At 46.8% G+C, this 70,664-nt stretch overlaps 3 protein-coding genes across 5 annotated transcripts in view; 2 read left to right on the top strand and 1 right to left on the bottom strand.

Moving 5' to 3' along the window:
• Positions 1-5,346, top strand: part of LOC310667585 (histone-arginine methyltransferase CARM1-like) — a gene marked incomplete at its 3' end in the record, with an annotated part of 52,005 nt that extends 46,659 nt beyond the window's left edge. For 2 of the 3 annotated variants that reach the window (XM_083420262.1, XM_083420261.1), the window contains exon 12: positions 2,470-2,563. In XM_083420262.1, coding sequence (XP_083276388.1) covers positions 2,470-2,563 — 94 coding nt within the window. Of the gene's footprint in view, positions 1-2,469; positions 2,564-3,757 lie in introns of those variants that run through there. The other variant, XM_083420260.1, reaches the window with a different exon arrangement.
• Positions 5,347-15,720: 10,374 nt separating this feature from the next.
• Positions 15,721-53,753, top strand: PUM3 (pumilio RNA binding family member 3). The gene is made up of 17 exons (XM_083419981.1): positions 15,721-15,920; positions 17,227-17,409; positions 19,310-19,445; positions 20,968-21,043; positions 30,376-30,469; positions 30,550-30,616; positions 33,058-33,232; positions 36,170-36,273; positions 36,869-36,947; positions 37,498-37,596; positions 39,639-39,692; positions 40,288-40,368; positions 42,629-42,771; positions 44,549-44,771; positions 46,244-46,331; positions 47,967-48,057; positions 52,558-53,753. The coding sequence occupies exons 1-17, from the start codon at positions 15,833-15,835 to the stop codon at positions 52,691-52,693; spliced, it is 1,917 nt and encodes a 638-aa protein (XP_083276107.1). The 5' UTR covers positions 15,721-15,832; the 3' UTR covers positions 52,694-53,753.
• A 9,560-nt stretch (positions 53,754-63,313) lies between these two features.
• KCNV2 (potassium voltage-gated channel modifier subfamily V member 2) overlaps positions 63,314-70,664 on the bottom strand; it is a 12,568-nt gene continuing 5,217 nt past the window's right edge. Inside the window, exon 2 of the mRNA XM_083420140.1 lies at positions 63,314-66,869. Within this exon, the coding sequence (XP_083276266.1) occupies positions 66,588-66,869 (282 nt within the window). The 3' untranslated portion in view covers positions 63,314-66,587. The remainder of the gene's footprint in view (positions 66,870-70,664) is intronic.

The raw sequence follows: 70,664 nt of genomic DNA, 5'->3' as shown, positions 1-70,664 counted from the left end.
TGCCTTTTTATTTTCACAAGCTTCTCCAGAAGTGCCCAAATCAGAGGCGCCAATGATGCCATCAAAATACTTCATTTGTATCGACAGCAAGTGCCCCACACGTGACTCTTCCGTTTTCTGGTTAATAGCTTTCCCGTAAAGAAGCCCTCTCGCTCGTATTACAATACCTGCTCTTCAAAGGTGAAGTGTATCAATTACTTGCAGAGTTGAGAGAAGCGACAGCAGCGTTTTCCATCGCACCATGCCACAATTGCTATTGTAATCCCACTTGTTTACAACACCGTCTCTATAGCAATGAAATGCAGTTGCCAAAGCCTTCATTAAAGGCCAGGCATCTTGGCTGCCTCGCTGCTGCCTGCAAACCTGATCCAGAGGAAACGAGCACACGGACTCCGCAGATTAAGAGAAAAACTAGCAGGCCTTTTGGCCTGTGTTTCGTCCAAAACAAAATACAAGAAAACAAAATTTCACGGATCCTTGATAGGGTTGTCGTTTCTGCAACATCTCAGTCTGAGGCTCAGAGGCAGGGCCTGGTTTCCGACTCTTGAAAGACCAAAACATAATAATGGGGGAGAGAGAGAGACAGTAAAAACGCAGAGCCCAACAGTGTGATGGTCCAGAAAAATGGAGGGTGGGGTGGGCACAGGACTAAAAAATCCATGTTCCACTTTTTATTTTCCACTGTAAAGGGACAGCCAATTACCACAAAACTCCTAGAATCAATTCAAAGGTAGTAAAATGAATGATGATAGCATTGTGAATACAGTGGTACCTCGGGTTACATATGCTTCAGGTTACAGACTCCGCTAACCCAGAAATAGTGCTTCAGGTTAAGAACTTTGCTTCAGGATAAGAACAGAAATCGGGCTCCGGCGTCGTGGCAGAAGCAGGAGGCCCCATTAGCTAAAGTGGTGCTTCAGGTTAAGAACAGTTTCAGGTTAAGAACGGACCTCCGGAACGAATTAAATAATTAACCAGAGGTACCACTGTATGCTTGTCATGCTACAGTTTGAACACCAAGGATGATGAGGTGCCGCACTTCACACACACACCCTGTTGTTGTTGTTATTATTATTGCTGTAGGGCAACAAAAAAACCACACACACTTTTATTGCAAGCCCCCATTGCTAAACTGTGTGGTTCCCCCCCCCAAAAAAAACCCCAAATGGTTTGTTGAGCACTCATCCTAATTTGTTTATGGGAAGGTTAGACAATTTGACATCACACAGTTGTTTTTTTCTTGTCCCTTTCCTTGGAGGATGGATGGCGGCTAACAGATTGAGGTTGAATCCTGACAAGACAGAAGTACTGTTCTTGGGGGACAGGAGGTGGGCTGCTGTGGAGGACTCCCTGGTCCAGAATGGGGTAACTGTGCCCCTGAAGGACCAGGTGCGCAGCCTGGGAGTCATTCTGGACTCACAGTTGTCCATGGAGGCACAGGTCAATTCTGTTTCCAGGGCAGCTGTTTACCAGCTCCATCTGGTATGCAGGATGAGACCATCCCTGCCCGCAGACTGTCTTGCCAGAGTGGTGCATGTTCTAGTTATCTCCCGCTTGGACTACTGCAATGCGTTCTACGTGGGGCTACCTTTGAAGGTGACCCGGAAACTACAACTAATCCAGAATGCGGCAGCTAGACTGGTGACTGGGAGTGGCTGCTAAGACCATATAACACCATTCCTGAAAGACCTACATTGGCTCCCAGTACCTTTCCAGGCACAATTCAAAGTGTTGGTGCTGACCTTGAAAGCCCTAAATGGCCTTGGTCCAGTATACCTGAAGGAGCGTCTCCACCCCCATCGTTCAGCCCTGACACTGAGATCCAGCTCCGAGGGCCTTCTGGCGGTTCCCTTGCTGCAAGAAGTGAGGTTACAGGGAACCAGGCAGAGGGCCTGGTAGTGGCACCCACCCTGTGGAATGCCCTCCCATCAGATGTCAAAGAGAACAACTACCACCAGACACCTGAAGGCAGCCCTGTTTAGGGAAGCTTTTAATGTTTGATGCATTACTTTATTTTAAAATTGTGTTGGAAGCCGCCCAGAGTGGCTGGGGAAACCCAGCCAGATGGGCGGAGTATAAATAATATATTATTATTATTATTATTATTATTATTATTATTATTATTATTACTACTATTTTATTATTTATCTGAGGAAGTCCTATTTGTGGGGAAGAGGGTACATTGTGCAAGTGTATCAAATCAGCTTTAATTGGGCTGGATTTGCTGGTTTGTGACTGAAACCTACTAGTTGGAGTCTAGCAGTGCTCAGTGTCATCTCTTTTAAATACTTTTTCATGGGGTAAAGCTTTGATTCACCTATGTTCAGCTGATCAACTTACAAGTTAGTGCTTTCAATTATGCATGAAAAAACACAAGCAAAAGAGAGTATTAGTATTATTTCAGAAACGTCGAAACTTGTTATGGACATGATTTTAGATTTTTAACAGAATTTCTTTTTTATGCAACAGGCAGAGTTACGACATCCAGATTGTTGCTGTAGTGGATGAAACGGGCTTTAAGTCAGGCAATGTCCTTGATTTAAAGAATCCATTTTTTAGGTAAGAAATGCTCTTGGATTAGATTACCAAACTGCAAAATTGGATAATCCATTACTTGTGAATGTTTAGTCTTTAGCGCAAACCTTTGCCATCTGTTGTAAAAAGGTAAAGGTACCCCTGCCCGTACGGGCCAGTCTTGACAGACTCTAGGGTTGTGCGCCCATCTCACTCAAAGAGGCCAAGGGCCAGCGCTGTCCGAAGACACTTCCGGGTCACGTGGCCAGCGTGACATCGCTGCTCTGGCGAGCCAGAGCCGCACACGGAAACACCGTTTACCTTCCCACTAGTAAGCGGTCCCTATTTATCTACTTGCACCCAGGGGTGCTTTCGAACTGCTAGGTTGGCAGGCGCTGGGACCGAGCAACGGGAGCGCACCCCGCCGCGGGGATTCGAACCGCCGACCTTTCAATCGGCAAGCCCTAGGCACTGAGGCTTTAACCCATAGCGCCACCCGCGTCCCCACCCGCGTCATCTGTTGTAGTGAATGCTAAATTCTAGCCTATGTGTTCTGCATCTCCCACAGCCCCCTCTCCCAATTTGTTATTTTGCTTCTGAGACTCGCATTGCTAAAACTGGAGTTTTGCTGGTCTTGGTCTGAGGCAAGAAGTGTGTTTGAAATAAGGCCAAAATTGTATGCAAAGATCTTTGCATAGAAATGTTGGAAGCTGCCCAGAGTGGCTGGGGCAGCCCAGTCAGATGGGTGGAGTACCAACAACAAGAACAACCTGGTCAGAATAAAAAACATGATTGAACTACAGTTCTTTTAAGTGGCTATTGATGACATGGACATGCCTATCTGTTCTCTTTTGTATATAAATATAAAATATTTTTCCTTTTTTTAAAATAATTTTTATTGAATGATTTTATGTTACAAAAAACAATACAGCCATAATACCACGAAATATAATTAAGAAATAAACATTACATTCATTGATATTTAGTTCGTTATTTTATATAAATATAAAATATTTAATGTGCTGCATTTACGAACATGGTTAAATAAGTGATGAATAATTCTCCACCATTCCATTGTGCCTCACAGTGTTCTGCAACTTAAAAAACAGCCACTTTCCCATCAACAGAAATTAATGCAATAAAAATGCATAGAAAGAGCTACAGTATTCAATACTCTTACAACTTTTAAAAAAAATACTGCACGTATCATACAGCTCATATTCTTGAAATATTTTGTTTGTAGATATGCTTAGATTGCAATATGCACCTGCTGGAAGAAAAACCAGGATTACCAAACCAAGTAGCCCACGAGAAGTTGAAAGCGAGAATCCCAAGCAGGTTCCTTCTTCTGTGAAACCTAACTGTACATATCAAAAGGAAATATTTTATGCAAATTGTATAAAAATATGTTTGTGCTATTTCACACACACCCTCCCCCCCCCCGCCAAGCTGGGCACCCCAATCTTTAAACATGCCTGCCTGGAAGTATTTTTCACTGCGTCCAACAGTATTTTCTTGGTGAGCGCATTTATTTGGAAATCCTCCCCACTTAAATCAATGGAAACTGGGCTGCAATTCGCACTCGCCTCTCCTGCCTGGCGAAGGGTCAGGGCTGCTGGGAGTTGCAGCCGGCAGCATCTGAAGCGCCCCCTCTGGTCTCCTCCTGGCCTTCAGGAAGGGAATGTTGGTCACATCTTTGAATGACGCTGTCGTTTGTTCCAGAGGTACCAAAATACCGTATTTTTCGTTCTATAGGACGCACCGGACCATAGGACACATCCGACCATAGAAGGGAGAACAGGAAAAAAAACATTCTCCCCCTCTCTGCTCAGTGCCCTTTCAGCGAAGCGGTAGGAGAAACGGAGCCCCTTCCATTTCACCTTCCGCTTTGCTGAAAGGGTGCTGCGCAGAGAGGGAAAACTGTGCAGTGCCTCTCCAGCGAAGCGAAGCCTGGAGAGCAAGAGGAATCTGTGTAGCCTGAAGCCCGAGAAGTGCAGCGCCAACTCCCGCTGCGCTCCCCGGGCTTCAGGCTGCAATCCGCAAGCCTTCGCAGCGGGGGAAACTCCCGCTGCGCTCCTAAGGCTTGCGGATAGCTGCCTGAAGCCTGGAGAGTGAGAGGGGTTGGTGCGCACGACTCCTCTCGCGCTCCAGGCTTCAGCGAAAGCAACGCGAAGCCTCCGGAGCGCAGAGGGAGCACTCCCTCTGTGCTTCGGAGGCTTCACGTTGCTATCACTGAAGCCAAAGAGCCTACATTCACTCCATAGGATACACAGACATTTCCCCTTCATTTTTGGAGGGGAAAAAGCACTCCTATAGAGCGAAAAATACGGTAGTACTGGTATCTGAGGTTTCCTTTTTTCAGTTTGTCTAAGGCTGATGCTCCTTGTTTTTCTCCCCCCCCCCCCAATCCTTCCCTCCCTTAAGGAATATTCTTAACCAAGCCTACCTCATGTTTGTACACATACATAGGATGTATGGGAATACTGCGGACAATACACCAAGCTCATACTCAATGTTTCAGTATTTGCAAGAGGTATTTAAAGATCTGGAGCTTATTTTCAGCTGGCCAATAATGAACCTTTTCCGCCTCAGAGCAATATGGCGCTAGGCTCACCACCCAACCAACGTCTCCTCTAACCTGCATTGTTTTCAAGCAATCCTGAACGGTCTTGAGTCTTCCGGCCAGTTACCCTCTTTCGGCAAACCCTTTGAAGAAGGGCAACAGCAGACGACTCTGCCACCGATCCTTCTGTATGGTTCCTACTTTCTGTAGATAGCACAGCAGCAATTGTACATTTAACCTTTCCAATAAAATTTAAATACGAAATACAATGAGGTTGTGCTGTTGCTTTCTGTGCGGGGTCATTGTAGGAAGTGTAAGGCAAGACACAGGCCAGCCCCAGCCTTCTCACCTCAGTGATTTAGTTGCGCTTCTGATTTTTTTGTTTTAATTCCACACATGAAACAGGATGGCAAGTATCTCTCCTGGGCTCAGGTGTTTAACTGTGACCCTTATGAGCTCTGTGCTGCAATTCCCTGGGACGCTGCCAGCGGTTATTTACAGCAGCACTCAGCGCACAAAAAAGAAAAAAAGGAAATCTACACAAAGGAGGAACAATGAATTGGCTTTGAGCACCGAGGCTCAGCAGTCTTCCTGCTCTTTTAAATTATGTGCCACTTGATCCAGCCGGCTCCTGTAGTGGAAACGCAGCGCTGAACGTGCCGAGAAGCGAATACATTTGCACCCCTTGTGTTACCACATTTGGAGCGCATGAAAATCACCACTGGCTCTTCAGTGGCAGATGGGGAGAAGGTTGCTCATTGCTGCCAGAGCTAGCCATAATTCATCATCTGTCAGCCACAGCCTGTCTTCTCTCTCCCTAATCTCTGCCTAGGATCTGCCTAGGACTGTTCTGGGAGTCTGTACAGATCGTTCTTCGTCTGTTGGCCTGCCTTAACTCTGGGGAGCTTGAATTCTTGGCCATGGCTGCAGCCACTGAAAGACATGTAACAGGGGGCTGCTTGCAGCTAGTCTGCTGATCAGCTGTTAGTTCTAAAATGGCTGATCATTTGTGCAGGAAAGAGAGGTTTTGGTTTATTTTGGGTGGGTGATGGGCAGCATCCTGGCTGGCTGACAAGGCTGATGACCTGGTGGGCATTGCGTGTGTTGTGATTGGAACTGGATCACAGCACCAGGAGGGGGGAACTCCAGGGAGAAAGAGAGTCAAATTCCTGATCCTCATGCAGAAACCTTTCTACACATTAGATTCTCCTTGCTGGATCAAGATGCACATTTTCCAATATGGATTGGAATCCTAGCCAATTATTCAAGGCCTTGGAGTCAGCAGATCCACTGCACTGTTCCTGGATAATAATGCAAACCATGAAGTTTTGCAGGGACACACTGGGCCTGCATTATAGGCAGTTGTGCTGGTGTAAATTATTTTAGGATTGTTGAAGCGTTCATGGAATCATAGAATTGTGGAGTTGGAAGGGACCCTGAAGATCTTCCAGTCCAACCCCTCAATGCAGGAAGATGCAGCTCTCCCATAATGGGATTCGAACCTGCAACCGGGGCCTTATCAGCCCCATGCTCTAACCAACTGAGCTACGTAGCAAAAATTTCTGTAGGAACCAACCATGTGCTACCTCTTTGTACACATGAGAAGGAAAAACAAGAGCAGCCCTTCTGGAGCTAGCTATGGGTCCATGCAGTCCACGCTCCTGTTTCTAAAGAGTAGCCAGCCAGATGCCTCTGGGAAGCTCAGAGTTAGGCCCTCTAATGCTCAGAGCCGGTCCCCAGCCACTAGTGTCCAGGAGTATACAGCGACTGGACCTGGAAATTTATTCAGTTATCACAGTTAATATCAACTCTTAGTGGTGCCCATAAATTTGTCTTAAGTTCTGCTGATGTTGCTTCCCCTTTCGCTACGAGCTCCACTGTTCTCTCCTCATTTACAATCTGATCCACAATCTAGTGAAATCTATATATGCTTAGGACACAGCTCCATAGCTGCTTTTTTCAGTCGGATGCAGAACTTGCCATCTCAGCTGCGGGCTCCGTTGCTTTGAAAATGGAGCCCGGCGAGCAAGACTGCAGCTGAAACTAGCCAGGCTGTAGCTTTCGTTTCATATTCCTTGCTGAGCTACTTTTGCTCCTCCAACTTAAGTTCTGTCTTGACATTTTTTTTTTAATTATTAAGGATTTTCTTGTTTTACAGAAGTAAGTGTAATGCCTCTTTTTTTGTTTTTGTTTTTTTCTCTCTCCATGTAACATTTTTACAAATCCATTTCATTTGTTGAGGCATTAGGGGGAGAAGAAAAAAAAGAAAAGGAAGAAAAAAGAAAGGGGGGTGGAGAGGGGGAAGATGGATGGGGGTGGGGTCGGGTGGCGGTGTTTCTATTATGTTTAATGTATGTAGAGTTTGGTGTCAGCGTTGTTTGTGTTGTTCACTTGTGTTCCTTTGGTGGTGAGAGAGGTTGGGGTTGGCCTAGGGTGTGATTGTTTGTTTGTGATTGGCTGTGGTGATCTTTGTTTTCGTGTGTGAGTGAGGTGGGTGGGTGTTTTGGATCAGGTTAGCCATATTGATTTGTATGCTGTTGGTGGATTATTGTCATTGTCCTGTTGGGCTGTGTATGTGATAAAGGGGAGCCATACCGGGGTGAAGGCGTCTTCTTCTGTTTGTCCCCGTGTCAGTTTCAGTTTATTAGTTAATTTTTCTAGTAGGGCTGTTTCCCATACTATTTGGTACCATTGGCTTACTCCTGACAGGTCTCTCCAGTGTCTGGCTATGATGCTTCTGGCTGCTGAGAGTAGGTGGGTTATGAGTTCTTTGTGGTGTAAATGGGCATTGTTGTCTTGGAAGATGTTTAGTAGGGCCAATTCTGGGGTGATGTCTATTACTTGCTTAGTTATTTTACATATTTCTTGTATGGCTGTTGTCCAGAATAGTTGGATTTTGGGGCACTCCCACCACATGTGGAGGTATGTGCCTGTGGAGGTGCACCCTCTCCAGCATTTTGGTGAGGTTCCTGGGTGTATTACCGCTAGTTTCCTTGGTGTTAGGTACCACCTGTAGGTGAGTTTCAGTGTGAGTTCTTTTCTTTTCATTGATATGGATTTAAAGGGGGGGGTTTAGACCACATTCTGGTCCATTGAGTGGGGTTAATCTGATAGCCTATGTCATTCTCCCATTGTCTTGACATTTATAGCCAGAATAATAACACGGGAACCTTTTGAAAGATGAATTTCTTTGGGGGAAGTTTGACGTGCCCTTCTGAGATTCCCTCCCGTTCAGATTGTGAGCTGTGAACCTCAGAACTTGGCTTTGAAGGGGAAACTGGTCCTGTATCTCTGTAGTTGGTTACCACAGGGTCATCACTCATCTATATGAAAGTATTGGCTCAATAATGACTTCACACACCCCAATACATATTTTAACCCATGAATCAACTTGGTCACCAGGAGGTGGATACAAATATTTTTTGTAGAACAATTGCCCCCTTGAGAACTTCTGTGGCCCTGTGAGTCTGTTACTTAGTAGTTGCGGTGTGAGATCAATGGACTAGGGGGCTAGGCTAGGCCCCTGAATGTTCTCCTGGCGCCTCCATCCCAAATTCTGGGAAGCTTCTGCCTGGCTTAGGGAGGGAGATGCAATGCTCACGTGCAGGTCGTTGCGATGTATCACCTGCAATGTTCCCCTCTCCATGTAACTCTTGCAAGCTGGCGCCTCTGGCCATAGCTGTCAACTTACAGATTTGAAAATAAGGGATCAGCAGCCTCGAAAATAAGGGATCAGCAGCCAAAATAAGGGATTTTCTGGGCATAGGTATGCTCGACTTCTGAGCCCCTCTGAGCCATAGGCAGAAAGCCCAGCCAGCAGCCAAACAAAGCCTCAAGTGGTGGTTCCCACAGCGCAGCAACCCAGCAAAGGGGATGCAGCAAGGAAAACCACCGTCACCTCTCCGCTGGGAAGCGCTGAGCAAAGGCTAGGTCCCAGGCAACGCGGCCGATTTGATCGGCACAAGGCATGCAAGCTCCACCCCCCAGTTGTTCTGAGACTCCTTACTGGGTGAGCAACGCAGCCAAGCAACACAGTTGGAGCCTCCCTCCTCCCTGGCCAGCAGGGAGGGAGGGAGAGGAGCTACTTCCTTTGAAACCCGGGAAATTTAAGGGACATCATCAATAAGGGACAGTAGCGGGACACGGCGCTGGGATAAGGGAGTTTCCCGCCAAATAAGGGATGGTTGACAGCTGTGCCTCTGGCCCTAACACTTCCCCATGAAAAATTTCACCGCACGTCACTGCTTGGTTGCTTGGATTTATTATAGATAAAGTAACCCTGACAGTTAAGTCCAGTCACAGACGACTCTGGGTTTGCGGCACTCATCTTGCTTTACAGGCCAAGGGAACTGGCGTTTGTCCACAGACAGTTTTTCCGGGTCACGTGGCCAGCGGGACTAAGCCGCTTCTGGTGCAACGGAACACCAAAACCAGAGCAGCACATGGAAACGCCATTTACCTTCCTGCCGGAGCGGTACCTATTTATCTACTTGCACTTTTTAGTTGTGCTTTCAAACTGCTAGGTTGGCAGGAGCTGGGACCAAGCAATGGGAGCGCACCCTGTCGCAGGGTTCAAATTGCTGACCTTCTGATCGGCAAGCCCAAGAGGCTCAGTGGTTTAGACCACAGTCCCCCCGTGTCCCTTTAGATGCATAATATCTCACCTGTTTTGAGCAAGCACACTACCTGCCACTCCATGTTCCAGCACCATCCAAGCAGATGGCCTCCCCCTTTAAAGCCACAAATAGCTCAGGGCAGGGGAAGGTGTTACTGGACTGCTATTCCCATTATCCCTGACCACTCTCCATCTGGAGGACCACAAGCTCCCTACTCCTGCCTTCAGAGTCGCATTCTTTAATGGCTGTGTGTGAACTGGGCTTGCTCCAAGTTCTCTCATCTTCTGAGGTGGGGGAGCTGAAGACCGGAGAAAAGCCTCTTATTCAAAATCAGAACATTGCTAAGGAGGTTTGGCTGTGTAGTGACATCTGATGCCGAATCAGCATCATCAAATGACAGCAGTGTGTTGTTGTTTAGTCGTGTCCAACTCTTCGTGACCCCATGGACCAGAGAACACCAGGCACTCCTGTCTTCCACTGTCTCCCGCAGTTTGGTCAAACTCATGTTTGTAGTTTCGAGAACACTGTCCAATCATCTCGTCCTCTGTCGTCCCCTTCTCCTTGTGCCCTCCATCTTTCCCAACATCAGGGTCTTTTCCAGGGAGTCTTCTCTTCTCATGAGGTGGCCAAAGTATTGGAGCCTCAGCTTCATGATCTGTCCTTCCAGTGAGCACTCAGGGCTGGTTTCCTTCAGAATGGATAGGTTTGATCTTTGCATTTATCATTTGGCTAATTGTACGAAGGGAGCCGCAAGTCTATGTGGCCAGTGCTGTGCTTCAAAGTCTTCTGAGAAAGGAGGTTTCCTTTTCTAATGTGTACAGTGGTACCTCGGGTTACATATGCTTCAGGTTACATACGCTTCAGGTTACAGACTCCGCTAACCCTGAAATAGTACCTCTGGTTAAGAACTTTGCTTCAGGATGAGAACAGAAATCGTGCTCCGGCGGCACAATGGCAGCGGGAGGCCCTATTAGCTAAAGTGGTGCTTCAGGTTAAGAACAGTTTCAGGTTAAGAACGGACCTCCAGAACGAATTAAGTACCTAACCCAAGATACCACTGTACTGTAATCTGTTACGCTGCTCTCAGTTGCTTCTGGACAGCACTTTAAAATGTTAGTCTTCCAACATTAGATGCCAATTAACTTCTTAAAGTACAGTGGTACCTCGGGTTACATACGCTTCAGGTTACATACGCTTCAGGTTACAGACTCCGCTAACCCAGAAGTAGTACCTCAGGTTAAGAACTTTGCTTCAGGATGAGAACGGACCTCCGGAACGAATTAAGTACTTAACCCTAGGTACCACTGTATTAAAAAGGGAGCCACCTTCTCCTCTGGAAAAGAGACACCAGGGTCACATCCATACCATAAATGCCAAGCATTCTGGTGCAATCCTGGCAGCTGCAGTTAAGGCAGCTGGGAACTGGGTCCCTGGGGAGTCAGCCCTCTTTTCAAACTCAAGTCCCCATGGTTTTTTGTGGCAAGCCGTGGTTGTTAAAGTGGCGTAAGAGCACTTTAAATGTATGGGGTGAAGGAGGCTCTTGGCAGCCAAACATGTTATTCTTTCCATAGCACTTTGATTTCAGTGCAACCTGCAAAAGCTTTTAGGTAAGATTGAAACAGTATATTTAGCTCTTCAGATGGAACCGCTGCAAGAGAAAGCACAACCAGCCGTCGCATCTGGGTGTGTTATGAAGGTGCCCTTTCAAGAACTCTGTCTGGGCGTTCTCTCACACCATCAAGTATAAAAGCATTGCTCTCAAAACAGAATCAAAATGACTATCAAAATGGCAAATAATGACTACTGAAAGAGCTTTCGGCACCTAAAAGCCTGCACCGTGACGTTTCTAGGCACCTATCAGGAACATTTCATTTGCTGAAGCAGCCTTTGCGACAACAGAAATTGTACATGTGAGGAGCGTGTAATGGCCTTTTCACATCAAAACCAGTCTTTGGAGCTTGTTAAATGTTACTTACTGAGAGACCAAATTAAGCCTTCCTAGAGCAAAAGATACATCGGGAGGCTTAATTTGGTCAGCATCGAGTTGACACTTCCAGAGTTAATGCTAAATGCATGACTTCTGGAAAATGAGCCCCATACCCAGTAGCGGGCTGTGAAAATTTGTGTCCCGGGCTTTTTAGGCTCGTCGACCCATGTACTGAAAAGGGGCAGCTTGGTTGCCAGATGTTAAATATATCGACATTATTTTCCACTCTCCTACTATAAAGGGACATGGGTGGTGCTGTGGTCTAAATCACAGAGCCTAAGGCTTGCCGATCAGGTCGGCAGTTCGAATCCCCACGACAGGGTGAGCTCCCATTTCTCTGTCCCAGCTCCTGCCAACTTAGCAGTTCAAAAGCACGTCAAAGTGCAAGTAGATAAATAGGTACCGCTCCAGCGGGAAGGTAAACAGCATTTCCGTGCGCTGCTCTGGTTTCACCAGAAGTGGCTTAGTCATGCCACATGACCCGAAAGCTGTACGCTGGTTCCCATGGCCAATAAAGCGAGATGAGTGCCACCACCCCAGAGTCGTCCGTGACTGGACCTAACGGTCAGGGGTCTCTTTACCTTTTATCTTTTACCCCACTATGAAGAGACAAGTACACCAGTACAAGCCCCTTGTATTTAGCTTGGTAGCGTATAGCCAGCCAGTGCCATTCTTTCCGCAGTGGTATAAAGAGGGTTTGGATTTCCAGACAACTGGAATCGACTCACTTTGCTAGGTCATGGAAACATTATTCCAGCCATTCAAAAGCCACACACACACACAGCTAGGGTAACAAAAGACCTCCCTTTGATGAGCATAAAGGTAAAGGGACCCCTGACCGTTAGGTCCAGTCGTGGCCGACTCTGGGGTTGCGGCGCTCATCTTGCTTTATTGGCTGAGGGAGCCGGCATACAGCTTCCGGGTCATGCGGCCAGCATAACTAAGCCGCTTTTGGCGAACCAGAGCAGCGCATGGAAACACTGTTTACCTTCCCGCTGGAGCAGAACCTATTTATCTACTTGCACTTTGACGTGCTTTTGAACTGCTAGGTAGGCAGATGTGTAGGGTACTTTCAACAGTGACTTGCTGATTCAAATAGATACTGCTACGAACTGTTCATAAACAGCTGGGGGAAAGCCCTTTTTCTCCTTAGTTTTGTCGAGTGTGGATCTGCAGTGAATTGTAAATTAAGCAAGAAGTTAAGCAGAAGAGGAAGAAATCTCAGCCTGATTGTCCTGCTAAGGGACAAAAGTGCGCAAACGATTTACATTTCTAGCTACAACAGGCAATATTTTGCACCGCCACCAAAAGGGAGTATGTGGAATCATTAGTCTTCAGTGCAATCTTGCCCAAGGGCTCACATTTGCTGAACTGGTTAATGATAATTTTTTTAAAAACAAACCATAAAAACTAGGTCTGCTGTACATGGGTCTTCCTTCTCTGATGCAGCTACAGCCTTGGCTGGTTCTGCGTGCTATTAACACAAAGGGGTGTGTTTGTGTGTGTCTTTAAGCCATGTACTAGAGGGCTGCACATAATCACAGCAAAGTGAGTAATCCACTAATCCTCTTTTCTCTTCCCACTGTAGAGAAGGCTGCAGAAGAATTTTAGAAGCTTATAAATTGAATCCTGGGGTTGCTTTAGTCTTATAAATAAATAAATGAATAAAGTGTTTACTAAGAAATGAAGGGTTCTAAAGGCTGACTACCAATGATGCCATCTGCAGAACCGAAGAGCAATGAGCAAGAAGTTTATTTTGGATATTTCCCACCACACTTTTCATTTAAGAGCATCTTCCTGTACCTGAAGGTGGCTTTAATTGTCCAGATATTAGCCTACATTAACATAAGCCATATTTCTTTACACGTATAAATAACTGGCAAGTTTCTCCTTCTCTTAATGCCCCAGCTTGGGTAATTCTAGTCATGGTTTATTTCACACCTCTGTTTGGATGGCTCCTGCTGGGATCTAAATATAATGAAAAGAAAGGCTGAATACATTGATCTTCCTCCCTGGCAACTGTAGTTCACCCCTCCCAGAGCTACAATTCCCAGCACCCTCAACCCAACGACAAATCCTAGGAGAGGACGAAGGGACGCAGTTTCAATGCAGCCAGAGGAGATTCCAGATGCAATCAAGACCCGCTTTGCAGAAAGGGAAGGCGGCGTTCTCGGCTCTGGCAGGAGAAGCGACCGAGAGTCCGGCAGCATCTGAAAGATGAGCCAGTGGATCCCGGGATCTGGATCCGATGCGAAGGCAGGACCTGATGCCTGCCGGCTGGGAGCTCCTGCTTGGGCTCCGTGGCCACGATCCGAGGCTGGGCACCCCTTGGGGGCCCATCTGCTACTCCCAGCTGGGTTTGTCTTTTTTTTGGACTACAACTCCCATCCTCCCTCACCGCTGGGGCTGCCAGGAGGGGATGATGGGAGTTGTAGTCCAAAAAAGACCCCTTCTTCGGCCCCTTTGGGATGAAGGGGAGGAGGCTCTTGGCTGACAGGAGAGCATAGCTGTCAACCGTCCCTTATTTGGCGGGAAACTCCCTTATCCCAGTGCCGTGTCCCGCTGCTGTCCCTTAAATTTCCCGGGTTTTAAAGGAAGCAGCTCCTCTACCTCCCTCCCTGCCGACCAAAGAGGAGGGAGGCTCCAACTTTGCTTCTTGGCTGCCCGGCCCGCCCCCCTCCGGCCTCCTCTCACCAGCCTCAGCCCTTGGGAGCCCCTCCCCGCCAGGACTGGCGGGAGCCTCGGGCCCTTCCGCCGCCATCCTCCTCGCGGCCGCCAAACTGAGCATGTCTGCCTGAGGCCTCCCCTCTGCCTGTCGCCGCCACTCCCGCTAGGCTATACTGCAGCTGCGCTGCCGAAGGACCCGGATGAGATGGGCAGCCATTGCTGACGAGCCTTGAGAGGAGAGCAAGGGCAGCAATAGAGAAAGCAGTTCAGAGAGAGGAGGAGGAGGCAGAGGTGGAGGCGCAGGCAGGTGTTCCAAGGACTAACCATAGAGGGGGAAAGCGGAGGAAGGACAGCAAGCGCTTCTCCCATAGATTTGTAGTGGTAGACTAGGATAGATGGTCTGATCTGCGGGTTTACTTTGGGCGCTATTTCCCCCTTCCTCCCTGATGGAACTGAGAGCTGCAGATGGAGCACGAGAGAAAAGATGCAAAACTGCAGCCGCATCTTTGTAGCTTGGACTTGGTTTTGCGCGAAAAGGGGTTGCTGCTTGTAGTTATTAAATTGCAGTGTTTCATCAGCTGGTGTCTTGAGCAGCAACCTCTGGAAACGAAGGGCTAAAAACCGGCGCTGCTCTCCTAAATTACAGTGGTACCTCGGGTTAAGTACTTAATTCGTTCCAGAGGTCCGTTCTTAACCTGAAACTGTTCTTAACCTGAAGCACCACTTTAGCTAATGGGGCCTCCTGCTGCTGCCGCGCCACCGGAGCACGATTTCTGTTCTCATCCTGAAGCAAAGTTCTTAACCTGAAGCACTATTTCTGGGTTAGCAGAGTCTGTAACCTGAAGCGTATGTAACCTGAGGTACCACTGTATCTGGTCCCTTTTAACTTCGTATTTCAGCTGGTTGTCTAAAATCCCTTATTTTGGCTGCTGGTCCCTTATTTTCGAGGCTGCTGGCCCCTTATTTTCAAATCTGTAAGGTGACAGCTATGCAGGAGAGGTGCTTCCTCTCACTCCCCTGAAGGCTCCCTACTCCCGAGGGATGAAGGCGCAGCCATTGCTCCGAGCGCGGCCGCCTGAGGGTGCCGCCGCCGCCGCCACGCAGCCCCGAGCGGGGACTCCCCTCGGAGGGAGCGCGCAAAGGGACGCGACCGCGCAAGGGGGAAGCCGGAAGACGGGCGCGCGCGTGTCACTCTGTATCCTTTCTACGTCTATGGGCCTCGCAGAAGCCGCAGCCACTTCCGCTTCCCCTTTGGACAGCGGGAGAATGGCGGAAGGCGCCCCCTGCCGACCACCCCGCCGGCGTTCCAACGGGAAACGGAAGTGCTGGCAGATGTGTCCCGCTGCGCGGCTTCTCGCGAGGCCCCTTGTCCAATGGGAGCGAGCTTCCGCCGGAAGAAGCTGGGGAAGAGAGCGGAAGTGCGGCTGGAGACTTCTCCGGGAGGTCCGCACGTGGGGCTGAGCGAGGAAGCGAGTTTTCCGTCCCATGGAAGCCAAGCGCCGACGGAAGGGACCCGCAGGCGGAGGAGGAAGAGGCCCCGGGAAGAAGAATCTGGCCAGGAAGGCGGAGGAGGGTGAGGCGGGGGCGGGAAACGGGCCTCCCCTCCGAGGGCGAAGGCAAAGGGGTTGACCCCGACCCTCCTCTACAGCTGGGGGGGCGTGGGTGTGTTTTATGGGGACCCCCCCCTCGCATCGCCCGGGTCTGGGGAAGAGAAGAATTGGAGGTCGCTGGCCGAGATCTTGCGGAGGCTTTATTATTATTATTATTATTGCTTTGTGTACCATCTGGTGGAAAAGTGCAATACAAATTTAACACATACAGAAATAATTCTGTGAACCGCCTTGAGATCTCCACGTATAGGGTGGTAAAGGGACCTCTGACCATTAGGTCCAGTCCTGGCCGACTCTGGGATTGGTAGATAAATTCAAATAATAATAAGGTAAAGGGACCCCAGAGCATTAGGTCCAGTCGTGGCCAACTCAGGGGTTGGTAGATAAATTCAGTTAATAATAATAAGGTAAAGGGACCCCTGACCATTAGGTCCAGTTGTGACCGACTCTGCAGTTGGGGCGCTCATCTCGCTTTATCAGCCGAGGGAGCCGGCGTACACCTTCCAAGTCATGTGGCCAGCAAATTCTATTCCCGTTAAATAATGTATCCTGTTATGTATTCTACGTTTCTAATGATGAATAGACATTGCTGTTTAGTGTGGAACTTGAATTCGTTCTCACGGAGGGTGGGCCATTTTCTAGTCACCATAATTATATGAAGAAACCTGACTTGGAAAGTGGAAGACTGTGTTTTGTTTTTTAAAAAATCATGTAGGCACTTTTTATTTATTAAATTAAGGTATGAATGTATAGAATCAATACAGTTCCCTACCCCCCGGAAGTGACAAGCCACATGTTTCATATAACTGTTTTAACATCACTGTTACAAACAAAGTGGAAGACTGTTTGATGTGAAGTTGCCCACAACACTTCCCTGTACTTTAGCATATAATTCTGCTTTAAGCACACCAGTGGCAGGAATAAAGGGTAACTCAAAACATATCCGCTGGGAAAATGTTCTGTCATATTAGCTGTATGCTATGTACTGTATGTAAGTCCACCGAATGGTAGGGATTGTTAGATAAAAACTAATCTAATAATCAAGCGGTTTCTACCAAAAAAGTAATTTTATTTTATTTTTTACAAAATATACAAGTACATTATGCATTTTCCATCTTAAGGTTTTTGTCCCATGTTGCCTTTTGCTCTTCCATTTATCCTCCCTGAATTGAAATTTAAAGGTGGACTGAGAAGAATATAATACATATTGAATACAAACTGATCTGTTGTTGATTTTGTGAAATTATCTCTTTTGAAAACTTGAAATAGATGCTGGTCCTCCAACCAAATTAAATAGAAAAAGTGGTGAAGATGGCAAGCCGAAATTTAAACGTAAGAAATTTGAGAGAGGAAACAAAAAGCCTGGTAAAACTGGAGTGAAACAATTCAAGAGTAAACAACCATCAGAAAAATTTACCAGGAAGCGCAAACTTCAAGATGATAAAGAAGGAGGTGAGAATAATACTTGAGTTTTTTTAAAGATATATTGATCAAAGAAAGATAAATGTCTCAGTGAATCTGCTACTTTTAAGATATTTGAAGGCGTCTACTGTCCACAATCTATTGATGATGTGACAGGGCCTTCTCTGCCCTTGGCCCTGTTTGTGGAATGCCATCCCCATAGAAGTTGCCATTTTTTTTTGGTGCCAGTTCAAGACCTGTCTTATTTGCTCAGGCTTTTGAGTATTTTATCTAGTTGGTTTAGCTTACTGAGTAGCTTTAGTTGTTCCTATTTGAGGTGTTTTTATGGTTTCATCACTTTGTATTGCGTGATTTTTTTAAATTTAAGTGTTCCAATCCACTCGGGTACCTATACAGATGATGAGCTATAAGTAGTTTACATCTTAATGATGAATGTATTCTTTTAAAGAATGTGTGAATTGTGACCAGCCTGCATGCTGTAGATTCATCTCTGCACAAAACTTGCATTTAGAGCTGAGACAGTGGTTTGAAGCAGGGCCCCACAGTGCTATGCTGTCCTTGGTAGTGAAGTAAAACATTGTGGTTCGTAGGTCCCGCCCAGCGTTCAAATTAGCCAGGCGCATTTTGCACCTGGCTATTGTCCACTTGCAACCAAGTGAAGATGCCTGGGTGCCAGGATGGTGCCTGACGTCTCCACCATGTGGGGATCATTAGGTCTCATCTGTTTTCACACACTAACAACACATCCTGTAGAATGCTACCAGTTATATGTTACCTGCAGAAGGAATTTCAGAAATCGAACTGCTATTTCTGTGCCGCCTGAACAGGAGCAGTCACCATTACGAAAAAGATGTAGGAATAGGTCGATATATATATGTGGACTGTCCCTGGATCACATGACTTTTGTTCTTTAGGTTCTCCAAGCTCTTAACGCTGCTCATGGTTGTCATTTGTACTAGCCAGCTGTTTAACTGAGAATCAATCACAGTCAGTCCATCCTTTGAAAAATAAGACTTTAGAGCCGTCTTGCGCCCAAATGGCAACTAGACATTCCATCTGGGTGGCTGTAACCTTGATTTAGGGAGCCATTTAGCACCTATCTGAGTTTCTAACACTTGACTGGTAGGTCCCACCCCTTCCTAGCTTGACCACGGGGATGGGGGCGAGGATGGGCCCTGCCTGCCTTTCTTGCAGGAAACTAGACAGTTTGGCTGCTGCTTGGCTTATATCTTCTTTGTGCCTCAGCGTCACAGCAGCCAAACCATCCCAAGCTTTCCCCCTAACATGGGAGTGAGGAAAAGTGCAGCAGTAGCCACACAACTCCTGGAATAATACCCAACCAGTCACGATTTTGTCTCCAAGGTTGACGGCAGCACACTTGCCATTGTAAATGTAGCAAGGACGGATGGTCAGGAGCATGAGTTATGAGCCTGAGGTTCAGATTTTAGTTAGGTCATGAGTTTTCAGAGCTTGCCTTGGGCAAAACCCACACCTGTAATATCAGGATAAAAATGAGTCAGAGCTCCATGATAAAGAGCAGGCGTTTTGTATGGAAATGGTTGCTAGTTCAACCTTTGGCATTTGGAGATTAAGGAAAGGTGGAGAGTCACTGGAGAGCCTTTGTCTGAGTCTACTCTACTGGGCTGTATGTATCCATGGTTCAACTTGGTATTGTGTAAATGAACGAGCTGCTGTTTCAGAATAAGCTGTAACAGTTTTTAAAAGCTGGTTCTTTCCTCCAGACTGACATTCTTGGAATTTTAAACAGAGGCACAGCTGACAAAAATTGATCAGGGAAGTGTTGCTGTCGGAGAGGATCCCATGAGCAGAGCAGTCTGCATCCAACAGTTGGCACTATTTCTTAATTAACTTGTGTGATGTTTGATGCATCTTAACGTGTGCTACAAAATGAATGCATTTTTGTCATCAGGGTCGGCGCCTAAGAAGCCTAAATGGGACGACATCAAGAAGAAGAAGAAGGAGCTGAAGCAGAGCCGACAGCTGAATGACAAAGCCAACTATGATGTGGTGCTTAAGGGAAAGCAGATTTGGGAATCTCTGAGGCAGTAAGAACGATTTGCGCTGCATTTTCCTGAACTTAACACTGTACTTGTTTTTCCTCCTCACGAAGGAAAAAAGTTTGTCCTGCCTTAGACTTCAGTATAAAGCGCACACAGACATGGTTTGTTGCTGCAGTTGTCTGTGTGGATTATAAAACTGAGGCTGTACGTCAGTGTTTTAGGTTCATTAAAAAAATAAAATCGTAACTAGATGAATATGTGTCCTTCATTAAAGCATGGATAAAGGATTACATATTACAAAAGAAACTTTAGACAAAGAGGCTACCTGCACGTTGAGCACCCTGCAGTGTTTGTCACCAGCTGTGAAGTGTTTGGCTTGAGTGTACAAGCCCAGGCCGCCTCCACACCTTGCTTTTGCAGTCCTATGATGTTGCTTTAAACAGCCATGGCTCCCCACCATCTAATCTGGGGGCTGTAGTTCTTAAATTGGTTTGACAACCCGTCCCTCCTCCCAGAGAACCCTGGGAATTGTAACTCTGGGAGAGGAGAATAAGGGTCTCGTGGCAACGCTCAGCACCCTTAACAAGCTACATCTCCCAGAATTCATTGGCAGAAGCCATGCCTGTTTCAAGTGGTTTTGCTTTAAAAGTGTGGAGTCAAATCTCTGCTCAGTCTTAACTCACTGAATGGCCTTGGGCAAGTGGCAATCTCTTCACCTAATCTGCTTTACTCGGTGGTTGTGAGAGCTCTCCTCTCCCCCCTCAGCCATCCGTTGCACTGATCATGCTGCTGATCCACTCTGCTACCAAAGTGGCAAGGATCTAGTCACGCATTATAGGGGGTTGGACTAGATGACCCTAGGGGTCCCTTCCAACTCTACAAATCTTTGAATCTATGCTGTGTTTCACTAAAAGGGTGGGTGCTCTTGTCATTAGACTTCCCAGTGGAAGGTATACAGCACTGTGTCCTTAATAAAGTTGGGCACCAAACCTCTTACCAGCCATATTTGTGTGGAGGCATTCCCTGCCTCCCCAAAGAAAAGGTTTTTGATTGTAGTAAGGGGATGAGCTTTGGAATGGACAAGAAGCAAATACTGTAATCTGTTAGGCTGCTCTCAGTTGCTTCTGGACAGCACTTTAACATGTTAGTCTTCCAACATTAGAATCATAGAATCATAGAGTTGGAAGAGACCACAAGGGCCATCGAGTCCAACCCCCTGCCAAGCAGGAAACACCATCAGAGCACTCCTGACATATGGTTGTCAAGCCTCTGCTTAAAGACCTCCAAAGAAGGAGACTCCACCACACTCCTTGGCAGCAAATTCCACTGTCGAACAGCTCTTACTGTCAGGAAGTTCTTCCTAATGTTTAGGTGGAATCTTCTTTCTTGTAGTTTGGATCCATTGCTCCGTGTCCGCTTCTCTGGAGCAGCAGAAAACAACCTTTCTCCCTCCTCTATGTGACATCCTTTTATATATTTGAACATGGCTATCATATCACGCCTTAACCAATTAACTTCTTAAAAATAATAATTGTTGCATTGTCTAAAGATTTTCTTGTTTTTATAGGAAAAAATGTGAGAAGGAGAAGCGGGAAAAGATGTTGACTGAACTCCAAGAGCTGCTTCGTGGGAAAATAAAAAATGTAAGCAGGATAGCAGAATACAGTGAAACATGACTCTCAAATGGCTGGATTTGTTGGGGTTTTCTAATGAAGGGGAAAGGGCATGTCTGGTTCTGCTGCCCCTCCATATGGTGGGGGCTGGTGGGGGGGGCAAGTGGAATGTCTGTTCCCAGGCCCAAGGGTCATCCTAACAGTTTATCTACCTGTTGCATCACCTGCCAAGTATCTCAAAGGTCTCCAAGCCCAGGACACAGCTTTTCAGCAGGTGCAAGCAGCAGGAAGAGGAAGCAGGAATACAGTGGTACCTTGGGTTAAGTACTTAATTCGTTCCGGAGGTCCGTTCTTAACCTGAAGCACCACTTTAGCTAATGGGGCCTCCTGCTGCCGCCGCGCCACCGGAGCATGATTTCTGTTCTCATCCTGAAGCAAAGTTCTTAACCTGAGGTACTATTTCTGGGTTAGCGGAGTCTGTAACCTGAAGTGTCTGTAACCCGAGGTACCACTGTTTCCCATTCTTTGGATCCAATTCATTGTATTGTCTTGTACTGGAATGCTTCACCTGTTTTACCATCATCATCATCAATGTATTATTATTTTAAGTTTTATTTTCAATGCAGAATCATAACAAAAATTACAAACATTGAATCCAGAATAATACTATACAAACAAAAAAAACTGCAACATACCCAAAAAAAAGGAAAAGGAAAAAAAGCAGAGGAAACAAAACAAATACAAAAAGGCACACATCTACAGAATGAAACCATATCATCACTATAATCTAGTCATTACATACATATACACATATAGACTTCCTTCCTTTGTTCTAAGACCTCAAAAAAAAAAAAAAATACTCTTACTATATTGTTGTGTCTAATTAGATTACTTCCATCTTTGTACTTTTTTTTTTATTACACCATTTTTCTTTTTCTTTAACCCTGTAAAGCATCATTCATTACATACCGATATACTTACTCCAGAACAATGTTTTTTCATATACTCTTTTGCACAACCCCATTCTTTTAATAATTTCTGGTCCGATTGTCCCCTGATGTATGCTGTGAGTCTTGCCAGATTTATGTATTCACAAAATTTAATTTGCCATTCTTTCACTGATGTAATTTTTCTCCCTTTCCAGTTTTTTGCTATAAGCATCCTGGCAGCTGTTGTTGCATAAAGGAATACTTTGACTTTAACTTTGATTGTCGGGAATATCATTTGTAATTAAACCTAAAAGGAATGCCTCCGGTTTTTTACTGAAAGATATTTTAAACATCTTTTTGAGTTCTTCATAAATTTCGTTCCAGAATTGTTTAATAGGTCAGCATTCCCACCACATGTGAAACATTGTTCCTATTTCTTTTTTGCATCTCCAACAGGTATTCGATTTTAATTTATAAATTTTAGCCAATTTTACCGGAGTTAAGTACCATTGGTACACCTTTTTCATAAAATTTTCTCTGATTGTATAACATGCCGTGAATTTAATATCATATTTCCATAATTTCTCCCATTGGTCCAGCCGAATTACATATCTGTCAGAGCTGGCTCCGGGTCCCAGCTCACCAAGGACCAACGCTAGCCGGTAGTACAGTATCAAAGTCTTTATTGAAGAATAGTCTCCATTTACAAATCTCAGCGTCCCAGCTCTACGTCTGAGCTTTAGACCGGCGAAGCTCTATCTGGATCTCCGCCCCCTGTGCACCAGCTTAAAACTCTAATCTTACTCCACCTCCTCCTTCTCTCTCTCTTCCTCTGGGTCTTACTACCCCCCGGGGTCTCTTCCCTCCTGGACTCTTCTGACGCAGAGCTGGACCCCTCTGACTCCTCCCCCTCTCTTCGGCGTGCTTTAGGACCTGGCTCCCTACCCGGGCTGCCCACCTTGCCGCCCTCCTGTACATTTGAACTTGGCGCGCGCGCGCGTTTAACTTTCCTGATGACCGTTTCCTCGCTCCCTGACGAGGGTGTGGCCACTCCTGCTTCACGCTCTCCCTCTGCCTGCGCGCTCCCTGATCCCGATGCCTTGGACTCCTCCCCCCTACTGCACTCTGGGGGGGAAGCTGGTCCGGATTTCCAGCTGTTACTCTCTGAGTCCCCTCTGGCCCCCTCTTCCCGAGGTGTCCCCCTTGCCCTGACCATGGGGGCCCCTTTCTGTGAATCCTCCGAGTCACTGGAGAGACTCAGAGACCTCGGACTACTGTCGCCGCTGACATTTCCTTCCGACTCCTCCCCCTCGCTCTCCGTTTCTTCCCTCTCCTGTGACTCTGCTCCTGAACCCCTGACATCCATCCCCCCCTCGAAGCCCCCCCTTCCCCCCTCCCCTTCCTCCGGCGGGGGTGCTGGGTGCTCCGTCGTTGTGGGGGTGAATGGTGGATACAGTTCGTCCCCCGTGGCGTGCATCCAGTTAGAGAAATCCGGCTCGTCCTCCATGTCTTCGCCGACCTCGTTCTCCTCTGCTTCCATCTCCGTGCCGCCATGCTCGAACCCAACGTCCTCCCCCATCACGTCCATGTCCCTCTCACCCTCGTTCCCCTCTGGGTCCGTTCCCTGCCAAGGGCCCCTCAGCCACCTCTCCTCTCCTCGATTGTCCCACCAAAACGAGCGGTCTGAGGCAAACCCCGAGGGCGAGCCCTCCGGTGAACGTGTTTCTAATGCTGGTTCTTCGTCCGATGTGAATCCCTGGAACGTGCTGGTAGAAAGCGTGGGTGTGAAAAGCCAGTCGTCGAAATACTCGGCTGGCATGGGCCTGTGTGGGAACAAGGCATGAAACTCCTCTTTGAGGAGAGGCTCGTCCAGGGCATAGTCCGGCACCCAACTGTTGGCGCTGGCCGGGGTACCTTCCCTTGCGAGAAAATATTCTACTCCCTCCTCCCCCCATCTCGAGTCCAAAATCTCTGTGACCTGGTTGATGGGTTCTCTTCTTGGCGACTCCCTCCTTGGGGGGGCCTCCCTATACGGGTCTGGTGCCGTGCCCTGCGCCTGAAATCGGTGAGGTGCTTTGTAGGGCGTGAGCACCGACCTATGGAACACTGGGTGCATTCTGGATCCCTCCGGAAGTGTCAACCGGAAGGCCACCGGATTGATCTGTGCCTCAACTAGGTAAGGTCCTAGCTGCTTATGTCCGAGTTTCTTCTTAGCTAAAGATCTGGTCGGCACTGCGTGGGCCGCTAACCACACCCAGTCTCCCACCTGTATGTCTTCACCAACCCTCCTGTGCTTGTCAGCCTGCAGTTTGTATGCGTGCTTTGCAAGCTCTAATTGCCTCCTAAGCTGATCGTGGACTTCCTGCCATTCCGCCGCCAAGACTTCCGCTGCCTGTGGCTCCCCCTCCCCCAGTTTCTCTAATCCCGGGAAGGTTCTGGGATGCCTCCCGTTGTTGGCGAAGAACGGCGTCACCCCTGTGGACACGTGCTTCGTGTTGTTGTAAGCGAACTCAGCGAGTGGCAGGTAGTCCACCCATGTCGTCGGCTGTTGATTTGCATAGCATCTCAGGTACTGCTGCATGATGGCGTTGACGCGCTCCGCTTGTCCGTTGGTCTGCGGGTGTCTCGCCGACGCTAGGTTGATCTTGACGTTCAGGAAACCCATCAGCTTCTGCCAGAAGCTCGAAATGAACTGGCGCCCCCTGTCGGACAAGATAGACCGTGGCAGTCCGTGCACCCTGAAGACGTGGTCTATGAACAGTTTGGCGGTCTGTTCTGCCGTGGCCACCTTCGCGCACGGAATGAAGTGGGCCATTTTAGTGAACATGTCCACCACCACTAGCACTGCCGTTTTACCCCTCGAGCTGGGTAAATCCGTGACAAAGTCCAGTGCCACCCTCTCCCACGGTTCGCTCGGGGTCTGCAGCGGTTCGAGCAGTCCTGCCGGAGGTTTGTGCACTGACTTGGCCCTTTGGCAAGTGTCGCACCTCGAGACGTACTCCGCGACTTCCCCCCTCATCTTGGGCCACCAGAAATCTCTGGCAACGAGTTCCGCCGTCTTCTCCTTGCCGAAGTGCCCGGCGGTTGGCGCGTCGTGCAACTGCTGCAGTACTTTCGCGCGGAGCTCATCTCCCGGTACATAGAGTGCTCCTCTGCGGATGAGCAATCCGTCCCTTATTTGGAACTCGTCGTTTTTCACCGTGCCCTTGCGCACCTCCTCCATCTTGGCTAGAGCGAAGGAGTCCTCCTGCAGTGCTCGACGGACCGCTTCCAGGTCCACGGTTGCGGAAGCGCACGCCCACGCTTTCTGGGCGAAAATGTGCTTGGCCGCTGCTGGCGCCGCTTCTTCGAGGTATTGCGGCTTTCTGGACAGTGCATCTGCCATGATGTTGTTGTCGCCTGGGATGTATTCTATCCTGAAGTCGAAATCCGCAAAGAACTCCGCCCATCTGATGTGCCGCTGGTTCAGGAACCTTGCCGTGCGCCAGTACTCCAAGTTCTTATGATCCGTGCGAACCTGCACAGTGTGTTTGGCCCCGATGAGGAAGTGCCGCCACGCCTTGAATGCTGCATGAATGGCCAGCAACTCCCTGTCCCAGATGGTGTAGTTCTGCTCTGACTTGCTGAGCTTCCTAGAGTAGAAGGCACACGGTCTCCAGTCCCCATGCGGGTCCTCCTGCAACAGTACGGCGCCCACGGCTCTGTCTGAGGCGTCCGTCTCAACCCTCAGCGGTTTGCTGGGATTCACATGCAGTAGCTGCCCTTCGGACGAGAAGAGACGCTTGAGGTTCTGGAAGGACTGCTCCGCTTGCTCCGTCCAGATGAACTTCTTCTTCTTGGAGCTGAGCGTGTCGGTAATGGCCGCTGTCTGCATCGCGAACCCCCTGATGAATTTGCGGTAAAAGTTGGCGAACCCCACAAACCGCTGGACCTCCTTCCGATTGCGCGGGCTCTTCCAATCCAACACCGCGCGAACCTTGGCGCTGTCCATGGCGAGCCCCTTGTCCGACAGCTTGTAGCCCAGGAAATCCACCTCCTTCCTGTCGAACTGGCACTTCTCCAGCTTTGCGTACAGCCGATGCTCCTGCAGTCGCTGCAGAACCTCCTTGACGTCCCCCTCGTGGGTCTCCTCAGATTCTGAGAATATCAGGATGTCGTCCAAGAAGCAGACGCATTTCTTGTAGAGAAGACCCGCCAGGACGTGATGCATGAACGCTTGAAAACAATGGGCGCCATTTTGTAAACCGAAGGGCATAACTCTATATTCATATGTGCCCAGGGGCGTGAACATGGCAGTCTTCCACTCGTCCCCCTCCCGTATGCGGATCAGGTTGTACGCCCCTCTCAGATCCAACTTTGTAAAAACGCGTCCTTTCCTCACCGTTGCAAGCAGGTCATCTATTTTGGGCATTGGAAAGGCTGTGGGCTTGGTCTTTGAATTTAAGAGCCTGAAATCCACTACAAGTCTTTTTTGGGGCGTGTCCTTTTTCTTCACAAAGAATACAGGACTGCCCCCTGCTGCTTTCGACTCCCGGATGAAACCGCGCTTTAAGTTGAGGTCTATGAACTCCTTGAGCTCCTGCAGCTCGTCTTCAGACATGGAATACAGTTTCCCGGCTGGCAGCGTCGCCCCTGGCAGGAGGTCAATCTGGCAGTCATAGGGCCTGTGGGGAGGCAGCTTGTCTGCTTCCTTCTCGCAGAAAACCTCCAAAAACGCTGCGTACTTGCGTGGCACTGCTTGCAGCGTGCTCAATTGTAGCTGCGTGTCTTCCCCTCCTTCTTCTTGGCTACGAAGAATGCAATGTTCCGCGCAATAGGAGGAACCGAAGGTCAATTGGCGTTGGTACCACGCCAATGCTGGACTGTGCCTGTGCAGCCAACTCATGCCCAAGACTACCGGCGTGCCTGACAGTTTGGTGACGTTGAAGCTGATGACCTCTTGGTGATTTCCAATCCGCATCACCATTGGTTGCGTTTGTTGCACCACTTGCCCCCCTAGCAAGTCCCTGCCATCCACTGTGACAACCTTCAGGGGCAGTGTGGCTGGCAGCAGTGGTATATTGTGCTGCTGAATAAAATCCAGTCCTATAAAGTCGGCGTTGCTGCCGGAGTCAATGGTGATCGGCACTTCCAGAGTGCTTCCGTTGGGCAGTTGGAGAGACGCTGTAAGCTGCACCACTGGTTTGGGTGGGAGGGGGTCTGTGGGCTGCAAAATCCCTGGGGATTGTTTCATTGATTTGTCTGGCTGGACCCCAGTACCTCTTCCTCCAGCCAGACTCTGTCGTTTCCCTGCTGCGTTGCTTCTGTCACTGTTGCTGATGCTGCAGTGTGCTTGTGGAGCCTCTGGGGACACTCTTTCGCCATGTGTTGAGCACTGTCGCAGATGTAGCACTTCCTGTTCCCTCTAGGAGGCTTCGTCTTGACTGCTCCCGGCGTCAGGGCTCTGGTAGCTGACTGAGCCCTGGCACCTCCGAGCTCCATCGGTTCCTCTCCCCCTCCCTGCGAGGGCGTGGACTGCGCACGCGCTGCTTCTTTGGGATAGAAGGGAGGTGCTCTGGCTGGTGCCCTTCCCCAACGTCCTTCTTCTCTGTTGCAAGGACGTTCCTCCAGATGCACCCCGATCTCCAGAGCCCTCTGGACCACTTCCTGGGTGCTCCTTGGCCTCTCCCCCCTTCCAATCTCGGCTTTTACTTCTGTATTCAAGCCCTCCCAAAAGAGATCTCTCACTGGCGCAGAAGCTTTGTCCCATCCCAGTGCATGAACCAGTGCGAAGAAACGCGTATGGTACTGACGCACGCTGGCTTTGCCTTGCTTAAGTCCATGTATGTCTCTCCTGGCAATATCAACGTCTATCTTTGATAAAAAACACGAGTCCATAGCTTTAATGAAAGCCTTCGCGTCTTGGAGCGCCGGATCATTGTCCCTCCATAAATTTCTCAGCCACGTTTTGGCTTCACCATGCAAATGGGATAGGATAAACCCCACTTTCTCTCTTTCATCTCTAAAGTCTTTGTCAAGCAGATCCAGCGCAAACAACAGGTCTGCTCTAAAGTTGGGGTACTGCTGTAAACTCCCGTCAAAATGGGATACAAGGCTGCCTCCCCTCTTTCCCAATCCAATGCCCTCTGCTTTGGATCCAGGTGGCCCCTGTTTGGAAATCACGTCCAATCTTACTTGGAGATCCCGGTAGGCGCTACTCATTTCCTCCTCTCTTTTTCTGGATGCAATTACCTCCGTGCTGAGTCGTGTCACAGCTTCTTGCAGGGCGGATATCTGCTCTTCCGTCGTCATCTTGCCTGAGTTCTGTGAGCTCTTGAAGCACCCCTCCTCTGCCCTCGCTGCGTCAACTCACGTGGCGAGGTTCTTGGTGCCAAAACTTTAAGAATGGAGATAGAGCTTACTGTCAGAGCTGGCTCCGGGTCCCAGCTCACCAAGGACCAACGCTAGCCGGTAGTACAGTATCAAAGTCTTTATTGAAGAATAGTCTCCATTTACAAATCTCAGCGTCCCAGCTCTACGTCTGAGCTTTAGACCGGCGAAGCTCTATCTGGATCTCCGCCCCCTGTGCACCAGCTTAAAACTCTAATCTTACTCCACCTCCTCCTTCTCTCTCTCTTCCTCTGGGTCTTACTACCCCCCGGGGTCTCTTCCCTCCTGGACTCTTCTGACGCAGAGCTGGACCCCTCTGACTCCTCCCCCTCTCTTCGGCGTGCTTTAGGACCTGGCTCCCTACCCGGGCTGCCCACCTTGCCGCCCTCCTGTACATTTGAACTTGGCGCGCGCGCGCGTTTAACTTTCCTGATGACCGTTTCCTCGCTCCCTGACGAGGGTGTGGCCACTCCTGCTTCACGCTCTCCCTCTGCCTGCGCGCTCCCTGATCCCGATGCCTTGGACTCCTCCCCCCTACTGCACTCTGGGGGGGAAGCTGGTCCGGATTTCCAGCTGTTACTCTCTGAGTCCCCTCTGGCCCCCTCTTCCCGAGGTGTCCCCCTTGCCCTGACCATGGGGGCCCCTTTCTGTGAATCCTCCGAGTCACTGGAGAGACTCAGAGACCTCGGACTACTGTCGCCGCTGACATTTCCTTCCGACTCCTCCCCCTCGCTCTCCGTTTCTTCCCTCTCCTGTGACTCTGCTCCTGAACCCCTGACAATATCCTATATCACATGCCCATTTAATCATGACTTCTTCATCCTTTAATTCCCATTCTAATAATAAATTATACATTTTGGATATATTTTTTGAGTTTTGTAATAATACTTTTTGTAATTTTGATTCTTCTTTTTCAAATCCTATTACTTTATCCTGATTGAATATTTGTGCAATTAGGTGATATTGTAACCATGTGGTACAGTATTGGGTCACCTCTTCGTATGGTCTTAGTTTTAATTGGCCCTGTTCTTCCTTTAGGAGCTGCTGGTATGTCGCCATTCTTCCTATAGTATTTTTCTTTTTAACCGATATTACTTCTGACGGTGAGACCCACCATGGGGTTTTCGGTTCTAACAACCTTCTATGTCTCACTCAGACCTTGTATAATGCATTTCTAATTACGTGGCTTAGGAATTCTTTATGTACTGCCACTTTGTTAAAAATTAGATAGGCATGCCAACCATATCTGTTGTTCCATCCCTCCAAGTCTAGAATGTCACTGTTATCTAACTTGATCCAATCTTTGATCCAAGTAAAGCATGCCGCATCGTAATATAGTCTCAGGTCTGGGAGTCTGTCTCAGGTCTGGGAGTCAAAACCTCCCCACTCTTTTATGTTGGTTAATTAACCGGTATTATTTTTATTTATTAAATTTGTATACCGCCCTATGCCTGCAGATCTCAGGGCGGTTCACAGGATAAAATCACAATATAAAAACACAAATCAAAACAAAACAACCCAGTAACGTCCGTCCGTCCCCCGGAATAACCCTCTAGCATCGGATCCCATGATGCACCTTGTAAGGAAATGTGTTGCTGTGTTGCACTGTGTTATACATTTTGGATATATTTTTTGAGTTTTGTAATAATACTTTTTGTAATTTTGATTCTTCTTTTTCAAGAACCTTGTAAGGAAATGTGTTGCTGTGTTGCAAGTGTTTCTATTACTTATCTATAATAATAATAATAATAATAATAATAATAATAATAAGGGTTGTAGGAGCCCTTGAAATGCCAAATGCTCGAACGGTAAAAAGTACAAAGGCATTTCCTCCCCCCCCCCCCAAAAAAAAATTGGTTTAGTTTGTTTACTTGCCTAATGCCAGCACACTCATACGGTTCATTTCTTTGGGAGTGTATTATGTTTTGGCAGCCCCAGTTAGCCGCAGACAAATTTTAGGAATTTTGCTGAAGCCAACCGTGAAGCTAAATCTGTTGAAATGCAATGCTGCCTAAATGACTTAGGGAGAAGGATTCATCTCAAGGGAACCATTTATCCCCACAGATGGCATTTGCTCACGATTCGACCCGTGTCATCCAGTGCTACATTCAGTTTGGCAACGCAGAGCAAAGGCAAGAAGTCTTTGAAGAACTGAAAGGTACGGTTTCCGGAAACAAACGGCTTGCCTTCAGAGCTCTTGGTGTTTACAGCTTCTTATGGTGGTTTCTCATCCCACAGATAGTTTCACCGAACTGAGCAAAGCCAAGTATTCCAGAAATATTGTGAAGAAGCTTCTTGCCTATGGGTAAGTTTTTCTTTTTGTCAACGCTTCTCTCCACTTCTGAGGGAAGTCAAGCCAGAGAACAGAGTGTAAAGGAGAGAATGAGGGAGCTGGACTGCTTGGCTTCAAATCCTTGCTCAGCTTACTCTCTTGTGCTGGCCTGTTGTCAAAAAGATGAAATGGGCTTTGGCAGAACGCAATGTGAAGGTACAGTGGTGCCCCGCAAGACGAATGCCTCGCAAGACGGAAAATCCGCTAGATGAAAGGGTTTTCCGTTTTTCGATGCGCTTCACAGGACAAATTTCCCTATGGGCTTGCTTCGCAAGACGAAAATGTCTTGCGAGTCTTGAGATTTTTTTTCGCTCCCCACCCCCTTTTTCTAAGCTGCTAAACCGCTAATAGCCTTTTAGCAGCTAATCCGCTAATCCTTTAAGGCTTTAATAGCCGCTAAACCCTTAAACCTTTAATAGCCGCTAAACCGCTAATAGCCGCTAAACCGCTAATAGGGTTGCTTCGCAAGACGAAAAAACCGCTAGACGAAGAGACTCGCGGAACGAATTAATTTCGTCTTGCGAGGCACCACTGTAATGTTATTAAAGCCCACTCCTTCCCTATGATGATCCCACTGAGATAATGTCACTGCTCTGGAAAATGCTTGTGTGTCTAAAGTCCTCTAGCTCCAAAAGACAAAGAAATTGGTTTCGACTCTTCCAAGTCTCTGGATACTACTGATGTCTGTCCCACGTCTGAAAAATGCCAATTTGGTTGCTATGACTTGGATATGTGCCTCTAAAGCAGCTCATAGCATCATCATTTGTTAAAAAGTCGTACCATGTCATTTGTAGGCAACTTCTTTCTTTCTTTCTTTTTTTAAAAAAAATTGGTTTTCACAACATTATAAACACACAAACACATAAGACAAACAAACATAAATCATAGCCTTATTGACAATTACACTTATTAGCATTGTTAAGTGACTTCCTCGCATCCCCTTGGTTGAATTTCATTGCATATCCTTTTAACGGTTTTCCAAATCGCAGTTCTTACAAAATTTAACTTAAACATTAACATTCTTAGATCTTCAGGTTATGAAATTAAACATATTAATTCATCCCTTAACATAAATAAATCCTAAGCCAATTAAGTATCTGCAAGCTGTTTTCAGTTAATTTAACTTAACATATTTAACTAAGTAATCATTAAATTTAATTCACTCTTCCTGATACTCCTCCTTCTTCTGGTCGCGGACTCTTCCGGTTAGGTCGGCTAGCTCTGAAAAATCCATCATCTTCATCTGCCAATCTTCTATCGTTGGTAATTCTTGGGTTTTCCACTTTTTAGCTAACAGAATACGCGCAGCAGTTGTGGCATACAGAAATAATTTAACATCTTTCCTGGGCAATTCCAAGCCTGTTATTCCAAGAAGAAAGGCTTCTGGTTTCTTTATAAATGTATATTTCAACATTTTTTTCAATTCATTATAAATCTTTTCCCAGAAGTCTTTCACCTTGGGACAGGTCCACCACATATGATAAAAGGTTCCTTCCTTTTCTTTACATTTCCAACATAGATTGTCACAGTTGTGATATATCTTTGATAATTTTACAGGAGTCAAATACCTCTAAAACTTAGCTCAGTGCATGAGACTCTGCTTCTCCCTGAAGTTTGGTGCAAGTGCCAGGAAGCCCTGGAGAGGGACAGGATTTGTACCAAGCAACCAAAAACTAGGGTTGGTTACCAAGCAGAGCCAAACTGCCACCCAGTGATTGGCCTGCTGCTGGTGTCTCTCATATGAAACTTTGTATATTAATACACATAAGACACTCACACACAGTGAGATAAAACATGGGCTGGATCCAGACTGCCTTCCATGAACGGAATGGCTCTTCCAGTTCACAGAAGGCTTCTGATCCAGCAGAGGGATCCGGCTGTCGCAAGAAGGGAAGGCAACGGCTGCTGCTTCATCCCTCCCCCTGCAGAAGAAGAAGAGTTTGGATTTGATATCCCGCTTTATCACTACCCTAAGGAGTCTCAAAGCGGCTAACAATCTCCTTTTCTTTCCTCCCCCACAACAAACACTCTGTGAGGTGAGTGAGGCTGAGAGACTTCAGAGAAGTGTGACTGGCCCAAGGTCACCCAGCAGCTGCATGTGGAGGAGCGGGGAATCGAACCCAGTTCACCAGATTACAAGTCCACCGCTCTTAACCACTACACCACACTGGCTCCCAGCACTATTCCACAGGGTCCCGCAAAGGAAGAGGAAGGTGGCAAAAGTTGCCTCTCCTTCTGACAGCTCAGTCCCCTTGCTATTGGCATCAAAAGTTTGGATCAGAGTCTTTCTTTTCTCCCCACCGTTGAAAAAGAATAAAAAATCAGTTGTGTTTAATAAGTGATTGCTCAAAGTCTCTGGTCCGCTTTTCTTTTCTGATATGTTGAGCCGCTATCCGTGTTTCTTCCTGAAACAGAACGAAGCCACAAGTTGCAGAGATAATCAAAAGCTTTAAAGGCGAGGTCAGGAAGATGCTGCGCCATGCGGAAGCGTCGGCTGTGGTGGAGTACGCCTATAACGACAAAGCCATTTTGGAGCAGAGGAACATGCTGACTGAGGAGCTGTATGGGAACACATTCCAGGTCTACAAGGTGGTGTATCGAGGCAGCTTTTTGTCAGCTTTCCCCCACAGTATTGTTTTTAGATTTTAGATGCAGTGTGCCGTGGGAGAGAAAAGGAAGGGTGGCCAACGGGAAAGGAAATACAGTGGTACCTCGGGTTACAGACGCTTCAGGTTTCAGACTCCGCTAACCCAGAAATAGTACTTCGGGTTATGAACTTTGCTTCAGGATGAGAACAGAAATTGCTCAGCGGCGGCAGCGGGAGGCCGCATTAGCTAAAGTGGTGCTTCAGGTTAAGAACAGTTTCAGGTTAAGAATGGACCTTCAGAACGAATTACGTTCTTAACCTGAGGTACCACGGTAAAGGTAAAGGGACCCCTGACCATTAGGTCCAGTCGTGACCAACTCTGGGGTTGCGGCGCTCATCTCGCTTTATTGGCCGAGGGAGCCAGTGTACAGTTTCCAGGTCATGTGGCCAGCATGACTAAGCCGCTTCTGGTGAACCAGAGCAGCACATGGAAACGCCGTTTACCTTCCCGCCGGAGCGGTACCTATTTATCTACTTGCACTTTTGTGCTTTCGAACTGCTAGGTTGGCAGGAAAGTACCACTGTACTGCTGTTTTATTTCCAGAGCTGGAGCTCTGAAGGCGGGCCCCTCACCTGTGCCCTGTACATGCAATCAGTGCTGTTTGTGTCTCGCCCCGACAGAGTTTTCTTCCTATCTTTGAAGTCCTTCACTAGAGCAGAGCAGAGCATACTTGGGGCTAAAGGATCTCTGTCTGATCTACACCATGAAGAGGTGGTCTTGGGAATACTGACTTCACCACTATGAAAACTAGGAATTCTGTTTATAAGCAAACCTGCCATTCCCGTGGTTTTAGTTAACATCTTGATAGCTTCATTAAAACAGGAATATATAGCTACCTGATGCATAGATCTAAGCTAGCTGTTTCAAAAACGTATTGGCATCTGAACACATGTTTACTTGGTCCCTTCTCTGGGGGTTGACTTTATTAATAGAAGTTGGTTCTGCTTAAATGACAGAGGCCAACTTGAAAGACCTGCCGCCATGTTTTAATTTGTCTGGTGTGAAAGTCTGAATGCAAAGGCTTTATAGACAAAAATAGGTATTTGATTCCTGCAGAATTTAGAGATCTCTGGAGAGCATTGTTTAAGTTGATTGGTTTGCAATTATTGATTATTCAGGTACAGTATAAAGAAGTCTTACAGTTGAACTTGCTATACAACGTTTGACTTTTGACTTCAGTTTGAAATGGTCTAGTTCCATGCCCCCCATTGCTGTTTTTAAGGATTTAAAAAGTAATCATTAGCTTACATTTGAAAGGGAGTGGTTTTATTAGGAATTTTCATGTTTGAAAATCTGGATAGAGCCATTCCAGTTCCTATTAAAAAATTAAGCTTAATGAAGTTCTTTTAAAAGCTTTGAAACCACCAATACTAATACGCTATTACTTGAATTCTCCTTTCATTATGTGCTGCATCATTTTCTCTTAAAGACTCACAGATCACACATTGTGGATATCTTTAATGAGAGACCAATTAACCGGAGTTCCACTTTGCACACTAATTAGAAACTGTCTTCTTTTGGAAATGGTAGCTCAAAGTGAATGTAAGAAGCAGTTATACCTGCTGTTTTAACCCTTTTAAAAGCTGTGCATGAATAGGACCTACTTCAGCCTTTTTAATAGGACTCTTTTGCAAATTGCACTGTGATCCTTAACCTGCTTGCAGAGAAGTCAGATTTCTTCACTACCAGATTTGTGGTGCTGATGGGCACTCAGGTGCAACCGCCGGCTCCTCTATCAGTTCAATTTCAGGCACAGCTGCCCTGGTTCTGTTGGGGATGTGTGAGTAGGAAGCCAAACCCTGCATTGCTCTGAATTGGGATATCGTAGGTTTGACCATCTGAATGAGTCAAAGTCTCTATGCTGGAGCTGAGAGGCCACAATAAGGCAAGAGTGTCTTGTATTTCTTCAGAACAAAAAAGGTTGTACCCAGTTAGGATGGATCTTTGCAGAGCACACGTGAAGAAAATTATAATGGGGCAGTTCTCCCTTATTTGCAGCCCTTTTTATTATAAAAAAAGGATTCTCTGTATAGGTAAAACTGGATGGAGCAAAAAGGTCAAAGGTGAGGCTGGATGAATACACAAATACAGTGGTTATATACGCTTCAGGTTACACATGCTTCAGGTTACAGACTCCGCTAACCCAGAAATAGTACCTCAGGTTAAGAACTTTGCTTCAGGATGAGAACAGAAATCGTGCTCTGGCGGCGCGGCAGCAGCAGGAGGCCCCATTAGCTAAAGTGGTGCTTCAGGTTAAGAACAGTTTCAGGTTAAAAACGGACCTCCGGAACAAATTAAGTACTTAACCCAAGGTACCACTGTATAATGAATTAGTGCATTTCCCTTTTTTTTGTTCCAATTACAGTATTAAAATAGGCAGGCAGAGCATTTGACACCTATGTGTGTGTTTCATTCACCCTTTAGTCGCATAGTTTTATACACCTTGCTTTCTCTCCAGCCTGTCATTATGTTTCATCAGGACCTCTAGTATGTCAATAAGACCAGGTTGCAAGATAAACTCTCGCAAATGTATCCTTGGAAACGGAGTGCAGTTCAGGCTGTTCATAAAATGTCCTTCACTGGTCACTAGGTACAAAATGCCTTTTGTCTAGATCTTTCTGGAGACTTCAGTTCCCTCTTAAATGGTTAAATAGTAGGTGCCAGCTGGACCGTCCTTCACAGGTCATCTGAGGTCCATCACAGGGAAGCCAGTGGCTTATCAGAGGTGCTGTCTGTACGGAGCCTCTCAACTGAGTCTAATGAGGTCACAGTGTCAAGATACAGTGGCAGACTTGCTTTTATACTGAAGATTCTTCATTGTCCTTTTGGCTCTTTAATGTCATTAAAATTCAGCGTAGCGGCTTTTCTTAAATTTCAGTCATCAGAACACCCCACTTTAGAGGAAGTGTTGAAGGCTCAGCCTGAGAAGCGGGAGGCCATTCTGGATGAAATGAAACAGATCCTGACTCCAATGGCGCAAAAGTAAGGGCGACAATTTAGCATGAGGCGTATCGCAGCCAACTGTGTAGCGCTTCTCTTAAAAGTGTGTTCTCATCCCTTTTAACGTCTCTTGAGATAACTTTGAAACAGTTCCATTTTGAATGTAAACACTTAAGCTGGTGAAAGCCCAGCAGATCTTTCCAAGATGACTTATTTAATGTGGGAACATCGAAGGCTCTTCAAAAACAAAACCAGTCCCCCGTGCTTCTTCTTGCCTTTTGGGTCTCTCTCTCTCCTTAAAAGCAGGAGTGGGGAAACGGGGACCCTCCAGAGGTTGATGGGCCCCAAATCCTGTGATCTCTAACCATTGACCATTGGGTTGGGGCGGATGGGACTTGTGGTCTGCCAACATCTGGAGAGCCACGGACTCCCTGCCTGAGAGAGAGCCAAGGAGACACATAGGAACGCAGCCAAGTCCTGTGCACAGATTGGTCCTCTGGCTTGACAACTAGCCTGCTCTGGATGCAGCTGCAGATGTATCTATAACTTCCGTTACAATTCTCTGCACGTGCAGTTCCATGTCATGGTATTATGTAAGTACAGACTTCTGTTTGTTTCCCCCTGTTTCATCTTGCAGGGAGGCTGTGATAAAGCATTCGTTGGTGCATAAAGTCTTTCTGGACTTCTTTATCCATGCTACCCCAAAACAGAGATCGGTAAGTATTGGCACAGCTATGGGTTTTGATCTGGTTTCATGCTAACGAATAAACAGTACAAGTGCATGCAGAGCTGTGCCTCTTAGCAGCTCCTCCGCTTGCTGGATTAGGAATTTGAAGCATAACGAAGGTACTTCAGAGGATCCACGTGGTCTTGATGGGATACGCACCCTTCCCACTTCCTGGCACAACTTGCCAGGCATCATGTCTTGAAGCAGGACAGGGCTGAATCAGGGTGCTCAACTCTTGGTTTCTTTCTGGCTGCATTTGCGTACCTGAATTTAGACATTCTTCCTTATTAAATGCTGGTAGCCCTGGGATGATTGTGACCAAAGCACACTGTTCTTTGTCGTGCCAGTGGCCTCGGGCTCTTCTCTTTAGTTGCTCTTGTGTTACTCTGGTTCTGAGAATTTGAAATACTTTCCATTCCTGGTTGTAAGGAAAGATAACGCAGGCCCACAGAGCTGATCAGAATAATACCGTTTATATTATGGTAGTTGATTTGTGTTAAATCCATTAAAACCATCTCCTTAAATCTGGCTTTGTCTAGGAAATGATTGAGTCAATCAGAGAATCTGTAATCTACTTGGCACACACACACGATGGAGCCAGAGTCGCCATGCATTGCCTGTGGCACGGGACCCCCAAGGTTTGTATGCAGAGTCACTGGTCTGCGTGGATCAAATGAGAATTGGTGAGACCTTTCTAAAAAGTATCACTGGGGAGCCTTTTTACCTCGCTACGTAGCTGTGCCTGACTTTGACAAATGTGATTGTGAGACATAAAAGAATGGAAATGCCCAACCCTTTCGTTAGAATTAGTATCTAAAAGGTACTAAGGAGGCTTTATGACTAGCCTTGCGCCTCAAATGGAATGACAGTGCTTATCATGGTGCCTTGGCAAGCATGCTGAAAATTCAAACTTCAGAGAGAGAGAGAGAGCTGTGCCTTCATTATGTAAATGCTTAATGCTTGTGAGACTTGTACATAAGCTGAAGTGCTGTCAGGATCTCTTCCAGGGCTTTCCCAAAATACTGAAGACTTACAGGCTGGTTGCAGCACCCAGCTTGCTTATTTTGCATCCCATAGGGCGGGGATGTCCAAGTGGTCAACTGCGATTGACAGGTCGATCCCCTGGGGCTAGCAGTAGATCGTGGGCTCATTTTCCTCGGGGGAAACACCCACTCGCTGTGTCCTTGATTTGCGCCCGATTGCAAAGATGGAAGAGGGAGTTACTGCAGCCAGGTTTTTTACGTGATTAGCAATGCCTGCCGTTTCCCCCCACCCAAAGCAGCAGAACTATGCGGGGTTTCCCCTTAAAAAGCTGAACAACTTTGGTTTGGCCTCCTAAAAAAAAAGCTTGACAGCTTTTGACTTTCTGCTATAAAAAAAGCTTGACAACATTGGTCCCCGTCCCCCCAAATGGGTAGATCACTGCTAGTCCGTCCCCCCCCCCCCCCGGTGTAGATCAGGAGTTGGATGCCCCTGCCATAGGGAGTTAAAATGCCTCTTTGTGGAACATTGAAAGCTGTCCAAGCCCATCAGCAAAGAGAGGAGAGATGGGAGAAGAAGGTCTTTCTCTGTGTCTGCAGTGCTCTTCGTCTCCCTGGATTCAGGGGTGCAACGGGGCAGTGGTCCCAGTCTTTTCCCAGCATGTCTCAGCTAGCCAGGCATGCTGCCTTGACCTGCTGTGAATTTCTGAGAAGAGATTGCATGTTGTAGTTGAACTGGACAAGGGGAGGTAAAGAGACGATAAACAGCCAAAACGGAATGAAGTGAGGAGGTGGTAGCAGGGAGGAGATTACAGAGAAATATGGAGAAAGGGGGGCAGTTCATAGAGAGGAGAATGGGGAGGGCGGGGGGAGAAATGGGATATTGCATGACGTACTTCCTCGCGGAAGCCTGATGGACGCAGGAGGCTTAATTGATCCAAGTGGGATCACCTAAGGCAGGGGTGTCAGACTCAAATTCATCGGGGGCCGCACCAGCAGTTTGGTCACCCTCAAAAGTGACAGGGAAGTGGTCAGTATATCCAAAGTTTACCGCTCAGACTTTTGAGCAGAATAATAAGGAGACCCCCCCCTAATAAGCAGACACCCCCCCCATACATCATATGTACTTACAGTACAGGAGAGAAGGGTTCAGGCAGCCGTTGGATCTGTCACAACACAGGATGGCATGCGCTCAATATAAAAACAAGTGGAGGTTTCCTGAACGCATGTAAAGTGGAGGTTTCCTGTGTAGAACGGCCGGCGCCGCTAGAGGGCAGACGTTCTCTGGTTTGTAGGCTGCTGCGCATGCGCTGAAGAGGCGGCTTTCTTGTGTCAAAAAAAAAAAGAAGCGAGAATAAAAGGTGAAGGCTGGCGGCTGGCAGCGGCTACACGGGCCACATGACGAGGTCTGGTGGGCCGGATTCGGCCTGCGGGCCTTGTGTTTGACACCCGTGACCTAAGGGATCTTCTGCAGCAAGTTTTAACAGTCATCTGCAGGGCGACTTTCCATCCTTCATATAGAAGTGGGGTTCAAAAGGATCTCTAGCTTCTCAAGGACTCTTTGGCCTCCTCCAACATTTGCTGGAATGTTGCACATTCTGAAGTCAGAAACCCGACATTATTCAGCGGCTCTGTGTTCATTTTAAAGCTTGTTGGCCTGACACGCTAATTTATTGCTTTTTCTTCATTTCTCTTGTCAGGACAGAAAAGTCATTATGAAAACCATGAAGACTTATGTTGAAAAAATAGCTAATGTGAGTATTTTTAAAGATGTGTTTGGTAATTTTGAGCAGCAGAATCCTGTGCATATTTACTCAGAAGCAAGTGTGGCTTAGGAGTGTGGCTTAAAAATATCTCTGTTGTGGCCTTATTTTCAATTGGAACTGCATGGATTGAGAAGTTTTATTCGCAAGTGTTCAAGCTTATGTATGAAACATCAATATACATGACTTTAAGGAAGAGATTTGAACCTAGACAAAAAAGCGAATTCCATAGCAAAGGGCCAAAAATAGAAGCAGGACTTCTAATTCTTCATTTGAAATAGCTCTGCTTTACACAGAAACAACTGAGGGATGATGACGGGGCTGGTTTTTTGTTTTGTTAATACAGCATTCCCCACAAATGAAACCTTAAGCACATTTACTCAGATGTAAGTCTCTCAGAGTTAAGTGAAGCTTAATTCCCAGTAATTGGGCATAAGAATTAGTATGATGGAACTTGTTATTGTGTGAGATGAATAGTCATTGTTGATCTTTAGCAAGTTCATTGGAACATGTTAGACCAGCTGCTTGGTTAATCGGGCTTCTATGTCTGTCTTATGGTGTTCTTGCTTTCTGGTTCCTATTTCAGGGCGAATTCTCACACTTAGTTTTGCTGGCGGCATTTGACTGCATTGATGACACTAAACTTGTGAAACAGCTAACTATATCTGTAAGTAGTCTGACTTCCTAAAATTCTCAAGATTTCCCGTTTCACTTAGTAACAAGGTGTAAATTACACTGGAAACGCTCACATGTTGTTAGGCCTGGTTTTCAAACATTTCAGGTTTATTTTCTTGTAAGACAAAACTAACTTCATTGTGGTGGTTTTGCTGTTGCTTGGGATGCCATAGCCTGCTCCATTTACTCACTGCTTTGATTTGAGATGGTATGTGTGCTGGAAACTCTCAAGCTATGCTGAATCGCTTGGCTACCTAGTGAGTGATTATGCAAAGAATTAAAATATTCCTCCCGGGGCAATACTGCTCTTCAGTATCAAAATACATGATACTTCAGCTTGCACCATTTCAGACTATATGATAAATTTCAAGGTCCAATCTATAAAGGTAATGGTAAAGGGACCCCTGACCATTAGGTCCAGTTGTGACTGACTCTGGGGTTGCGGCGCTCATCTCGCTTTACTGGCCGAGGGAGTTGGCGTACAGCTTCCAGGTCATGTGGCCATCATGACTAAGCCACTTCTGGCGAACCAGAGCAGTGCACGGAAACGCTGTTTACCTTCCTGCCGGAGCGGTACCTAATTATCTACTTGCACTGGTGTGCTTTCGAATTGCTAGGTTGGCAGGAGCTGGGACAGAGTAATGGGAGCTCACCCTGTCGTGGGGATTCGAACCACCGACCTTCTGATCGGCAAGTCCTAGGCTCTGCAGTTTAACCCACAGCGCCACCCGCGTCCCTTATCTATAAATGTACACCCAGGCAAAAACAGGGTGTTGCAGCACATGGTTCTTCTGTTCCCCTCCCCTACATAGAATCACAGAACTGTAGAGTTTGAAGCATCCCAGGGATCATCTAGTCCAACCCCCCGCAAGGCAGGAGGAGCAAAGCTGTGATTCTCCAGGAGCCTGCTTGTTTGTGCTAAGCCATGGTTTGGGTTAGCATTACATGCAGACCATGATCTTGTTATGTAGAATCTAGGTCTCCTGTGCATTGAATTCTTTGGCAAGTTTATAACTGCAAAATGCACCCAAAGAGGTCTCCACATCGTTCATAGAAGGTGGTAACGCTGCATGAATCTGTTGACGGCTACTTCATTAAAATAAGGAGCGTGAATGTCTTTTGCAATATTTCATCACTATTTCCCAAACTATCCTCACCTCTCTGTCTAATAAGTGCAGCGTTGCCACCCGTGTTAGATTAAATGGATGAATCCGTCTTCAGGCAACGTCAAAGGGGCACTGTTCTGTCGTGACTTCATCTGCCTCAGGCTTCTGTGAAAAATAGAGAGCACTGGCTGGAAGTCAGGCAGCAATCACATGCTGGAGCCTTGTAGGAACGTGTTCATAGAAAAAGTTAAAATAGATGTCTTGTTAGACTTTGCACATGGGATGAACACCTTTCCTCTAACTTGAGAACAAAATAAGTATTGATGAACAAAGCTGGACTCCTCAAAATAATTTTGCCATTAATCCACATCTAAAAAGTTTATACTAACTGTACCTGCAGATATGCTTAAATGTGTTTATATATATATATATATATATACACTCTCCCCTTTCTAAGCATGCAGAAATAAAAAGAGAAGAATTACTTAACAATACAAGGGAAGGAGGTGGAAGGCATGGCTACTGTCTGTCTAGTGTACATGTTTTTGTCTGTGTTTGGGATGGACATCCCTACATGGGTGTATTGCATGTATTACAGCAGCAGTGAAAACTATGAGCCAAGATTGTGATCCCTCTCCAAGTAACTAAAAATGAAATTGGTTGTTGAAAACAATCTGTAATGGTTCTGGGGTTGCTCGTGCGTAAATCGGCGCCACACCTGGGTGGGTTGCCTGAGTGAACCCTTTCTGTCTGGACAGCCACTCGCCCGTGGCTGTCTCAATCGCTGGCAGAATCCGTCAGTGGGCGTTTCTTGAACTTCTTCCAGCATAAAAGTTCTTTGATGCCTAGTCTGCGTCTACTCTCCCTGTGCGGAAGCCTTCTGCGCAGGGAGGGTGTGGGCATCCGGAGGACCCGTGCTCTCCCCGCTGGTCCCCGGCGAGGAGTCTTGGAGCCACCTCGCCGATTCCCCCATCTGCCCCCCTTCTCCACTGGTGCTACGCTGATTTCCTTCCCCAGAAGATGTGCTGCTTCTCTCCCTCCCTGGACGCTCTCCAGAATCCCTCTGGAGCCCTCCCTCTCCTTCTGGCTCCGATGGCAGTTCCCTGACACAATCTTCCACTAACAATGCTTTTCCTCTTCTTTTAGGAAATTAGCGATTCCTTAACCAGCATTGTAAATAACAAATATGGAAGGAAAGTCCTCTTGTACCTGTTAAGTCCCAGGGATACTGCGTATTTCTCACCAGCGATAATCAAAATCCTGGAACAGGGTGATGGAAATGCTTATAGGTAAGCAGAAAATGCCATTTCCACAGTTTTGTGGACGTCCAAATTTAACATTGTCTGCCAGTTGTGCAGAGAAGCAGTTATTTGAACGAAAGGAAACTAGCAGAACAGGGCTTTCCCCATGGCATTTCTGTTAGCAAGAGTGGAGGCTGGAGAGGAAGGCTATGAGATGATCATTTGTTCACACTGCTTGTGTACATTTGCATCTGCTCCCAGGGAGTGGGAGTGACTGGCTGCACCCAGGTAGAAATATCTTGCATTGAGCACACGTTTACCCTGCTGCATCTTAGAGTGGCTAACCCATGATTTAAACACAATAAATATGGCTAGAAATACCGTATTTTTCGCACCTAGTTTTAAGAGGAGGAAAACAAGAAAAAAATATTCTGAACAAAACAGTGGATGTATGATTTTTGTGGTTCATGCTGCGGCCACAGACATGTGATCTGATGGTGAATTTGGGGTGACCCAATGCAAAAATCCAGAGGATCCCTGTGGATCCGTGCTTTGTAACCACGTTTTTGCACCATTGCGGCCCCACGCAACAGTGAGTGTGTGATTTTTTTGGTACAGGATGTAGCCATGGACATGCTATGTGATCTGATGGTGAATTTGTGGTGACCCAATGTAAAAATCCTGAGGATCCATGGGCATTTACCTCCCCCCTCCCAGGCAGCCTCTGCTAGCTTCCTTTATCTCTCTCCCTATCCCACCGACCAGCTGTTTCCTTTCAACACTCCCTTCCCTCTTGTTTGCCTTAGTGAAGTGTCTTTTCCTTAGCTGGAGCAGTTTTTTGCTCCTCCTCTTCTAATTTCTCTCCTTATTGCTTTAGTCTTCCTGTTTTCCCCTTTTGCAAGTTTGCTGTCTTTACCTCTCCACTCCCAGGCAGCCTCCTTTATCTCTAGCGTCCCTTATCTCTCTCCCCAATCGGCAAACGATCAGTGGCTTTGTTTCAACACCCCCTTCCCTCTTTCCAAAAAAAAAGCATGATTTGCTTTTTGCCCCTGGGCAATTCGGCTCCAAGGACCACACATTCACTCCATAAGACACACAGACATTTCCGCTTACTTTTTAGGAAGAAAAAAGTGTGTCTTACGGAGTGAAAAATACATACTCCAGACGCAAAAAAGGAAGCTGCCCTCGTCACAGTATGCACATCCCCCCCCCCAAACAACAGGGGTAATGTCGCCTCCTGAAATACACCATCTGTGAATAAGGGAACCATAACTGGTTTCTCTCTATGAGGGCCACATGTAGCCACCATGATCTGTGTGCGTGTGGCAGCCTGTTTTTCCATCCCTTGCAATTATGGCACTTGCCTCTGCCCCATGTGTAGCCCCCCCCCCCCCAAGCAGTGCTGGTTCTCAGAAGGGGGCCTCTCTGTGCAGATGCAGCCAGGCTTGTCCCCCTCAGTGGCAGGTGGGCGAGGGTCTGCTATTAATGTGAACAGGACTACCCGGGGTGTTTCGATGATTTCCTGAAGGTTAATCCTCAGACCCAGCCATTTCTCAAGGGGTGGAAGGAATCATGTCGGCATGGAGCTCCCAAACCTCTCAGCTACGATGTAAAGAAGAGCAACATTGCCGATGCTTCTGTGGCAGTCTGAATTGAGGTGTAAAAGCGTAACCAATTTTCCATTTATGCAGGTTATATTTAGTGCGTTCCGGGGAGAAAGCAAGAGGGCTACGTTTGGATTTTAAATTGGACAATTTGGAGTGACTGGATTATGTTGTACCAAACCAAATTCCGGCAGTAAAAGAGCTGCTTTTTATTCCAACAGTAAAAAAGATGTAGATGTTCGCCGCCGTGAACTTCTGGAAGCTGTTTCTCCCGCCTTGTTAAAGTACCTGAACGAACATGCTGAAGAAATGGTGATGGACAAGGCAACGTTCATTGTGGTGACGGGGATCCTCAAGGCTGCCGTTGGCGACGTCCAGCCAGCTATGAAGGCCATTGCTGGCCTCGCGGCAAGAGAGATGGTTCCAGGGGGCAAAGATGGAGAGGTAACTGTGCCTGAAAAGGAGCAAGCGGTAGAGTTAAGAACTGGGGGTCCCTCTCTGGGGGGCCCCTCCCTGGGATCTGCTGCAGTTTGGCTATCAAATTAGGATAAACCAATTTATCCTGATTCAAGCACTGGACTACAGCGAAGGGCTTGTCGAGTCTCATGCAGGATCCTGGGATCCAGCTGGAAGGAACTGCATAATAATTCTTCCACGCCGAAGCACAATTTTTGGATCATTTTTAAATGATAAGGAGCAAATTGTTGGTCTGCGTCCAGAACTGCAGCTCCACTTGGGCAGCAGGCTTTGTGCAGGCGACAGAAGATCCTCTTTCTCTCTTGCAACCCTCTCCCCTTGCTCAAAACTGGGTCTGGGGGCCCCTCTGGAGAAGGTTTACAGGGTTGGGGGGGGTGAAGAAGGAACGGAAGCCCCGTCATGCGAGTGGAACTCGGCTCATGCAGCGTTGGGTAGAACCCATTATTTTTAACCTGTACCTGAAACTTAGGATAACAACATAGTTTCTTGTAGCTGAATGAGGTTGTAAATGTCCTAGCTTGGAGTAAGTAGACTACTTTTGTGGTTTTATAGCTGTATAAACCACTGACTATACTATGCCAAATACACAATTTATTTCCATAATTTCAGCATGTGGCATATTTTGTCACTTGCCTAAATGGTACTTTCCTATAACCTTGAAGCACACTGGCATTTTAGGAATGCATTTGGAGAAAAGAAGCAGATACTTTGGGCTGAGGGTGTTGCATATACCGTATTTTTTGCTCTATAAGACTCACTTTTTCCCTCCTAAAAAGTAAGGGGAAATGTATGTGCGTCTTATGGGGTGAATGCAGGCTGCACAGCTATCCCAGAAGCCAGAACAGCAAGAGGGATTGCTGCTTTCACTGCGCAGTGATCCCTCTTGCTGTTCTGGCTTCTGAGATTCAGAATATTTTTTTTTCTTGTTTTCCTCCAAAAACTAGGTGCGTCTTGTAGAGCAGAAAATACGGTAATTTATACCCAATGTCTTAAATTTTGTATTGGCATATCTGCTTGTAACGTCATTGTAAGCACTTGGCAAATAAAACTTTCATGTATTTTAACCACCTAAAATCTTTAATTCTGCAGCACAAAAATTGCTTAAGAAATCAAAAGGCAGGAAAGATAGCTAGTTAATGAAGTGAAAGTAAGATGATGGGTAGCTTAAATTTAGTAGAAACTCCAGTGCTTAATGTCTAAACAAACAGCCAGGCCTCTAAACTTATTTAAATGTTCTGAATGGCTTTCCATTTGGCCACCCCTGATTACTTAATGTACCACTTAGTCATGTGGAGAAAACAGATTTTGTTTGTAGGCAGCATTTCTAAATATGCCTGAGCCTTGATCTGATTCCTGGCATTTCGAAAGGCACAGATTGTGATACAGCGAGGGAAGTAAAAAGCACTGCAGGGACTTGACTTTTCCTGTTCTTTTCAAAGCTTCATATTGCAGAGCATCCAGCAGGTCACCTGGTTCTGAAGTGGCTGGTTGAGCAAGACAAGAAAATGAAAGAGAGCGGCCGGGAAGGTATGCTAGTAATTCTGCAAAAGACAGTGGAGTCACTCGTCACAGTCTGTCTAAATGCGTGGGAGGGATGCAAAGGCTCGTCTGCACTAACTGTTAACCTTGAATCGCTTTGCTTGAAGTGTTTAAAGGCATGCTTCTGCCCTGGAAGCGTCCAGGAGATTTTATAGACTTTGCTTCATCCAAGCTTAAAAGCAGCACAGCTTGGAAGGAGCTCTCCCTCACCCTTAGCGGGCCAAACAACTGTCATGTCGGTGGCAGCGCAACCCTATATACCTGCTCCGAAGTAAGGCCCTCTTGAGTTCAGTAGTCCTTGCTCCCAGGAATGTGCTTAGAGGATTGCATCCTAAGTTTCATTAATTGGGCATCTTCTGTACTTCTTCTGTGGAAGTCGGGGGCTGGATACGGAAGGGACGTTGCTGACAGGAGCCATAGGAAGGTTTGTGCAGCTAATACAGAGATTGCCCATTATTTTCTGCTAGTGTGATCCAGTTGCACTTGGTTGTTGCACTTGCAAGCGCACTCGATTGTTGCGCTTGCAGTGCCAGGTGAGTTCAGGCACTGCTGCTGGTGCGAGAGATTGGGGGGCACAGGAGAAAGTCAACTCCAGGCAAATGGGTTCTAAACAACTTGCCGTCACGCAGAGTATAATCTCTGTCACCTACAGCTTCAGTTGATTTGATCTTGATAATACGTTTTCCCATTTGAGTCTATGAATTTGTACTAGGGTGGGGGTTGTTTTGTGTCCCCACCAACCACTCACAATTTCTTCAAATTGTTTCTGCTTGCAAAGCCCCCTTGTTAAACCGACTGAAGTTTCTGGACATTTTTCTTATTTTGCAATATATCAGAGTTGGGAGGGTCCCCAGTGGTCATCTCGTCTAGCCGCCTGCAGTATAAGAATCTTGACTAAAGCATCCATGAACATGGCAGGTGCTTTCCATGCAAAGAATTGTGGGGGTATTTTAAGCTCTTGGTGCTGTGAAATATGGAACTGCCCTCCTCTTCCATAACTGGTTCTGTGGGTCTGAAGGTTTTGTCCACATCGGAAATAGCTCTTCCCATCCTGTCCATTAAATTGAGATAGAGGATTGTGCTGTTACAGTCTTGATTATTTCTTAGCATTGCTCAGATATTAAGGCCTATTACAAATGTGGGGCGCAGGTGACGCTATGGGTTAAACCACAGAGCCTAGGACTTGCCGATCAGAAGGTCGGCGGTTCGAATCCCCGCAACAGGGTGAGCTCCCATTGCTCAGTCACTGCTCCTGCCAACCTAGCAGTTCAAAAGCACGTCAAAGTGCAAGTAGATAAATAGGTACCACTCTGGCAGGAAGGTAAACGGCATTTCTGTGTGCTGCTCTGGTTCACCAGAAGCGGCTTAGTCATGCTGGCCAAATGACCCGGAAGCTGTACGCTGGCTCTCTCGGCCAATAAAGCGAGATGAGTGCCGCAACCCCAGAGTCGGTCACGACTGGACCAAATGGTCAGGGGTCCCTTTACCTTTATTACAAATGTATTGAATAGTCAATAATTCTGAGGCGGTCTGTGAATATACAATTTACAAGTGTTAAAGCCCCTTTACGCAAAGTTTTAAATGGGTTTGTGTGGTGTCTAACCTGGTCTTTATTTTTAACAGAATGTTTTGCAAAAATACTCGTAGAGCACGTGGGCATTGATCTTCTGAAGACCTGGGCAAACGTCAATCGTGGTGCGATTATTCTGTGTCGGTATGTACTGCGTTTAATGACTGAACTAGCAGTAAAATGCTGCATATGCTTTAGGCAGCAAAACAGCTTCATTGTGATTTCTTACTTTCCTGTTCTTCTTTCTTATCTGCTACAGTCATAGATGCCTTATGCTGCTGTTCTATTTGCAATCAGGATGTAGCCTTTGCTTGACTAGTAAAGCATCACTGCATTGCCTTGAAAGCTAAATCTTTCTCCTTGCTTTTTGCTAGCCTGACCAAAAAGTGCCAGGAAATCCCTTCTGTGCGTACTCTTAATCTGGAATTGCTTTTGAAAGACTTCCCACGGGTTTCTAATACCTTGTCCTATTGCCCCATCTCTTGTTTCAAGGCGTTATTTGGTTTATCTGTATAAAGCAGCAAGCGTCTACATTCAGGAGCAACCGATGATTGCCATTTGTATGGTAATTCCATCTACCTCAGTGAGTCCACACCATAGAGGCTGCCCCTTCAAGGCGTATAATTTAGCCAGCATTGACTGAGAACATGTGCGCGAGATGCATCGTAGTGGGAGCAATGGGGCTCCTCTTCCTCTGCTGTGTGCATCTCAAAGTCTGCATGGAGGAGTGGGCGGGGGGTGGGGAGAAAGAGAAGTGAAATTCTGCTGCAGAAATACAGTATTTTTCGCTCTATAGGACGCACTTTTTCCCCTCCAAAAATTAAGGGGAAATGTGTGCGTCCTATGGAGTGAGTGCAGGCTCCTTGGCTTCAGCGATAGCAACGCGAAGCCTCCGAAGCGCAGAGAGAGCAAGAGGTGTCGGTGTGCACTCGCACACCGAAGCCTTTGGAGCGCAGCGCAAGGTCCCGCTGTGCTCCAAAGGCGGGACCTCGCGCTGTACTCCAAATGCTTCGGGTTCCTTTTGCTGAAGCCGGGAGAGCAAGACTCTCCTGGCTTCAGCAGAGAGGGAGAACTGCACAGCGCCCCTTCAGAAATGGAAGGGGCTCCGTTTCTCCTGCCGCTTCGCTGAAGGGGCGCTGAGCAGAGAGGGGGAGAATTTTTTTTTCTTGTTCTCCCCCTCTAAAACAAGGTGCGTCCTATAGAGCGAAAAATACAGTAGATTCTCATTGTGCAAGCAGGTGGGCCCCCTTGGGTGTCACCCAGAGCGATGCTGCAGCCCTTTTTGAACCGTTCCCTTTCCATCGTTGGCTCACACCTGTAGCAACCAGCTCAAAAGGAGCCGCTTTGTTTGTTTTATGGTACTGCGTTTGGCAGCCCAGTTAAACGGAAGTATTTATAGCCCCTCCTCGCTCACAAAAGTGTCTTAAGCATAATTGGTGGCACATGAACGACTTGCGCTAATGAGCCCCTGCTTTTGTGTGCAGAAATTCCCTTTCACAGCAAATCCGCCAAAGATGTTTCCAAGTTGGGTCTTAATTTCTGCCTTGCCTTCATTTGGCAGCCCAGCTCCTGATGCTGATCACTATGGCAACGTGTACTGTTAAATGAAAGCGATCGGCGGACGCGTTCAGTGCATCGCAGAAGCGGAGGAATGGAAGGGAACTAAATGCCACATCTTCCTGCCCTCTATAACTAAAGCAGGCTCCTTAATTGCTCCCTCTATTAACTTGCCCCCTCTTTCCCCAAAGCAGATAGATGCCTTCAGGTCTAAGGGGTCAGCTGGTAAAAGCAAACTGAAATGGCACAAATCAGCAAAGGGACAGTTGAACTGAAGCCCTCAAGTGACCAGCTCCTCTGACATCTGTAAACGGATCTGGCCCTTTCTTCACAAGTCCTTGCTTTCCAGTATCCCATCTCGTAATTCACCGCCCCCATTTTTAGTGCTTCTTCTGACACAAAGAAAAATAACCTCTCTGACTCTCTGGGTCACTACAAATACAGCAGGCTTAAATCAAGCGTCTGCTGATAGGTTTATTATATTAATGTAGAGTTTTAACGCTCAGCTGCTGGCTTTCTAATATAGATCTATAGGGATTTTTGCACGACACTTTGGAACAGATCCCTTGCATTTGACAAGCACACTTAATTCCTTTGAAATCTCTAATCCCGCATGCAGATGTTGCATAAAGATTTGGGAAGAGCTCTTTCAACCTTTACTGTGAAGTTTTCTTCTTCTACAGAGATGTGGGAAATCCTGGTATAGAATGGAAATGGCTCAGTTGCTCTGCTAAAAAATGCTGAACTTTGCTTAGAATGTGTATATTCCTATTGTCGTGCAGCCCTCTTCCAAGTACAGCTGTCGAGTGTGCTTTAAATGAGTGATCCTCCCAATTTTTGATTCACATAAGATATTTGGCCAGTCTTCAGTGCTTCTCAAATGTTTCCTTTTCCATTTTTAGATTCCTAGTCTCTCTTCCTTGCTTTCAGTGGAATGCTGATGCAGCTTAGCAGGGGCTGCCATTGACTGAGCAGCAGCTTTTCTGAAAGCCATATTAGTTTTCAAATGCATCTCTCTGTGTGTGCGCATATGCATTAGTTAGTAGATAATAAAATTTCAAGATTGTTATACTGCAGCACAATGCATGAACTGCAGCGTGACGTCTGATGAGCAGGTGGTTCCCAAGACCAGGTGAGCCCCAGAGGAAGAGGCAGGCCAGGCCAGGCCAGTTCCTCCGTGACCATAGAACCCTGGAATTGTAGAGTTGTGGAAGGGACCCCAAGGGCCATCTAGTCCAACCCCCTGAAATGCAGGAACCATTTTGTGTTTCTTTGCTGCCACGCCCCTGTTGCTGCTGGTGGTGAGGCAGGGGATGGAGGAAACTTCTGCCGCTGCTCCTCTGGGAAGCAGCGAGAAAAGGCAGCATTTTAAAGCACATCCTTTTCCCTTGCCTTTCCAGAGCAACAGCTGCCCTCCTCTTGACACCCCCACCACTGGCAGGGGAGCACCAGGGTGGGGGTTGCAGGGAAGAAAGTATTTCTCACCTTTGTCAGGTCCCGGCTGCTCCCCGTATTGCTGCCACCATAGAGGGGGTGCAGAGTGGTGTTAGGGGCCTGTTGGTGAGCAACACAAGCAGAGGCGCAGCCCATAATTTAAGATGTCCCCAGATTTACAAATCAGTCCCCTGACAAAATCCTACCATTCCTATTGAAGTTGAAAAGTGTCCCCAGATTCACTGAGAAAAAATCTGGTAACCTTACCATAATTCATTGCAGGATCTGCAGGGCAGCACAGCTTTGGGCAGTATCCTGAACTGATGACAGGGTTTGAAGCATGAGCTTGAAATCTGTGGGCTCTAGGTACAGATTGGAGCCGGACCTCAGTGTCCGGGCAGAACGATGGGGGTGGAGGCGCTCCTTCAAGTATACTGGACCGAGGCCATTGTGGGAGTTTATTGGGATAGTGGCCTGACATGCATGCCAATGTTGAATTCAGAAATGCTTCCTCTGAGTAGCAGGTTTTTTCATCTGCTCCCAAACGCCCCCCAAAAGATCCCAAATAGTGGATAAGGTGAAACCAGAGGCAGGTCTTTAGGCTCACGGTGCTTACAATTCCTGCTTCCCCCTGGGAAACTGCCCTGGAGGGTTAGGGGGCAATCTGGGAGAGAAGGGGATCTTGTGCGCTGATCTGCAAGGGGCCCTTGTGGAGTGTACTTTCACCTCGCTTCCTGCCGCCCTTCTTCCAGCGAGGTCCTCTGCTCGCTTGGAGTCAGTTGCACAAATGGAAGGAGCTCTTCTGCTCAGGCCAGGGCCAAGCAGGATCTCTAATGTACCAAGGCATTAAAGGCATGCAAACTCCCCAGCCTCCTGCTTCAAACTAACAACGTTGTGCTTTTGGGATAAGGCAGAGCAGTTTGACTCCCTTGCCATCCTGCTTTAGGTCACATTGAGAAACAGATTTTTAATCACTCCGCAAGCCACATTAATTCTTCTCCCATTCTGTTTGGTTTGGCAACATAATCCTTATTATGTATCTAAAAAAAAAACTGCAAGGCGGGGTGTGTGTGCTCGTTTAATCAGAAGGTTATGATAAAAATAACATTGCAGTTCAAAATGAATCTGCCGCTCCAACTTCCGATCAAGGCACAGGGCTCCTTTGTCAAATGTGAGGCTTCCACTCGCTAACTGGGATACAGAAAAAGTTCTCCAAACTGGTCTGTGTGGTTTTCCCTGGAACTATGCCTGGATCTTCGTTTGCAGCTGCGTTTTAGCGCTATTAATACTACTGTCAGTGCAAACATTTTCTCCTTAAAACCATTTTCCTCGATGAATTAAAAGTAAGATACTTGGAAGCTTTTTTCCTTTTTTGCAGTTTTGAAGAGCAGTGATTTATATTTTGTAAATTCTTTGGCTGCTCACTTTCCTGTGTATTCTGACAGCCATGTTAGCCCGTGTTGAGATGGCCAACGTCAAAATTAAATGCTTCAGAATTTAAGAAAATAAACTGCTGTTATTTGCTATTAGGCAATTATCCCAATGGATGCTTTGACAAAGCAGATGGACTGCCAAGCATTGATTTCTCTCTCTGCTTGTCACATTTCGTTCCGATTGTAATTCTCATTTTTGATATTTTCTCTTTGTTCATAGCCTTCTTCAGAGCTCCGATCAGAAAGTGGCAACAGAAGTAAAAGCTGGACTAAAAAGTATTATTCCAAAGCTTAAAAAAAGGACTAAAGATGGCACAGCAGCAGGAAAGGCGCTGCTGGAGAAATTATCGTCATAACCTAAAGAAGTTTTTAAGTGGACAACTTTTCTGTTTGTGGAAGCGAATCTTCCTTTTAATACATCTAAAGGACAGGTTTTTGGGGTAAAGATGAGTTACCCTTTTTTAAAAACAACACAACACACAATATGTCAATAAGCACTTAGGTTTTTTCAGAATGTTTGGTTATCTTTTTTCTCTTCTTTGGCATCAGTTTAATTGTCCCTGGAGGGGAAGATCTCTTTGATTAGCCGGGCAGCTGAAAACTATATTACCATGTGCCTTCCTTCCTTCTTTCATCATTTTAGTCTCCTTGTCCACATTCAGCTCCAGGCAGCAACTGCTTCCCCCTCTCTCTTCCTCCCCACCTTTGGTCTCCCATCGTTCCAGCCACCTGTTTGACTTTCCTCCTTTTGACTGCCAACCTTTCCTCTAATGCTTGCAGATCTGCATTGCAAATTCCCCTTCTGCCTCCAGGTTCCTCCTTTTCATCGGTTGCCTGCTTCCCTGTCCTCCCACTCCGCTGTCTCTGCCACTGGTGCCACGGCTGCTGTGTGTTTTCCATCTCAATTTCAGGTGAAAGGAGCCCCACTTTAGCCAAGAGCTCTTCAAGGCCAGAGCTGTGAGATGGACTGGAATGCTCCTTAGTGGGAGGGTGGTTGGTGTTCGCTTACAACACTCTCGGAGTCTGAAACCTGAGTTAGGTTCCGACGTGATCATTTACTCAGTTGTCACAGTAAACTCTGGTTCTCCTTAACCAGGGAAGGGAGAGCTAAGGGCAACGGGAGGCCAAGGAAGGACATGTGCTGGTGATTGCCCAAATAATCAAGGAGCATGACGCTTGCACTAAGTGAATAGGCTTCCTCTAAGCTTGCAGGTGGTTCATGTTTAAAGTCCCTCTTCAACTCTCTTGCCAAAAAAAACCTCTCCAATCTCAGCAGAAGAAAAACACGCTGTTCCTATGGAAACACCTTTTTACACAATGCTGAACACAGCTCCTAGATTTCTAAAAAGATGAGTTTGGTGGAATAACTGTTATTAGCAGTGTTCTTTTATGGAATAAAGTATTGGCTTTCTTGAATCTGAAGGTATGTGGACTGTTAATGAACTTGAATGGTAAGGCTAAAAACTAGTTCGACGTTTTCTCTGCAATTTGGCTGACAGCTTTGGGCGTGCCGTACTCCATACTCCAGTTAGGACTTAATCATGCATAGGTGGCAACATGTGACTCTCCTCCCTCTTTGCCATAATTCCCCGGAGGAAAATTGCTTTACTCAGTGGACAGAGGAGAACGCCTGGCTTTAATCCCGATACTTCAGCTGGAACAATTCAATTCCACTTGAGTCCAAAAGAAGCTTAATTGGCACTCACACATATGAAATAACACAGTGGTTTTAGAATTAATAATGTGAAAACATTATCTTGCAGACCGTAGTGCTGCAAGTACTGTACAGTCGTGCCTCGCAAGACGAAAAGAATCCGTTTCGTGAGTCTCTTCGTCTAGCGGTTTTTTCGTCTTGCGAAGCAAGCCCATTAGCGGATTAGCGCTATTAGCGGTTTAGCGGCTATTAAAGGCTTAAGGGATTAGCGGATTAGCTGCTAAAAGGCTATTAGCAGCTTAGTGCCTTAGAAAAAGGAGGTGGGGAGCAAACCCCCCCCCCCAGGAATCGCAAGACATTTTCGTCTTGCGAAGCAAGCCCATAGCAATTTCGTCCTGCGAAGCACCTCCAAAACGGAAAACCCTTTCGTCTAGCGGGTTTTCCGTCTTGCGGGGCACCACTGTATATTTCCGGGTATAACATGCCCGCCCCCTCCCCCCCCGATGTATAAGACGACCCCTATTTTTTGGGAGGAAATGGAGGGAGATTGCCCAGAGCTGTTGAGCTTTGGAGGGGGGGAATTGCCAGCAATGGCTCACCTGCCAGACTGCCACTGACAATCGCACGCATCAACGAAGCCACCAATCGTCTGCCCACTCACTGCCAGCAGCCGCCAGTCTCCCACCCAATTCCCACAGCAGCCAATCGCCAGCATACTTTGCCGCAAACACCAATCACCCGCCCAAATACCGCTGACAATCTCCTGCTCACGGCAGCCACCAATCACCTGTCCCACCTCTGCAATATCCGTTTATAAGACGACCCCCAATTTTTAGCATTTTTTAAAAATTAAAAAACCTCGTCTTATACATGGAAAAATACCGTAAGCTAGAAGTAAATATTAAAAGCTTGTCAAAGTGGATCATGTAGATGGAGTTCTTAGTACGGAAGGGAGAGATCTCTCCTGCAAAGCGATTGGCTGGAGCTGCTTTGGCACTTAACAAGCTCAGCGCTGTCTGCTAATGAACCCTGACATATACCTGCTGCATCGCCCAAAGGAGGGGGACCGGGGAAAGCCCTTGTCTGCTTGATGGGGACTGCGCTCCCCCAATCCGCCTAAGCGTCATTACCCTGTGTCACACTTAAAGGTTAATCTCAACTCGATCTAATTGGCAGTGACAAAAAGCGTTTGCCCACACAGCCGCTCTCGCGGCTCATCAGTTCCCCTAACAGGATTGTCTCTTGTGACAGTGAAACAGATAACTTTGATTAGCATCAGATAACCAATTTAAAGGCCAGCAAAAATGGCCCTGGCTGGGACAAAGGGTGGCGGAAGTTTTGAGCTCTCCCTCAGATTTGCAGTCCCAGAGCAAATGCAGTTTTTCCAAAATATCAACATAAAGTTTACTCAGTGGCCCTGTCCTCTGCGGAGGAGCCAAATAAAGTTTAATTTAGCCGAAAGTAAATACTGGAGGTGTGCTTCTCAAACAGCAGATTATGAACATGCAGTTTTGTTAACAAGTAATTAAATGATGGTTAACTTGTGTGCTTTCATTAGCTCTTATCTCAGTTGTCTGTTGTAACTGCTTTTTCTGCCCTTTCCAGACTCGGGAAAGCAGTGTGCGTTTATTTGTCTTTTAGATGTTGCTTTAATCCAAATAAGTTATCCTACAGACACATCAAAGATCCAAGGAAAAAGTGTTGGCATTGTACGTTTTGTGCCTTCCAAAATTTGGATGTGGACAAAATGGGACTTGCATGTCTGTTCTGCGATCATGGAATGATCTGTCCATCTCATCGGACATAAACACAGACATTAAACTATTTGTTTTGAATAGATCAGTTTTCATCAGTGTTTAGCAATGGACTTGATTCTGTGACTCTTTCGCTGTGTTGGATGTCTCTGGTTTAGATATCTTCAAGAACTGCTCTTAGTCACAGAAGTGAAACGGAAGCTCATGGTGTTGGGAGGCAACGTTGTTGTAAACAAAAATTTGCTCTTTTCCCTTATGGGGTCTCCAAGAGCCCATATAGAGTCCTTACATAGGTTCCCTATTGGTAGGAGAAGATAATAGAGGCCAACCAGAGAATATTGAGAAGCAAAGCAGCTAGTAAGCTTGATCTTTATTGATCTGTTGCAACAGGGTGCTCCCCTCACCTGCGGGAGAGAGGAGGAACCCAGAAAAATGGCTCGCAAGGCCTTATAAAGACTTTTGAAATTGCCACCCTGTAGATCAAGACCACCCCCAGAAACATCATACATACATCACAGAAGCGGTGTAACCTAAGACCACCCTTCAGATACATCATACCTACATCATAGAAAAGGCGGTCTAAAACAGAAATTTGAATGTTGTTTTTCTCCTGTTGTTGTTTATCTCCTGTCTGGCAGGTTACTTGATTGGATTGCCTGGGGAGCCTGGCCAGTCTTTTGTAGTGATAAATACTTAGTTGCTGGGCCAGGTCACAGGCTCACACCCTGTTCAAACACAGACATACCCTTAAGACAGGATTTGTGAAGGAAAAGACACTGGGGAGGCTTTTCCACTTTGACCTTTCAGAGAGAACATTTGCTCAGTTTAGAAATCAAAATGGCTTCAGGTCGGTCTTCCTGTACTGATCTATGTACGTGCGGTTATGAACATTACCATATATCTAAGACCTCAAAATTCCTATCACAACGTACACTGGGAAATTGGATAGGGCTGTGGTGTAGAAATTTCATCAGACAGGTCCTTGGTGCTGCTGCCATGCAGGGGGAATAGGAATCCTGCTGCCGCCATTAGGATGCTTTCTTAGCCATGTCAATCCCCACACCCATTGGCCATCTCTGGACCACCCAGTTTTCCTTTTGAGATGGCAAAGTCGCAACAAGACTCAACCGTGCCAATGTCACGCAGGGAAATTTTTTGCTTTGAATGCACTTGCAACGATACGTCCTGTGTGACTTCAGATCTGGAGCTTCACCGTGGTCATAGAATCACAGAATTGTGGAGTTGGGGCCCTGAGGGTCATGCAGCCCAGCCCCCAACAATGCAGGGATAGGCAGCTGTCCCTTACAGGGATCGAGCCTACAGCCTTGGTGTTCTCAGCATCCCACTCTCACCAGCTGAGCTATCCAGGGTCAATAATGGGGTAACCACTCTGCATGGAGGACCTTAAGGTCCACAAAGTCGCAAGGTGGTTAGATTGGTCTCAACTAGGGCCAGGGCCTTTTCAGTACTGGCCCCGACTTGGTGGAATGCTCTGTCACGAGAAACTAGGGCCCTCGGGACTTGACATGTTTCCGCAGGGCCTGCAAGACAAAGCTGTACTGCCTGACCTTTGGTTTGGACTCACTCTGACCCTTATGTTTCCCTCCCCTTATGGTTTTGATCTATGGGCTACTATTAAAAGGAGGCTGCATTTGAAATTGCATTTTAACCTGTAATTTAATTTGGTGTTTTTTTCCTATTATAATTTTATTGTAATTTTACTGGTGTTAGCCGCCCTGAGCCCGGCTCTGGCCGGGGAGGGCAGGGTATAAATAAAATTTATTATTATTGTTATTATGATAGCATTCAGTAAGAAGGGAAAGCGCCCGATTTAATAGATCACAAACTACCTTATTTTTAGCTCTATAAGACGCACCAGACCACAAGACGCACCTAGTTTTTAGAGGAGGAAAACAATAAAAAAAATATTCTGAATCTCAGAAGCCAGAACAGCAAGAGGGATCACTGCAATCCCTCTTGCTGTTCTGGCTTCTGGGATAGCTGCGCAGCCTGCATTCGCTCCATAAGACGCACACACATTTCCCCTTACTTTCTAGGAGGGAAAAAGTGAGTCTTATAGAGCAAAAAATACGGTAAGTGTGAAAAGCTATTGGCAAGAGTTGTGGGTGGTGGGAGCTGGGTGTGAATGGAGATGCAGCCCAGAGTTCAGCCATTTATGGTCCATTCATTCCACTGGAAAGGACAATGTTGTCTCCCCACCGCCAGCTTCCCATGGCTCACTGGGACAACCAGTTAGGGCAGAGAGCAGAAGGTACTTAACTGGTGTCACCAACCCTAAGCTCTTTGCAAACCTGCTTAATGTATAGGCGTGGAATGTTGCCTCGAGGTTGGGGCATATTTGTTTTATGTATTTTCAGAAACTGAGAAAGTAAGTCTAAAAAGACCACTCACCAGTTGGTTGTGTGCTATAAAGCAATATGTCCGGCACTTCTGTCTCTGCTCTTACATCTCATTGTTCATTTGTGGGTCCGTTTTAAATTGCCTTAACAGACATATTCCCAAAATATGATTCCTGTAGCATTTGGAAGCCGTAATCCGGGATAAAAAAGGCAGATTACATTGGTATGTTGTGTAATTTCTGTACTACTCCATAAAGAAGTTAATAAAGGTTATGTAAACAGGGGATCAGCGCAAGCCAAGTATTTCTGTGCATTGCAAGTTAAATGGGACAAAAATCCAAGGTTCTAAATATAGCTGTTAAACCAAGTTTAAAACAAGCGCATGAGATTGCAGCCCAGAATTCTGACACTGTCCGGAGTATTGAGGTTCCTGCAGTTTAGGCCACAGCTGCTTTTGCTGTTCTGAAGCTAAAAATGAGGCAGGATTTAGGATCAAATGTTACTCTTTGCCTCAGGGCTTTGCGGATAGAGCCAGCTGCCCAGTGAGCTGTGGCTGCTCTTTAAGCACTCCTTCAACAGCCAGGTTTCCAAACTGGGACGCCTAATGCACTCCTCATCTTTCCCCGGGGGGGGGGTGTTTTTGCACAACGGCGTCTGGGCAAACCCCAGTTCAGCCACAGCCCCTTTTTAGAGGGGGGCTTCCAATGGGGCCACCAGGAAAGGGCAACATTTTGATCGAGCTTGTGGGGCTGGCGGTGGGGGGAAGTGCTGCTTTCCCCCACCGCCAGCCTCAAAACCAGGTCAGGGAGCAGCGCAAAGGCATCACACGCCTTCCCGCTGCCCCCAAGTTTGTGGGGCTGGCGGAGACGGGAAGTGCTCCTTTCCCCCACCGCCAGCCTCAAAGACCAGACTCTCCTGGCTTCAGTGAAAGCAACGCGAAGCCTCCGGAGCGCAGGCTTCAGAGGCTTCGCGTTGCTATCGCTGAAGCCAAGGAGCCTGCATTCGCTCCATAGGACGCACACACATTTCCCCTTAATTTTTGGAGGGGAAAAAGTGCGTCCTATAGAGTGAAAAATACGGTAGTTTCATCCTTTCTGAAAGTTTTCCATCGTGAACATGTCTGTCTTCTCCTTTTGCCTGGAGTGAAGACGATCAGCCAGAATCAGTGAGCTATATTGCTAGACTTTATTATCTTAGTGTCTCTTAAGAGTTTCATTAATCTCTGCAAAAGAAAAGAAAGAACAGACTTTACTAAGGTCATAAAATGCATCACAGTCTTAATTTTCCATTGTTGGTTCACTGAGACAGTAACCATGCTTGCCTGAAGTAATACTTTATATTTGGGTATTATTTGGGAGGCAGGGAGAAATAGGGAGACTTGGCAGCTGAACTAATGAAAGGCTTTGCCTTGCATATGTTGTGCATCTCATGTTTATCTTTTGTTTTTAAATCCCAACATCAAACGGCAATAAACCGGTGTCTGGCGTGTAATCACATGATAAAAAGCTCTTCCACTTTTCTTTTTAAATCCTTGTACATAGAAAACCAGCTGCTTTGGAGGAGGGTGATAGCCTAAGCGTTACTCTGGCATGCTAATTTTCTATGCTTTTCAGGGGTTTTCCTCCCATTACAAGAGCCCCTACTCACAATCTGAAGTGGTACATTCCAGACACAGGTTGCCACCCCACCTGTGAGATGGTTTGCTCTACACCTGCAGCAGGAGGATGTAACATAGACCGCGCCATTTCAGAACACAGGTGGGGATCATGTTTTGGGATGCTCTCCATTAAAAGCTACTTGCAAGCAGAGTTGGGCGAATGCCCAGCCTTATCATCCTTCTGCTTGATATGCTGCTTTTTCCTTTGCAGGTGTGTGGCTTGTCTCCCTGCACATGAGCATTCAAAGTTGTTTCTCCCTCCGCACACAAAATGTTTCAGTCCATTCTGCATCCTGTGTAGTTGGATAGATGACCCTGAGAACATAAGATTCGTAGATTGCATGGTGTAGATTGTGATAAGCTCTAAGAATGATTCCCTCTTCAAAGGGACAGGACACTTTTATCACTGGTCAGTATTTACCGTATTTTTCGCTCTATAAGATGCACCAGACTACAAGACGCACCTAGTTTTTGGAGGAGGAAAACAAGAAAAAAAATATTCTGAATCTCAGAAGCCAGAACAGCAAGAGGGATCGCTGCGCAGCGAAAGCAGCAATCCCTCTTGCTGTTCTGGCTTCTGGGATAGCTGCGCAGCCTGCATTCGCTCCATAAGATGCACACACATTTCCCCTTACTTTTTAGGAGGGAAAAAGTGAGTCTTCTAGAGCAAAAAATATGGTAAGAATCCTTGGCAAGAACGCTATTTTTCTCACTCATGTGTTCAGCTCAGTCCGGCATCCTCAGCACCCAGCGGAATCAGGGATGGGCCACAGACCCTGACACTGGGTGCCTGCTTTCCTTTCTTAAAGATAAGAATTAAGGGCCACAACACTCATCCTGGCACCATGACAAGAACTGCAGGAAAGAGAGGACTGTCCCAGAATGTCTGAGTCCTCCTCTTCTGGGCGCGGCCTCAGGAAATGAAGGACTGCTCTCCTGGTCGTGATCTGCTGTGGAAGATTCTTTGCCCAACCCAACCCAACCCACACACCAGCTCTTTTTCAAAACTGCATTTTGTGTTCCTATACATCTATTCCTTACATCTGTGGCAGTCAGAGGCAATATGTCTCTGAATTCCAGTTGCTGGGTGGACAGATTTGACCATTTTGGTCTTTCCATTTCTCATTGTTCCAACCTTACAGTAAGTTCCAGTTTGCAACAGCCAGGGGTGGGGAGCATGTTCTCCTCCAGATGTTGTTGGGTTCCAGTTGCCAGTGGTACAGCCAAGGATGATGGGAGTTGTAGCCCAACATTTCTGTACTTCAGTTGCTGCTTTTACCCCAGTGCTCTTCCATCCTTTCCAATGCTTCTCTGGATAGCTGATTTTTTAAAAGAAAACCCTACCTAAGGTAAAGGTAAAGGGACTCCTGACCATTAGGTCCAGTCATGGCTGACTTTGGGGTTGCGGCATTCATCTCGCTTTACTGGCCGAGAGGGCCAGCGTACGGCTTCCGGGTCATGTGGCCTGCATGACTAAGCCGCTTCTGGTGAACCAGAGCAGCGCACGGAAACGCCGTTTACCTTCCTGCCGGAGTGATACCTATTTATCTACTTGCACTTTGATGTCCGTTCGAACTGCTAGGTTGGCAGGAGCTGGGACCGAACAACGGGAGCTCACCCCATCGTGGGGATTCGAACTGCCAACCTTCTGATTGGCAAGCCCAAGGCTCTGTGGTTTAACCCACAGCACCAACCGAGTCCCAAAACCCTATCTACTAATGCCATTTTTTGCTGCCCTTCCTTGCCTGAATGGAGTGCACTGCATCAACCAATCACAATGTTAACTGTATTTGTGCAATATAGTAAATAGGAATGTGTTGTTTTCAACAGGCCATTTTACTTTTAATGTGGACAGGTCCGTCATGGTTTTTCCCCCAAACTCTGATAGGAGGCATGGATTTCCTTGTTTTGCAGACTGGTACATTTCCCAAGCTCTTCAAGCAAACAATCCTCCAGCCTTGATCTGGGAAACGGGAACACTTTGTGAAATCACTATGTACACATTGACTAGCCTAACGCAGCAATTAAAGTCGTGGAGAAATCCAGGTTCAACTCCTGCCCAGCCAGGAAGTTCATGACATTTTCGTGAGAATGTATTCAGCTATTCTCATGCAATTACCTTTGAGCTCCTCAGAGGAAGGCTGGGGCCACCGCACATGTGATCACTCCACCCCCATGAGAATATCTGCGAGTGCATATCAATTCCATCTTCGTAGGCACATTTGTGGATTCTCAAATTGGACATGTGCAGGTGTGCTGTGCTGGGGAAAAAACATACTGGTATTTTCCCACTATCTGACAGATTACCTTGTGTGTTCCATGCATGACTGAAGAGTTGCCAAATTTCATGACAATCGTATTTTCCATGGCGGGGGCATAACGAATTGGCTTTGTGCCCCAGAACAGTTTTCCAAAGCACGGTTGAACCACAACACAGCGTACCACAATTTGGTTGTGTGTTTGCAAGCAGTGATGGACATGCCAAAATCTGCCTGAACCGTCAACTTCTCAATATGCAATTCTATGCATATTTACTCAGAATAATTTCTGCTGTAAAATGTGTTTAGGATGTTCAGTAAGATAGTGTGGGATAGTCTCTAGCTGGTCCAAGAGGACCCGGTGAACTTATTGCTCAGCAACAATTTAAACCCTGCTCTTTCCAGTCCTAGATGAAAACTTTAACAACTACAGGAGACTGTTCATTTCATGCTTTTGTCTACGGGTGGAATCAAACGTCTCACTCTTCCAATTGTTACATTTGCACAAGCATCCTGGTTTGCCAGATGGAATGATGCCCCCAACTCCACCCCCCTTTGCTGTTCTGGGGGTTGCCCTGCTCCCTTCTCCTGCCAGAGTCACTTGGTGGACACCCCCATTGTGCAAGCCCTTTCTCAGGGCTTCTGCTCACATGGGGGGTTAGGAACAAATCTCACGCACTTTGTTGCATCTTCAAATACTTTGTAAAGGGTTCCCACTCATCTTTAAAGTCACAGTTATCCTTCTCCCGTAGCTTATATGTCCGGGCAGAATGACAAATTTCTCATCATTCGGCCTGGACACTGAGGTCCAGCGCCCTCGCTGCGAGAAGCCAAGCTACAGGGAACCAGGCAGAGGGCCTTCTCGGTAGTGGCACCCACCCTGTGGAACGCCCTCCCACCAGATGTCAAAGAGAAAAATAACTACCAAACTTTTAGAAGACATCTAAAGGCAGTCCTGTTTAGGGAAGCTTTTAATGTTTAATAGGTTATTGTATTTTAGTGTTTTGTTGGAAGCCGCCCAGAGTGGCTGGGGAAACCCAGCTAGATGGGCGGGGTATAAATAAATTATTATTGTTGTTGTTGTTATTATTATTAATAATATTTATTATTACCCGAAATATATTCAGGAAAAGTCACAGACATTTTGTTCTCGTCTGTCGAAAATATGTGAGTGCCAGATGTGAACCTAGCTGCTGAAGCAGACACCAGCTCTCTCTCAATTCAAGCTGCTCAAGAGGGGCTTTAAGAGAGAGAGTTTTGCTTTCTTCATCTGAGAACAGAAGAGTCTTGTGGCACCTTAAAAATGAAAAGCTTTATTGCGGCATAATCTTCTGTGGACTGGAGCCCACCCTCGTCAGTGGCAAGAAGGTTATATACATAATTATGGGGTGGGGCATAATAAACAGTAACGCCAAACAGCCGTGAAACTCGAGGGGATAACAGTAGTTTCCATGCAGATTCTGGAAGGGGAGTTAACAACAGATGTGCAGATTCTACAACGCCCGCAGGTGCAAATGAATGCACAACTTAGCCTGTGAACAAAATCAAATCAGTACTTGCATAGATACATATTTCTCACTGCGGCTTCCAGACCCGTCCTCCCCCATTCAGAAGATCCCAGTCTGTCACAAAGATGTCCTCCAGCTCTTTCTGTCAGACACATCCCTCCGTGTGCTGTTTTTGACATGAAAAACAGCAGATGGCCATATTTGGGGTAAAACAAGAGGTGATGCTGGTTTAATTCATTGCTTCCCATTGATAGATGAGTGTCGCCTCCCGCTGTCTGCCAAAAAGCATTTGATTCTGCATTTGATGCATCTTGTCTTTGCTCGGCTTCCGGACGGTGCTTCATCCTAATTTCTAGAATGTGATGACATAGATTCAGCAGCTCCAAGTGAATTCAATAATGTGAAATGCGTACGGTTTGCCTGAGCTGCTTGCCTGTCAGTTCTTCTTCTGCGCTTATTAATAGACATGGCCTCCTGCTTTCTGGCAAATTGTCCCCCCATCAGTTTTCTGCATCCGTTCTTTGCACTCTCGCTTATCATCTGTTCCTACAGTTTATACGGGGCCTTCACCATTGCACTTTAGAGGACAGGAGTGTGTTGCAAACAAACCCCAGTTTTTAGTGATACCACAACGATGCAAAGGAATGACTACTTGCTACATCTTTCTTGGGTTGCGATTTTCAGGCTCTTTACTTTCAAAAACCATCTATTAGCTTGACAGGGAGATGGTAACATGCAATTCTTACTATATAAATATTGGCTGGATTTCTTAGACAGAGAAGGAGCATTGCGTTTTGTCAAACCACAGTTTCTGTTATAGCCAAATGAGGAAATTGTGGTTTAACCTCTGATTGCAACTCAAGATATCTAATACATTAGGGAGGCATCAGTAGGGCCACATGGGTGATTGCCCTGGATGCAAATTTCCTAGGGGCACAAAAAAGTTCAAAAGGGGGGAAAAAGAAACAAAGAAGTGCATCCCTTTCAACACAGAGAATCTCCTAATGGTTGTGTGGACGGACTGAGGAGCAGAATTGGGCAGTGGGCGGTTGCTTAGGTGCCCTCTGCATTGGGTTTAGAAGGATTGCTCCCGATCAATCCCTCATCCCGCTCTCCATCACAGTCAACACTCATGGGGTGACGCAGTTGCCACTCAGGTCAGTTGCCAAGCAATTGCCCCTTTGTTCTAGCCCACCGGCAGGTGGTACTGAGGATACTTGCCTTGCCCGGGGCACTGGCAACCCACGCTAGGCCACTGATCTAGCAAGAATCCTGGCTTGGTTTCACAGTTAAACCACAGAGTCTCTGTTTGGATATCCTGTGAACCCTGAAATTACAGTGGGAAGAAGAAGAGCAGGGAGTGTAGAAGCACAATGCTCATCTTTGTGATGTCTGAACTGCCCTACCATCATAAAATACTGGATACCAATGAGCATAATTCCTGTTAATAACAGAGATGCAGCTGGGTGGAAAATGGACACTTGGAGAGTATTCAAAAATAAAAATAATTACAATGTGACCGTTGTAATATTCATCACAGAGTTTACAGAGCTGGGTTACAAGCCAGACATCTTTTTTAAAAAAGAAAAGGAAATGAGGGGTAGGAACCATATTTCACTCTTCATTCAAGAATCCCAAGTTGTAACCTGATGTCTCAGCTCCTCGGAAGGACTTAGCCTACAAGATCCCTCCCTGGGGGCCTCCAGACTGTGGCTAATTTTGTGTAGGATTCAACCAAATTCTGGCAAATTAAGGTTGTGCAGTTCTTGTTGAGTGGGAGGTCTTGTGCGACAAACCAAGTCCCACCCCTGTGCTTTTTGAGATAAATAGCAAGATGGAGATAGACATCCGAACTCTGGGGGGGGGGGGTTAGGGGTCTTTGGCCCCTTCAATATTTGTTTAATGTCTGCAGAAATGCTCTCATCATCCTGATTTAAGCCACCAAGCTTCAACAGACAAGCTGCTCTCAGCTGGAGGTGTCTAAGAGAGTTGGGGTGGGAGCACAGGCAGGCAGGGAGAGGGGATTTGATTCAGTTTTCAGTTAAAGACAAATCTGCTGAATTTTCACTTTATGGAACAAAATGCAAACCAAACCACAGCTGTCCTTCAGAATTTGCAGTTCTCCAAATCTTGCAGTGCAATTCTCCAGCCAAAATTCACACGCCAAGTGAAAATAACACAACATGCAACATGCAATCGATTAGGAGTATCTGCTTTGCAGAAATGTGTATAATAGAAGAAAACGCTGATGACTTTTCACCAGGGCTCTTTTTTGTTTGTTTTAATGACAAAGTGATGTGGAAATGGGGAGAACGCAACTTAAGATGGGGAAAAGTAGAAGCTGAAATGGACAGACCCCATCTCCCCACGAACGAACAAGGGTGAAGCAGTGGCAACTCAATGGAGGCTCCAGCACTTGCTTCCTTCTCTCCCCACTCTCACCCCATGAATACTCAGGTTTCTTGCAATTACTTGTTTTTGGTACCTGCATATCCATTTACAGGACAGAAGGCGCTTGACACACCCTCAAGACAATAATAAAATTCTGGTACAGGACACAAATAAATTCCTACTTGAAAGTCTACTAAATTCTGATTTTGAGGCAACATCCATCATGCTGGCAAATATGTAAATACCCAGAAAAAGCAGCACAATTCTTTGCACATTTACTCAGATGTAGGCCTCATAGAATCAACTGGCTCTTGTTTCCTAGTAATAGTGCTTAGCCTAAGTTAGTTGCCTTCGATTCGGTTGCGGTGGTGCAGCAATTGCAGATCAAAGAAACAAGACTGCATTCCTTCTCATTTCCTCAAGCGGATCCTTATTTGGAATCACTCACTGGATCACAATGCAATGGATTCCAGAGGCTGCTTGGACACCAGCTGTAACATTTATCAGACAAAATATTAAGAAGGATTATCTTCATTTGCATCTTTTTTAAAAAAGAGAAAGTTTTGCACTATACCCCAGTCAGTCTTTTCCTCCCAGTTAACTTGTGGACAAACCTGAGGGAATCTGTTGGCCTCTCAACTCCCGATCCCTCTTTTCCGTCCAAGGTATCAATTGTATCTGTGTCTTGGTAATCGGTTTGGCCTGTTTCCACAGCACTCAGACATTTTCTTCATGGCTCGCCGCGCAAAATCCACTTTGCCCCTGTCTTTGCGTATGGCTGTGTATTCGTACGCTTTCAGCTTGATGTAATAGTCTGAGAATTTGTTGTAGAGGACGGAGATGGGCATTCCGTTCAGAATGATCCCAAAAGCGATGCAGAGGAAAGCAAAGAGTCGTCCGAGGTGGGTTTCCGGACACATGTCTCCATATCCAACAGTAGAAATGCTTACCTTGAAAAGCAAACACAAAGCAAGGCAGTTACTCAGAACATCCAAGCCACCTTTCTATGCTGAAGACAAGGGGGTCATTTAGAGACTGGTCTCTGAAGGACAGAGGCGGTATTTGTTCCTCCCCATTGCAGTGTTGGAAAGAGAGATCCGTCTGCAATAGATATGAGAATCTGCCTCTGCTCTTCCCATCCCTGAAGACCAGAGGTGGCGTTTGTCCTCCCCATCACAGTTCACAGAGGAAGGTGCCCATGGTGGGGATTCTCAAACTGAAACTTCTTCCCAACATAGTGAACTCATGCATGCATAAACTGCACACCATTTAGCTGCTTTTCCCTCCCTTATGTGACAATGATCTCTTTCTATGAATGGTGGTGTGTTTGAGCAACTTCTGAGCCACAGCGGTGTCCTCAGTAAAGATGACCAAGCACGTCCATGTCACTTTCTCATTTCCCCAATCCTAAATTCAGTTCTCTATAGTTATGCATCAGTTTGTGAATTTTCCAAACAAAAAAAATCCTCATGAAAATTCACCAGCATTTCCCTGCAATTTTCTCGTGTGATACCATTTCATATACAAACTTGCCTAATCTTCGTTTGTTTTTTGCAAAGCCATTTTCACTAATATTTTGTATGCCATTTTCAGAAATTACTTGGCTGGAGAACTGCATTGCAAAATTCGAATCAGTGCAAATGTCGAAGGATAGCTGTGTTTTCATTTGGTGAGTTCACCTTTAAATGTGACCTGAATCCAATTCTCCCCCCCCCCATCTCTCCTTGTCAGCTGCTGATTTGACACCTTGGTTTTCTGGGAAGCAGGCAGTGGCAGAGGGCAGTGGTGGGCTGGGCTGGGGATGACAGGAGCAGGTCCCTCAGACCATTTATTTCCCTTCTCTACCCATCTATGGTTCTAGGAATGTCTTTCCTGAGTGTCCTTTTCAAGATCTCTTGTTTAGGTTTGGGCCACCGTACCTTGGTCACCCGGGACGTGGGTGGCGCTGTGGGTTAAACCACAGAGCCTAGAACTTCCGATCAGAAGGTTGGCGGTTTGAATCCCCGCGACGGGGTGAGCTCCCGTTGCCCGGTCCCTGCTCCCCTGCAAGTAGATAAATAGGTGCCGCTCTGGCGGGAAGGTAAACGGCATTTCTGTGCACTGCTCTGGTTCGCCAGAAGTGGCTTAGTCATGCTGGCAATATGACCCAGAAGCTGTATGCCGGCTCCCTTGGCTGATAAAGCGAGATGAGCGCCACAACCCCAGAGTCGGTCACAACTGGACCTAATCGTCAGGGGTCCCTTTACCTTTACCTTGATCTATACTGGTTGAAAACTGCAACCAATTGCATGCTGGCATTGAAGTCAATGTTGCTCCATCTGCCTGTTTCAGAATTATGGTGGAGCTTCGTTTATTTTAGGAGTCATTTGTTTTAAGACATTTATTTGCCACCTTTTGCCAAAAAGGCCACAGGGCAATTCACATAGGAATGTAAGAAACAAGCCAGTCACCTTTTGTTTCTCCCAGGTCTCTCATTCATGAAAAACGACAGGGCAGCAGCGCCTCCTTCCCGTAATATAATAATAATAATAATAATAATAATAATAATAATAATAATAATAATATATTATTTATACCCCGCCCATCTGGCTGAGTTTCTCCAGCCACTCTGGGCGGCTCCCAATCAAGTGTTAAAAACAATACAGCATTAAATATTAAAAACTTCCCTAAACAGGGCTGCCTTCAGATGTCTTTTAAAGATAGGATAGCTGCTTATTTCCTTCACATCTGAAGGGGGGGGGTGTTCCACAGGGTGGGCGCCACTACTAAGAAGGCCCTCTGCCTGGTTCCCTGTAACCTCACTTCTTGCAATGAGGGAACCGCCAGAAGGCCCTCAGCACTGAATCTCAGTGTCCGGGCTGAATGATGGGGGTGGAGATGCTCCTTCAGGTATACTGGACCGAGGCCATTTAGGGCTTTCAAGGTCAGCACCAACACTTTGAATTGTGCTCGGAAATGTACTGGGAGCCAATGTAGGTTTTTCAGGACCGGTGTTATGTGGTCCTGGCAGCCACTCCCAGTCACCATATCCAGGCTGTCAAGGTTCTTGGTTCTGCTGTCTCCCTAAGTACACTTTGGCCTCTCCCTCTCTGCTCTACCTATCTTCAGGAACGATGGCCAGGAAGGCGGCTTCTCCTGTTGATACTCCTGCAACTTGGAGAAGGAATGTTTGCAGGGTGGACAGGGGGTTGGTGGAGGAAGAGGAGGCCAGAACGAAACAAGGAGCTGAATTACCCCCCTGTTTTCAGGGACCCTTAAAGCTGCAAGAGATGGGGAAAAGCAGAGGTGGGTGGATGGTAGTGGAAGAGCCGAGGGCTGGGAACCCAGCACTGACCTGTTTTGTCCGAAGAATGGCGTCTCACTTTGCATTTGTCTTTCTGCTGAACTTATCCTGCAATCGTTATTATAGCCCATGCCAAGGTATTATAGGGATGTTGAGAAAACAGTGTGTGATGGCCTGGGAATCCGATTCAGAGGCTGAACCGGAGGAATCCCAGCCTGCACAGGAGTCCCCGCCTCCAGGGCCGGCTGAGCTGGGGCAGGGCCTTGATTCTGAAGCACCTGCACCTGTGCCGGATCCTCAGGAGCAGGCACCAGGTGAATCCACTCTGGCTCCAGAGGTGGTTGAGGACTCAGTGCCTACAGGTGAGTCTCCCCCTGGGTCCAGTAACCCTTCAGCCTCTCCTGAACTGCAGAGGCTCAGGGAAGAGAGGCGAAGGGAACTGGTTTCTCCCAGGAGGAGTGCTCGCCTTAAGGCCAGGAGAGGCAGGTCTCCTGGGGGCCGGGGCCGCCCCTGGCCTCAGAGAAGATAAAGGCCAGTCAGCCCGGTCCCAGGTTGTGGGAGCAACGTCGTTGAAGAGCTGTTTCGGCCAGCATCCAGTCCTGTTCCCCCAGAGTTCCTGTCCTTGCCCAGCTTCTCGCTGTGGACCCCGCTTCGCCCTGCCGACCCTCAACTCAGGTCCTGGACCTCGCCCCATGGTAATCTCCCCCCTGGACCAGCACACAGTGAAAGAAATGGCTCCAGACGGAATGTGCATTGGGCTCTCCTTCCCTGCCTTGGCTTCCGTCTGGCAGCATCCAGTGCAATCTTCACTGGAAAGGCAGCCATGCAGTGGGGAGGCCATTTCCCTCTTTTCACCCAAAGAAAAAGGAGCCTGATGTTTCAGATGAGTGAAACGCCCTGCTCCCTCCCTGAGCCTGCAGCAAGCGAGCTTATTTGTCGGATGCACCTGGCGCATTTGATGGTCTAAAAGGGATTAGTTTTGTGGCCTGATGGAAATTAACTCACTGGAATTGAATGTTAATGCAGGAGGGAGATCTGCGAAAATAAACAGCCAGATGAGAGAGCCAGGAGTCCTGGTGGGGAATTTTTCACGTGTGTTTCTTTATGCCTTGGTGGGATGAGGATTGGAGGAAGAATAGGCATCAACTCTGTGGGGCCCTGGTCCCTTTGCCCCCTAATAAAATATTTTGGGGGGTTGGACCCCAATATTTTCTGCAAGTTGGTGCCTCCCTCCCCAGCCACTCCCCCCCACTTGGGCACCGCCCTCTTTTTCCAGCTTGTCTCCCAGCTTTTGGCACCTGCTTTGGTCCTCCTCACCTTGACTGGGCCAAGTGAAAAATACACACAGAGAACTAGGTGCTGCTGTGGTCTACAGGTGTCTGCAGCTGTGCAGGATTCAAGCATGAGGAAGGGGCATCTGCTCCACTGTTGGATCATGGGGAAGATGAAGGAGAGTGGGATT

The sequence above is a fragment of the Podarcis tiliguerta genome, assembly GCF_965153285.1.
Source record: "Podarcis tiliguerta genome assembly, chromosome: 17".
NCBI lineage: Eukaryota > Metazoa > Chordata > Lepidosauria > Squamata > Lacertidae > Podarcis > Podarcis tiliguerta.
Note: the sequence above shows the minus strand (reverse complement) of the source record. Positions and strands in the feature narration are given on the sequence as shown.

Excerpts from the sequence above, each read along its gene's own strand:
- PUM3 (XM_083419981.1), top strand. The coding sequence starts at position 15,833 with ATGGAAGCCAAGCGCCGACGGAAGGGACCCGCAGGCGGAGGAGGAAGA. Across the intron at positions 33,233-36,169 it reads ACACATTCCAGGTCTACAAG|TCATCAGAACACCCCACTTT; the intron begins GTGGTGTATCGA and ends CTTAAATTTCAG. Across the intron at positions 42,772-44,548 it reads GGTGATGGAAATGCTTATAG|TAAAAAAGATGTAGATGTTC; the intron begins GTAAGCAGAAAA and ends TTATTCCAACAG.